The 72089-nt window shown below is 45.1% G+C and overlaps 1 protein-coding gene across 1 annotated transcript; it reads left to right on the forward strand.

Annotated features, from left to right (window-relative positions):
* Positions 1 to 45253: 45253 nt before the first annotated feature.
* LOC542817 (heat shock cognate 70 kDa protein 2) lies at positions 45254 to 49999 on the forward strand. The gene is made up of 2 exons (XM_044527774.1): positions 45254 to 45587; positions 48071 to 49999. Exons 1-2 carry the CDS (start codon positions 45371 to 45373, stop codon positions 49798 to 49800), a joined length of 1947 nt encoding a protein of 648 aa, XP_044383709.1. The 5' UTR covers positions 45254 to 45370; the 3' UTR covers positions 49801 to 49999.
* Positions 50000 to 72089: the final 22090 nt, after the last annotated feature.

Genomic DNA, 72089 nt, shown 5'->3' on the forward strand with positions numbered 1-72089 from the left:
AACCAAAGAGAACATAGTTGTCGGTTCCCTCTTGATCGGCGCAACGCCACAGCCACTGGGGGCTATATGGTCATATTCGAACCTTAGCTTAACCCCTTTGGTCCGGTTTACTGATCGTATTCGAATCAGAAGCCACCAACCTTTAAATATAAGGTTAAATCATACTTGTTAACTGTTATTTGCCTTTGAGTTTCTTGTTGCAAATAATTAGCATGATCTTCTTCGTCGGCTTGTCTATTTGACAACAAGGCTACCAAGGTATGATGATCATTAAATTATTCAAAGGTATTGATTTCTCAGAAAGATTGAGTTATTAGCTTCATTACCCGGGTTACTCAAGCCGGTGGTCTAAGGATCAAAGGTACAAGTATGGCTATTATTTATATATAATTGCCTGCTGCATTAACTAAAGAGTTAGTTTCAGCCCTTGTCCTTTATTTATATCTGTTTTCTATTATGATAAACATATTGGATATAAGCCGGGTGTTTTAACCCGTTCGTTTCTAAGCCGCCAAGCCAGTCTTTTCTCTTGTATCTACAGGGAACAGAGTTAAAGTGTTGCAGAAACAATCATCAAATATAATGCATATATTGCCATCAGGAAACATGGAGTCACATACAGTGTTTTATGCACGATGGCATAAGTAAGGCATTCAGTGTTTTCACAGCTAAACTATTACACGGCTTTTTATAAGCCAATGAAGATGGTTATTATTCCTCCCTCGCCGGCTCACCGCCCTCTGTTGGCTGGAAGTTGGGTTTTGACCAGTCAAAACCATTCATGGCGACGAATTCTGCTTCATCATCGATCAGGCCTGCCGGGTCAACTTCCGGGGCAAATGTATTTTCTCTTACAAGCCGGATCAAATCCGTCACCTTGTACGAGGGAGTCGCCATCTTCTTATTTTCAGCATCAAAACCCGGCTGATATTTGTCAATGTTGGTATCATCTCCAAGGGTAGTTGCCTGAGGCCGGACTCCGCGCACGCAAGCCACGAAGTCATCCTGCTCAAAGGGGGATCCATCTTCCTTCACGGTGGGATAGCCTCTAGCCACATCCGCCGGGTCTAGGTCTGGCACCCAAGCCTTGGAGCGGCTTAGGGCAGTCAAAGCCCCGGCTCGCGCACAGGAGCGCTTCACTTCTTGAAATCTGGCAGGCAGGATTGATAGTTTCTTCAAAACGTCACTGAGCCGGTTGGGTCCTTGATTGGCAAGAGAGATGGCGGCAAGTTCCCGTTGTGCGCCAATATACAGTTGTTCTACTAAAGTGTACACTGCCTTCAGTTTAATCAAAGGATCTTGGCTCAGGTTCTTGCTTCGTGGGCCTGCGCATGTTTTAAAAACAAAGTCAGCTGGCGGCTTATATTTCGGATCAGCAAAAAGTACATAAGATTAAAAACGGATGGCTTACCAAAGATGGCGACCACCATTTGAGACACGCGGCCCTTTAAGCCATTCAGCTCTATTGACACCTCTTCAAGGGCTGCTTCGGCTCTCTCAGCGTGTTGTGTTAGAAGCATTTTTTTCCTCTGCCCAGGTCTTCTTCTTGGCAGCCAAACTGGTATTTAAGTTTTCCGTCTCAGAGAGACTTACTTGCAATTTGGAGTTAGCAGACTTGATTTCTGTTTCCTAACCTGCTAGCAAGGTCTTCGCATCAGTCAGTTGCGAGTTTAGTTTAGATAAAGCATTCTGCAAAAAGAGCATACTCAGATGAGTCAAGATTTCGCTTAAAGTTCAACAATCAAGATTCAAGTCTCAAGTACTTTACAAAAAACCACTTGACACTTGGGGGCTAATGTGTGCCAAATCAAATTTTTATGACTCTAAAGGCATACTTTAAGTCCCAAATACTTTACAAAGTAACAGCACTTGGCACTTGGGGGCTAATGTATGCAGTTCAGCAAGTTTCTCAAGGTTAAGCCGGAATATTAAGTTCTTTGAATACGGTACAAAACCATTTAAGGTACCGGCTCATTTATGATCAAAAAGAACTGGCCCTTGGGGACTACAGGTGAAGTTGTGTTCTATTTTATTGAATTCAAGAAAATCAAAGGTAAAGGTCTTGGCCTATATGCTAAAGTCTACAGATCATTCCGGTTGTCTCATAATCTGAAGACTTGGGGCTGAAGGAATATAGATAAGCCGGAAGAACATACCTCATATTTCAGCTGCAACTGTTTGACCATTTCGATCTCAGAGTTGCGACTGGAGTGCACGTGGCTGAGATAGCCGGATAAAATATCGTTGGCATTTAGATGGTTGTAATTGGCAACGTCAAAGCGCACTTTTTGCCTCTCCAATGCCTCTTGTTTCGCAGTACACCGAGCCAGCACAGTTGGATTCACTGGTTCAATAAAGCGACTCCCGGTGATCTGAACGTCTTGTGCAGACGGTGATGGCGGGTTGGCTGAGCTTGATGTTCCAGTAGCAGAAGGGTTCACAGTGGTCTCATCAAACGACGGCTCAGGAGGATTTGCTTCTGCATCAACAGGCGGGTATTCTGGAGCGTCGGTTAATGGAGAAGATGGCCTGGCCGGGTCATATGCAAGCACCGGTGGGTCTTCCGCCGATTTAGCTACCTTTGCCTTCTTGGATTTAGCTTGGCCACTAAGAAAAATGTTGCAAGATTGTCAGTTTAAATATACAATTTGAACAACCCGGAAAACATGAGGATGTTTCATTACCCAGGGGCAGTCTTGAAGGCCGGAAATTGCGTCTGTGATGAGTCGCCAGAAGAGCGAGACACCTCCTGAAAAGATAAAATAGAGTTAAAGTAATACGAGGTGAAGAATCCATGAAACAGAGTTAAAGACAGAAAGAAGTAAACCTCATTCGGGCGCTTCTGAGGAGTTTGTTGAAGAACAACAGCCAGCTCATCTTCAGTCCGAGCTTGATGGCGGCTTTCATGTTGCTGCTTTTTCAAACGAAAGTTGGGATCCAAGTGAGCTAAAGGGTTAGAAAACCTTACTTTACGGATCACTCGTCAAACTTTTTGTCTTGGCAAGGGCTCTGAGTCAGAGGAAATGATAGTTACCTCTGCTTCCACAGCCTGACTCGCCCAGTGTCATCCTGGTAAGGATCAGTGTCAATAAGATTGTTAAAAAATTGGCCAACGGAATCAAGGGCTACCTCCGAATCAGATGTGTCATCAAGCTTCATCCAATCTTCAGCAGTGTTCTTTTTCTTCTTTTTCGACCTCCGGGTCGTTTTCTTGGTGTTTATGGCGGCGACTTTCGCTTTCTTGGCAGCCTCGTGGTCATACTTAACTTTCTAGAAGTCAGAGTTGGCCTGCAAACAGGTAAAAACAAGATAAAGAAGTTAGGCAAGTATTAAAACAATACGGCTGGGAAAATACAAAGGAGATAAATAACAATATCCTTACTTCTGGCACCGGGTTAAGCTGGCAAAAGGGGTTTAACCCGACGACACTGCAATCTTCGTATTTCCCGTTCATCAGAAGAGTTGACATTGAAACGATATCTTCTTCTGTTAATTGAACGGGGCTGTGACAAAGAGAGTCATCTGGGCCTCCACCATACTCATACATCAGCTTTGATCGACGGCTTAAAGTGATGACCCGCCATGAGATCCAGCAGCGGGTCAGATCAACTCCAGTTAACCCGTTCCCTAACAGAGCATTAATCGTTTTGATGGAGGGTATCAGCCTCTTGTGTTCAGCGGCAGTAAGCTTGTCGAGAAGCGTGAACTTGGAGTCAAGACGATCGGGGCGATAACCCGGCAGTGGCTTCTCGTTCACCGGCGAAATGTCTTGACAGTAGAACCAAGTCTGGTTCCAGTCCTTTGGTGACTTGGTAAGACTATGAGAGGGAAGACAGCACCCTGCTGGCACTGAATTGAGATGCCTCCGAGTTCTAAGCTGAGGCCGTTGGTGCACTCGTTCTGTCGATTCAGATAAAAGTATTCTCTAAACAACTCCACGGTCGGCTCTTGTTGAAGATATACCTCACAGAGCACTTGGAAGTTACAGATGTTAGAAACAGAATTGGGCCCGATATCTTGAGGGTGGAGTTTGAAAAAGTGGAGGACCTCTCTGAAGAACTTTGAGTCGGGCAGTGAGAAGCCACAGTTCATGTGGTCAGTGAAAACGATCACTTCGCCGTCTCTTGGATTGGGCCACTCTTCTTCCGAGTCAGGGGCATGGTAATACATGATGGTTTTCGCTGGCAGAAATCCTATGGTGAAGAACTCTTTCAAATGTTCCTCAGTTACGGTTGAGGGAACCCAGTTACAGATGGTTGGTGCTTTGGACGGCATGATGTGCAAAGAAGAACTGAAAAGAAAAGCAACATGCCGGTTCAGTTTAATGGTGAGATTGACAGTTAAGTGATGAAGATGCAAACAAGTAATGGCGGCTTAGTTAAGGGCTAATGACATATAAGGAAAATTAAGCCGGCATGATAAGCCGCCATGACTACAGATATTTGAAGAAGGCAATTTCAGCTAAGTGTTGAGACAAACAAGTTTCCTAAATTGTTTGGTATTATTCCAGATCAAATGGCTATTCAAAATGGAAAAAAATTCTAAACCTAAAAAAGTTCAGTGTAGAAGAGTATGTAAGTTCTAATGCAGCCTTTGAAACAGAGAAAGGGATCTGTGGATCAAGAAAAGGCACTAGAACGCTACCGCACGAGCATATATATATATATATATATATATTCTTTTGGATCAAGAAGAGGCCTGCAGTGGAAAAAAACTACAAGGGACTATGATGAACTCGGAAGAACACGAAAGAATCTGGAAACCCTAAGTGCGGATCTGAGAAGTGAAAATAAGAGAACTTATAGTCACAGGTCTTCTGCGGAGGTCGCCGTTGTTCTCTAGATCGGTTCAGGTTGATGCAGCGGCCAACGTCGACGGAAACGGAGGTGAAGTGCGGCGGTGGCGAAGCTCGAGCAGCAGGGGGTGTGCGAGAGGAAGAAGACGGAGCAAGAGAGGAGAATGAGGAAGGCCGAGGCATGCCTATTTATAAGGGAAAGATGCGAACAGACAGGCGCGAAAATTGAGGAGAGCTGAATAATGGTTATCTAGCTACACAAACGCCTCGATTCTTGGGAAGCATTAAATATAAAAGATCCGTTGGGAGATGACGTCATGAAAGTTTTTTGCGTTTTCAAGAGATGACGTCATGGTGGGTTACAAAAACTTCAGCGAAGATAAGAAGATGGATTTTGGTCTAAGTATTGAAGATTGACAAAGAATGAAATTCAAAGTCAACCTGGGGCCTAAATTTGGGGGATATTATTATCAAACATGACCCGCCCAGGAGGGGGCGGGTCAGCCCCAATGGCAGGTTATGCAAGAAGCCCAGTAAACATTCAAGACGATAGTTTATTAAACCTTATAGAAGGCCCAAAGGCCTGGAGGCGGCTTAAGGCCCGATATTGTAAACCGCCGTATGTAAGGAAAGACTTGTAAGAAAAAGCATGTAAAGGAAGTCACCGAGCCGGACATGATTATGAGCCGGCCGGGACTCTATAGGCCACCAGGCGTCAACCCATGTATATAAGGGGATGACCCGGTGGCGGCTTAGGGCAAGAAACAACCAACCGATAACCAAGCCGGCGAGTTGAGCCTCTTGGTGATCGAAACCCCAACAATACCAATCCCAACTAGACATAGGCTTTTACCTTCATCGTAAGGGGCCAAACTAGTATAAAACCCTCTCGTGTCCTTTGTCCCGATTAACCCCTTTAAGCTTCCTAGTGTGATGGCCCTACGACTAAGTCCTTGCTCTAGGACATCTGCCGTGACAATTCCACGACATTATTGGAAATAATACATACCGATGTATGCGGTCTGATGAGTGTTGAGGCTCGCGGTGGGTATCATTATTTTCTGACCTTCATAGATGATTTGAGCAGATATGGGTATATCTTCTTAATGAAACATAAGTCTGGAATATTTGAAAAGTTTAAAGAATTTCAGAGTGAAGTGGAAAATCATCGTAACAAGAAAATAAAATTTCTATGATCTGATCGTGGAGGAGAATATTTGAGTTACGAGTTTGGTCTTCCTTTGAAACAATGTGAAATAGTTTCGCAACTCACGCCACCTGGAACACCACAGCGTAATGGTGTGTCCGAATGTCGTAACCGTACTTTATTAGATATGGTGCAATCTATGATGTTCTTACCGATTTACCACTATTGTTTTGGGGTTATGCATTAGAGACAGCTGCATTCACGTTAAATAGGGCACCATCTAAATCCGTTGAGATGACATCATATGAACTATGGTTTAGTAAGAAACCTAAGCTGTCGTTTCTTAAAGTTTGAGGTTGCGATGCTTATGTGAAAAAACTTCAGCCTGATAAGCTCGAACCCAAATTGGAGAAGTGCGTCTTCATAGGATACCCAAAAAGAAACTATTGGGTACACCTTCTATCACAGATCCAAAGGGAAGATCTTTGTTGCTAAGAATGGATCCTTTCTAGACAAGGAGTTTCTCTCAAAAGAAGTGAGTGGGAGGAAAGTAGAACTTGATGAGGTAATTGTACCTTCTCCCGAATTGGAAATTAGTTCATCACAGAAATCAGTTCCAGCGATTCCTACACCAATTAGTGAGGAAGCTAATGATCATGATCATGAAACTTCAGATCAAGTTACTACCGAACCTCGTAGGTCAACCAGAGTATGGTCCGCACCAGAGTGATACGATAATCCTTTCTGGAAGTCATGTTACTAGACCATGACGAACCTACGAACTATGAGGAAGCGACGATGAGCCTAGATTCCACGAAATGGCTTGAGGCCATGAAATCTGAGATGGGATCCATGTATGAGAACAAACTATGGACTTTGATTGACTTGCCCGATAATCAGCGAGCCATTGAGATTAAATGGATATTCAAGAGGAAGACGGACACTGATAGTAGTGTTACTATCTACAAAGCTCAAATTGTCGCAAAAGGTTTTTCGACAAGTTCAAGGTGTTGACTACGATGAGAGTTTCTCACTCGTATCTATGATTAAAGTCTGTCCGAATCATGTTAGCAATTGCCGCATTTTATGAAATTTTGCAAATGGGTGTCAAAATGCATTGCTTAATGGATTTCTTAAAGAAAAGTTGTATATGATGTAACCAGAAAGGTTTTGACAATCCGAAAGGTGCTAACAAAGTGTGTAAACTCCAGTGATCCATTTATGGACTGGTGCAAGCTTCTCGGAGTTGGAATGTACGCTTTGATAGTATGATCAAAGCATATGGTTTATACAGACTTTTGGAGAAGCCTGTATTTACAAGAAAGTGAGTGGGAGCTCTGTAGCATTTCTGGTATTATATGTGGATGACATATTGTTGATTGGAAATAATACAGAATTTCTGAATAGCATAAAAGGATACTTGAATAAGAATTTTTCAATGAAAGACCTCAGTGAAGCTACTTACATATTGGGCATCAAGATCTATAAAGATAGATCAAGACGCTTGATAAGACTTTCAATAAGTACATACCTTGATAAGATTTTGAAGGAGTTCTAAATGGATCAGTCAAAGAAGGAGTTCTTGCTTGAGTTGTAAGGTGTGAAGTTGAGTAAAGACTCAAAATCTGACCACGGCAGGAAATAGAAAGAGAATGAAAAGTCATTCCCTATGCCTCAGTCATAGGTTCTATAAAGTATGTTATGTTGTGTACCAAACCTATTGTGTACCTTGCCATGAGTTTGGCAAGGGGGTACGATATTGATCCAGGAGTGGATCACTTCACAACGGTCAAAATTATCCTTAGAAGACTAAGGAGATATTTCTCGGTTATGGAGGTGATAAAGAGTTCGTCATAAAGAATTACGCCGACGCAAGCTTTTGCACTGATCCGGATGCCTCCGAGTCTCAATCTGGATACATATTGAAAGTGGGAGCAATTAGCTAGAGTAGCTCCATGGAGAGCATTGTAGACATAGAAAATTTGCAAAATACATACGGCTCTGAATATGACAGACCCATTGACTAAGCTTCTCTCACAAGCAAAACATGATCACACCTTAGTATTCTTTGGGTCTTAATCACATAGCGATGTGAACTAGATTATTGACTCTAGTAAAACCCTTTGGGTATTAGTCACATGGCGATGTGAACTAATCACATGGTGATGTGAACTATTGGTGTTAAATCACATGGCGATGTGAACTACATTATTGACTCTAGTGCAAGTGGGAGACTGAAGGAAATATGCCCTAGAGGCAATAATAAAGTTGTTATTTATATTTCCTTATTGAAGGAAATATGCCCTAGAGGCAATAATAAATTGTTATTTATATTTCCTTATATCATGATAAATGTTTATTATTCATGCTAGAATTGTATTAACTGGAAACTTAGTACATGTGTGAATACATAGACAAACAGAGTGTCGCTAGTTTGCCTCTACTTGACTAGCTCGTTGAATCAATGATGGTTATGTTTCCTAACCATGGACATGAGTTGTCATTTGATTAATGGGAGCACATCATTAGAGAATGATGTGACTGACTTGACCCATCCGTTAGCTTAGCATGATGATTGTTTTCTTTTGTTGCTATTGCTTTTTCCATAACTATACATGTTCCTATGACTATGAGATCATGCAACTCCCGGATACCGGAGGAACACTTTGTGTGCTACCAAACGTCACAACATAATTGGGTGATTATAAAGGTGCTCTACAGGTGTCTCTGATGGTGTTTGTTGAGTTGACATGGATCAAGATTAGGATTTGTTACTCCGATTATCGGAGAGGTATCTCTGGGCCCCCTCGGTAATGCACATCACTATAAGCCTTGCAAGCAATGTAGCTAACGAGTTAGTTACGGGATGTAGCATTACGGAACGAGTAAAGAGACTTGCCGGTTGTCGTGGTTCTAATTGTGACAGTGATGTAGGGGGGTATGTATGGAGAGGCTAGATCTCAGCTATTGGGAAGTTGTAAACACACCAAGATGTACGAGTTCAGGCCCTTCGCGGAGGAAGTAACAACCCTACGTCTCGGTGCCCGGAGGCGGTCGACTGGATTACTGGCGTGTGAATAATAGGGGTGCGAACCCTTCATACTGAGGAGGGGGGTGGCTTATATAGAGTTCGCCGGCCCCCTCCTGCCCTCCGTAATGCAGGGTTTAAGGTATATTTAAGGTTGGGCGTTACTGATAACGCCCCTAATAAAGTGCTATAATGGTCATAAAGACTACTTGATAGCCGACAGTTCGCCTGCGGAGTGACTTTAGGTCTCCTGGCGGTCGAGTGGTTGGCTTCATGGTCAAGTGATAGCTTCTTGGTCGAGTGTCTTGAACCCGTCGAGTGGGATAACTCCTCAGTCGATTGAAAGGTGACTTCTTCTAGGGATGTCCTAGGGTAGGGCTTCTTGGACAGGTCTGTGCCCCTACCCTAGGTACATGGCTTCATCACCGGTAACGAGATTGAACTAGGTATTGAGATACCGACGATCGGATCTCGGGCAAGTAACATACCAATGACAAAGGGAACAACGTATACCGTTATGCGGTTTGACCGATAAAGATCTTCATACATATGTAGGAACCAATATGAGCATCCAGGTTCCGCTATTGGTTATTGACCGGAGCCGAGTCTCGGTCATGTCTACATAGTTCTCGAACCCGTAGGGTTCGCACACTTAACATTCGGTGGCGATCGGTATTACAAGTTTATGTGTTTTGATGTACCAAAGGTAGTCCGGAGTCCCGGATTTGATCACGGACATGACGAGGAGTATCGAAATGGTTGAGACATAAAGATCGATATATTGTAAGCCTATATTTGGACATCGGAATGGTTCCGAGTGGTTTGGGCATTTTTCCGGAGTACCGGGAGGTTACCGAAACCCCCCATGGAGTATATGGGCCTTATTGGGCCTTAGTGGCATAGAGGAGAGGGAAGGGAGAGGAGGGAGGCGCGCCCCCCAAGCCCAATCCGAATTGGGAGGGGGCCAGTGATACGTCTCCAACGTATCTATAATTTTTGATTGCTCCATGCTATATTACCTATTGTTTTGGACTATATTAGGCTTTATTTTCCACTTATATATTATTTTTGGGACTAACCTGTTAACTGGAGGCCCAGCCCAGAATTGTTGTTTTTGCCTATTTCAGTGTTTCGGAGAAACAGAATATCAAACGGAGTCCAAACGGAATGAAATCTTCGGAAACGTGATTTTCTCATCAGATAAGATCCAGGAGACTTGGACCCTCCATCAAGAAAGCCACGAGGCGGTCACGAGGGTGGAGGGCGCCCCCCCCCCCTAGGGCGTGCCCCCTACCTTGTAGGCCCCTCGAAGCTCCACCGACGTACGCCTTCCTCCTATATATACCTACGTACCCCCGAACGATCGGGGACGGAGCCAAAAACCTAATTCCACCGCTGCAACTTTCTGTATCCATGAGATCCCATCTTGGGGCCTGTTCCGGAGCTCCGCTGGAAGGGGAATCGATCACGGAGGGCTTCTACATCATCATCCAAGCCCCTCCGATGAAGTGTGAGTAGTTTACTTCAGACCTACGGGTCCATAGTTAGTAGCTAGATGGATTCTTCTCTCTTTTTGGATCTCAATACAATGTTCTCCCCCTCTCTCATGGAGATCTATTCGATGTAATCTTCTTTTTGCGGTGTGTTTGTTGAGACCGATGAATTGTGGGTTTATGATCCAGTTTATCTATGAATAATATTTGAATCTTCTCTGAATTCTTTTATGTATGATTGGTTATCTTTGCAAGTCTCTTCGAATTATCAGTTTGGTTTGGCCTACTAGATTGGTTGTTCTTGCCATGGGAGAAGTGCTTAGCTTTGGGTTCGATCTTGTGGTGTCCTTTCCTAGTGACAGAAGGGGCAGCAAGGCGCGTATTGTATTGTTGCCATCGAGGATAACAAGATGGGTTTTTTACCATATTGCATGAAACTATCCCTCTACATCATGTCATCTTGCTTAAGGCGTTACTCTGTTTTTAACTTAATACTCTAGATGCATGCTGGATAGCGGTCGATGAGTGGAGTAATAGTAGTAGATGCAGGCAGGAGTCGGTCTACTTGTCTCGGGCGTGATGCCTATATACATGATCATACCTAGATATTCTCATAACTATGCTCAATTCTGTCAATTGCTCAACAGTAATTTGTTCACCCACCGTAGAATACTTATGCTCTTGAGAGAAGCCACTAGTGAAACCTATGGCCCCCAGGTCTCTTTCTCATCATATCAATCTCCATCACTTTATTATTGCTTTGCTTCTACTTTGCCTTTTACTTTTCACTTTGCATCTCTATACCAAAAATACCAAAAATATTATTTATCATCTCTATCAGATCTCACTTTCGTAAGTGACCGTGAAAGGATTGACAACCCCTAAGCGCGTTGGTTGCGTTGAGCTATTGTTTTTGTGTAGGTACAAGGGACTCGCGCGTAGCCTCCTACTGGATTGATACCTTGGTTCTCAAAAACTAAGGGAAATACTTACGCTACTTTGCTGCATCATCCTCTCCTCTTCGGGGAAATCCAACGCAGTGCTCAACAGGTAGCAAGAAGAATTTCTGGCGCCGTTGCCGGGGAGTCTGCGCAAAAGTCAACATACCAAGTACCCATCAGAATCCCTATCTCCCGCATTACATTATTTGCCATTTGCCTCTCGTTTTCCTCTCCCCCACTTCACCCTTGCCGTTTTATTCGCCCTCTCTCTCTATCCTCCCTCTCTATTTGCCTCTTTTGCCCGTTTGCTTTTTGCTCGTGTGTTGGATTGCTTGTTTGTCGCGATGGCTCAAGATAATACCAAATTGTGTGACTTCACCAATACCAACAATAATGATTTCCTTAGCACTCCGATTTCTCCTCTTATCGATGCTGAATCTTGTGAAATTAATGTTGCTTTGCTGAATCTTGTCATGAAAGATCCGTTCTCCGGCCTTCCTAGTGAAGATGCCGCTACCCATCTTAATAGCTTCGTTGATTTGTGTGACATGCAAAAGAAGAAAGATGTCTATAATGATATTGTTAAATTGAAGCTATTTCCTTTTTCGCTTAGAGATCGCGCTAAAACTTGGTTTTCATCTTTGCCTAAAAATAGTATTGATTCATGGAACAAGTGCAAAGATGCTTTTATCTCTAAGTATTTTCCTCCCGCTAAGATCATCTCTCTTAGAAACGATATTATGAATTTTAAGCAACTTGATCATGAACATGTTGCACAAGCTTGGGAGATAATGAAATTAATGATACATAATTGCCCTACTCATGGTTTGAATTTGTGGATGATTATACAAAAAATTTATGCCGGATTGAATTTTGCTTCTAGAAATCTTTTAGATTCGGCCGCGGGAGGCACTTTTATGGAAATCACTTTAGGAGATGCTACTAAACTCCTAGATAATATTATGGTTAATTATTCTCAATGGCACACTGAAAGATCCACTAATAAAAAAGTGCATGCGATAGAAGAAATTAATGTTTTGAGTGGAAAGATGGATGAACTTATGAAATTATTTGCTACTAAGAGTGTTTCTTCTGATCCTAATGATATGCCTTTGTCTACTTTGATTGAGAATAATAATGAATCCATGGGTGTGAATTTTGTCGGTAGGAATAATTTTGGTAACAATGCGTATAGAGGGAATTTTAATCCTAGGCCTTACCCTAGTAATCCTTCTAATAATTATGGAAATTCCTACAACAACTCTTATGGAAATTATAATAAGATGCCCTCTGATTTTGAATCTAATATTAAAGAATTTATTACTTCACAAAAGAATTTTAATGCTATGATTGAAGAAAAATTGCTTAAGATTGATGATTTGGCTAGGAACGTTGATAGAATTTCTCTTGAGGGTGATTCTTTAAAGCTTAGATCTTTTCCTCCTAAGCATGATATCAATGAGTCTCTCAAAGCCATGAGAATTTCCATTGATGAGTGCAAGGAAAGAACCGCTAGGACGCGTGCTATGAAAGATGCCTTTATTAAAGCGTGTTCTTCCAATTCCTATGAAAATCAAGATGAAGATCTAAAAGTTGTTGATGTGTCTCCTATTAAATCTTTGTTTTGCAATATAAATCTTGATGAAACTGAATATGATCCACCTTTACCTAGAAGGCTTTCTAAAAATTCGGAGTATTTAGATCTTGATGATGAAATTGATAAAAGTGGGATTAAAAGAAATAAAACCCTAGATGTTGCTAAACCCACTATATTGGATTTCAAGAAATTTAATTATGAAAATTGCTCTCTAATTGATTGTATTTCCTTGTTGCAATCCGTGCTAAATTCTCCTCATGCTTATAGTCAAAATAAAGCCTTTACCGAACATATCGTTGATGCCTTGATGCAAACTTATGAAGAAAAACTTGAGTTGAAAGTTTATATCCCTAGAAAACTTTATGATGAGTGGGAACCTACTATTAAAATTAAAATTAAAGATTATGAGTTTTATGCTTTGTGTGATTTGGGTGCTAGTGTCTCTACTATTCCCAAAACTTTGTGTGATTTGCTAGATTTCCGTGATTTTGATGATTGCTCTCTAAACTTGCATCTTGTGGATTCCACTATTAAGAAACCTATGGGAAGAATTAAGGATGTTCTTATTGTTGCAAATAGGAATTATGTGCCCGTAGATTTTATCGTTCTCGATATAGATTGCAATCCTTCTTGCCCTATTATTCTCGGTAGACCTTTCCTTAGAACGGTTGGTGCAATTATTGATATGAAGGAAGGGAATATTAGATTTCAATTTCCATTAAAAAAGGGCATGGAACACTTCCCTAGAAAGAAAATAAAATTACCATATGAATCTATCATGAGAGCCACTTATGGATTGCCTACCAAAGATGGCAATACCTAGATCTATTCTTGCTTGTTATGCCTAGCTAGGGGCATTAAACGATAGCGCTTGTTGGGAGGCAACCCAATTTTATTTTTATTCCTTGATTTTTGCTCCTGTTTAGTAATAAATAATTTATCTAGCCTCTATTTTGGTTGTGTTTTTTGTGCTTAATTAGTGTTTGTGCCAAGTAGAACCGTTGGGAAGACTTGGGGAAAGTCTTGTTGAACTTGCTGTAAAAAAACAGAAACTTTAGCGCTCACGAGAACTGCTTTAATTTTTATTTTAAAAGTGATATTTAGTTAATTCTTTTTGCAGATGATTAATAGATAAATTCCTCACGTTCAGAAATTTGTTTTAGAATTTTTGGGGTTCCAGATCTTGCGCTAGATACAGATTACTACAGACTGTTCCGTTTTTGACAGATTCTGTTTTTCGTGTGTTGTTCGCTTATTTTGATGAATCTATGGCTAGTAAAATAGTTTATAAACCATAGGGAAGTTGGAATACAGTAGGTATAACACCAATATAAATAAAGAATGAGTTCATTATAGTACCTTGAAGTGGTCTTTTGTTTTCTTTCGCTAACGGAACTCACGAGATTTTCTACTTTAAGTTTTGTGTTGTGAAGTTTTCAAGTTTTGAGTAATGATTTGATGGATTATGGAACAAGGGGTGGCAGCCTAAGCTTGGGGATGCCCATGGCACTCCCAAGATAATCTAAGGATACCTAAAAGCCAAAGCTTGGGGATGCCCCGGAAGGCATCCCCTCTTTCGTCTACTTCTATCGGCTGCCCAGACTTGTCTGCCTGCGGCCTGCGGCCTGCGGCGTGGCTCGAGTGGGGCCCAGTGCGGCCCAGCTTCATCAGCTCAATCTCAAGACCCTCGCAAGGGGCCAAGCCTTGCGGGGCGGACGACAGGAGGCTTCCTCAGGAGCAGCCTCATCAGGCAGGCTCGCGAGGAGGCGGAGAGATCAAGGCAGGGGTGCCTCGCGAGGAGCCCGTGACGCAAGCCATGACGATCGAGATTAGGCGGGCGCCGGCCTGCGTAGTGTCCTTGTTTCCCCTTCGGTGCAAAGGGAGCAAGCACAGGCCAAGGCATTGGGTAAAGGTTACCATTCCGGTGCAATGAGACCAAGACCAGCAGAGCGGTAGGACAGAGGTCACCGTGGAGCCCAAGACGGCGTCATCACCAGTGCTTTTGGCAGCCGAAGACCACCTTTGGTCAGGATAACTTGTACTAGATGTTCCCGTTCAAAATGGCCAATTGTTGGTGCCCTTCCTGCTCATTATTTGGGAAGAGGACCAGGGCCTCTATAACTAGGACTAGCCCCAGAAAAAAAAAGAAGAAAAAAGAAGAAAGGGAGAGAGAAGAGAAAGAGAGAGAGAGATCCGGACCAAGTAGAACACACCGCACCAGCTCAAGAACACCTCTGGCAAGGCCATTCTTCCCCCTGTATTGTTCATCGTCAGCCCCTGAGGCAATCCACTACACCACACACTGGAGTAGGGTATGACACCACATCGGTGGCCCGAACCAGTATAAACCTCGTGTCCTTTGTGTGTTCTTCTTTCCAGCCTAGATTTCTTGCGAGCCATAGAAGCGCGAGTCGGTAGGGGAAAGATCTCCGTGCGCACCCTAGAGTTCGAACCTTAAGGGTCTACCGGAACCCGAAATCCGACATTTGGCGTGCCAGGTAGGGGTGCATCAGAATCTTTCTTCCGTTGTTCGCGTGTGATCTTCCGTCGTGTCCATGGCTGACGCTCGTCGGGCTCGTGCCGAGCGCCGGGCTGCTCTCGCCACCCGCGTCGCCCAGACGGCGCCCGTCGGCGGACACCCTCGTCGTTCCCCGTCGCCTGCCGCCAACGCCGCCACCGGCCCGGCGGGGAACGAGCAGCAGGCCTCGTCCCAGCATCCTTCGGTGCGGCGGGAGGGCCGCACCGCAACCCCGTCACTGACTCCAACCGGTTCGTCGTCCCATGCTCGTCGCGCCCCCACGGACGCGCACGCTGCGCTACTCCTGGCAAGAGAGCTCCTGCACTACCACCCCGTCGACGACCTCTACGAGGACTGGCTCACCTGCATCACCGAGCTCGTCAGCGCCGCAGGGGGCTCTTCTTTGCCGTCCTTCTCGCTGCCTCGCCCTCCATTCCACGCAGGGGGCGAGGATCAGGAGACACCTCCGCCACCTCCTCCCCAAGAAGGTGCCCTGGCTCCAAGGCGTGCAGCCCCAGGGCGAGACCCTCCATGTCCGGCGCCTGCGCGGCAAGAAGGGAGCTGCTAAGAGATCCCTCGTCCTCAAGAAGGTGCTCGCGCGCTCCCAGCACCGGCGCACCAAGATCGCGTCCCTGCGCCTCCACGCCGAGACCCCGCACTGCTCCAGGCGGCGGCGCGTGGTAATCACCAGGAGCGGGCCCAGCACCAGCAAAGGGCGCCGGTGGCCACAGCAGGCTGCCGCGCCTTCACCCCCGAGCTACGCGGCGTCACATGGCCAGGCAAATTCAAGCCTGATCTGCCCCCTCGCTACGATGGCACGGCAGACCCTGCGAAATTCCTAGAGCTCTACGAGCTGGGCATCGAAGCCGCCAATGGAGATGAAAAGGTCATGGCGAACTAGTTTCCCATGGCGCTCAAGGACGCACCCGCACCTGGCTCCTGAACCTGGCTCCCAGCACGATCTCCTCCTGGGACGAGATGCGCACTCGCTTCATCACCAACTTCCAGGGCACTCGCGACCGGCCCCGGCCATAAGCGACCTGCGCCGCGTCAAGCAACAACCAGGGGAAATTGCAGAAATACATCCAGCGCTTCAACAACGCTCGCCTTAAGATCCCCAGGGTAACTGAGGAAGCCATTATCTCAGCCTTCTCCGATGGCCTGCGCGATATCAAGATGAAGGAGGAGCTGGCAATCCATGAAGACCTGTGCACATCCCTGGAGTTGTTCAACTTGGCGACCAAGTGCGCCAGGGATGAGGAAGGGCGCCTCTCCCTCCTCGAGCTCCCGGCTACCGACCCAGAAGAGAAAAAGCCCAAGGCCAAGGACGCGAAGCGTAAGGGAGCTGCCGTGCTTGCAGCGGAACCAGACACCAAGCGAGGCAGGGATCAACCTGAGTCATCCAAGGGCAGCCGATACTACGTGTACCACGACCTCCACACCCACAACACCAACGAATGCCAAGAGCTCAGGGTCGTGCGAGATGGGCGTATCGGCCGACGCCCCGAGTGCAACGACAGGGGCTATGGCCGAGGAGGAGAGGTGGAGGACTATGGGAAGACCGTGGCCCTCGCCAAGGGTGGCATGACCGACCTCACGAGGAACGCTGGCAGGACTAGCCTCGCGAGGGAGGCTGGAGGGATCACCCTCGTGAGGATTGCCCGCACGGCAACGCAGGCCTCCCTCCTCTACTGTCACCACCAAGAAGGAACGAAGACCAACATCAAGACGAGGGGGCTTCCATGAGCCGCGCACAATCCCTTGCATCTTGGGTGGCTCCCAGGCCCCAGCATCACAGCGCATCTTCAAGCAGTTTGCTTGCGAGGTGAATGGAGTCCTCCCCAAGCTTGAGGCCACATGCCCTCTCAGGTGGTTTGCGTGCGCCATCACGTTCAGCTTAGCGGATTAGCTCAAGTGCGCGGCAACGGCCGGAGTTCTCCTGATGCTTTGCTCCCCGGTCATCAGCAATGTGCAGGTCACCAGGACCCTCGTTGATGGCGGAGCAGGACTCAATGTCCTGTCCGTCGAGACGTTCGACAATCTCCAAGTGACGTATGATCAGCTCCAGCCGACCAAGCCGTTCTCAGGAGTCACTGATGGTTCCACTGTTCCGATAGGGCAAGTTCGCCTGCCCTAGCCAAGTTCATGGCAGTGACTCACCATGGCTATCAAGATGCCAGGAGGCGATGGAGTCATCACCGTACCCTGTGAGGAAAGGGACACGCGCAGTGTGTTCACTTGAGCGTGCGTTCCAAGCCGCAGCAATCGAAGACCCAGATCACAAGAGCGGAAGACTTCCCGAGGCGACCCTTAAGAAGAAGAAGGCTTCGCCTGGCCCAAGCCATAAGGAGGCAGGCGCCTATAGAGGCATTGCGTCAGGATTTGCGCCCGTTCAGGGAGCGCCACCCTCTGTCGCATAGGAAAGCGCGCCTGGCGCCCTCCTCAGGCAGGGCTCGGGGGCTCTTTCTTGGAGAGTCACCGACTTTGCCAAGGTCACGGGGGAGGCGCTCGGGCACCACTTGGAGGGGTGCTTCCAGGCACGTTTCCCTCAGGAAGGTACGAGGCAAGGAAGACCAAACCCTCAGGAGTTCATCGCAGGAAACACCCAGGAGCTACAGGAGTTGAGAGTCATGGGCGGTAGCCGCTGCTTGCCTGCCGTAGCCCCACATCCAGGTGAGGATGGTGGGCTGCGCCTCTGCATCGACATGCCAGGGCTCAACCGAGCCGCGTCTCAGGAGCTCCTCTGGCCTTCGGGCATAGGGCGTTGCGAGGGTCCACCTCACAGCTACATTCGCATGCCTTTCGGCCTGCCGAACGCGGTCGCCGCTCATCAGCGCCTGCTGAGGAGCATTCTAGAGGCTCGGGAGGTCAGGAATTGTGTGGTCCTGGTGGAGGTGGAGATGGCCCTCGAAGACCTACCCGTGCCCCCGGAGCCTCCCGAGGCTCCTGGGCCTCGGGGCTCGTGAGGGTCGACGTCTTCACCACGCGTCGCCCACTTCTTCGGCATCACTTCATCTTCAACGGCATCAGGTGACATCTTTAAAGTTCCATTTTTAGCTGGGAGAGCCCCCAGGGCCGCATCGTTCCCAGGCCGCGTGGGTCCGTCCCTGTGGCATGTATCTGTTTTGCTTACGCTCTTTATCTACCTTGTTGGGGGCGCCCCTCGGGCTGCATCATCTCCAAGCTGCTCGGGCCTGGCCCGGCGGCGTTTGCTTTTCCCGCATCTACTTGAAATGAATTTGCTCCTCCGCGCTTAATCTGGTTCCCATGATCGTCATCTACTGCTTATCGCAGACTTCTCTGCTCTCATGCAAAGCGCTTGCACGTTAAAAGGGGGGTACCAGAGCATCATGACTCATGGGATCCTACTGGCTCTCCAGCCCTCACCCCCTAGCCTTGACCCACGGCATCGCGACCTGTCATACCAGCGGCAGCTGAGCTCGCTCGAGGGCCGGGACCTGAGGATGTAGAGCATTTGCATTCTAACCACCCTGCAGGAACACACCATTGATAAAGGCCCAGAGCCAGGCGCAACCCGCCTCGAGGTAGGGCCTCGTGAGTCCCGCGCTGGCTCACGAGTGCCCAGATACACCTCTCCTAGCCCTACCGTGCCGGCCACGTGTCAGGGTGGGGCTGTACACGCCCCAGGGGCTCCTCCCGGAGGGGAGCCCCCCCTCCCATGTACCAGTGGAAGCACCATGCTCCGCGCTAGCTGACGACACTGCCGAGGAGCGGCTATGCCCGTACACATACGGAAGCGCTATGCTCCGCGCTGGTGATAAACAACTGAGGGCGGCCCACGGCCGTACCAACCTCAGGGAGCCCGGAGCCCAGTGTCTGGCACCATCGCAACGCCTCCCCTCGGGAGTGCCATGCGAGGGGGCTGGACACGGGGGCTACGCCCGGGCCATGCCCGAGCGCACGCCACCCAGCCAGATCCCCCGGACCTGGTCGTCGCGTGCCCCTCCCCAAGCGGAGCCAAGGTATGAAAACCCGTTTGAACGTCAAGGGGGACTCCTGAGCATCGCGACTCAGGAGCCTAACTTGCCATGTGGCCCCTCACTCCTTAGTCCCGTCCTAGTTTCTGGTCGGGGCTAACGGCAGTTGAGGTATGCGCGGGGCCGGGCCCTGCCGACGCAGAACGACCAATCCACTCCTTTGCTCCCCCTTCCCTACTTGTTGCTCGCGCGTTAAGGGTGACTCCTAAGCATCGCGACTCAGGAGCCTAACTTGCCACATAGCCCCTTACTCCTTAGTCCCGTCCTGGTTTCCGGTCGGGGCTAACGGCGGTTGAGGTATGCGCGGGGCCGGGCCCTGCCGACGTAGAGCACAAGAAAATAGGAGGGGGAAATGCAAATTCCAGGAAATTTAAAGCAAATATTACAAGCCATAGATTGTTTCACGACACCAAACACAAGTTTAAACGCCTCCACGAGGCATGGTGCATGTTGCAGGAGTAAAAACAGGACAGAAGCCGCGAAGGGATCACTCTCCAGTGGTGCCGCCGCCTGTGGTGGAGTCACGCTGGGCGACTCCGCCTCCTGAGGCCGCGGAGCTGGCGGCACCGCGCCCGGGCAAGGTACTGAAGGCGCGGAACCTCCCCAGCAAAGCCTCGGCTCGGCCTTTCATGGCCTCAGCGGCAGCAGCGGCAAGGTCGCCGCTCATGGGTTCCAGCAGGCTCTCGAGGTCAACGTTGGGGTCGCACAGGTAGACGTGGCTGAGGACATGCGTCAGTGTTGCAGAAGACAGGGCACGCGCCTCGGCCTCAGCCATGGGGCCGAGGCCGTCTGCGACATCTTCAAGCGCACGGACCAGGAAGGGAAGCAGCTCGGCGGGGCCGTCCTCCGCACCAGCCAACGGCTCCTCCAAGCCGCCCTCGTAAAGCGTCTTCAGCGCGGCGCAAGCTTTCTTCTCCAGCTGCGCGAAGGCCACCCGATCCTCAGCCAGCACCTTCGCCTTGGCATCTAGCTTGGTCCTCTCCGCCTTCAGCGACCGCTCCAGCGTCTCTAACCGGCCGCAGCGGTCATCAAGCTTGGTGCCCCGATCCTTGATGGCAGCCTCCCGAGCCTTCATCTCCTCCTTCTCGTGGCGGTCGCGGACCTCCTTGGCGAGCTCGTCGCGCAGGCCTTGCAGCTCGACCTCCAGCGCCTTGCAGTGGCCCTGGGCAGCTGCGGCATCGCCCAGGGCAGCGTCGCAAGCGGCCTTGGCTTGGCTGGCAGCCTGCTTCTCCCCATCGGAGGCCGACATGGCCTGGCTCAGCGCTGCTCGGACGGAGGCGGCAGAATGGGCCCAGCCAGAAGCTAGCTCCAGGCGCCCGGCCACTAGGCGAGGGTCCGCGCTCAGAAGATCCTCCCGCAGCTAGCTTAGTTTGTTGGCGACCCGGTCCAGGACGGCGGCAGAGGGATCATAAGAGACGGGAACCAGTGGAGCGGGCGAAGAGGACGGCAGCGTGATCACAACTTGGTAGGAAGGAACCACCTGGGCCTTGGCTACCCCGGCTGCAGCATCGAGCGCAGCAGCCTCCAGGGTCAGCGGGGCCACGGGAGCTGACTCCTCGCCGAAGCGTCCCAGTTGGCCTCGCGAAGACGATCAGGCAGGGGAGGCATGAGCCTCGCCGTCTCCTTCCCCAGCAGATGAAGGCGCCACCCCGGTAGATGGACTCGCCCCAAGCAGGGCCGCAGAAGCCCCTCTCAACCTCTTCGCTGCAGGTGTCGGCCTAGCAAAAGAGTGCAGACGTCAAGCCTCGGCGGCAGAAACCAAGCGAAGCACGAATCGAGCACTTACTGGTCATCGTTTGCGGACTCCAGCAGCTTCCGGCCAAACTTGAAGCCCGAGAGCCTGCAGCTAGGGTCAGCCTTGGGAGGCCCAGAAGCAGAAGGCACATCAAGAGGGCTGGAGCTGGCCTCAGACCGCCCGTGGACCAGAGCAGGCCCTGGGAGAACTGACCCCGACCTGCCCTTCCTTGTGACCAAGGGAGAGTCCTCCCCTCCTCGCCTGGCACCAGCCTCGTCGTCGTCCGGCATGGAGCGGAGGGCCCGGGACCTGCGCCGAGGGAAGGACTCCCCCGACTCCTCACCAGTCGCCTCAGAGTCAGACTCTTCCTCCTCCGCCTCTTCTTCCCTCTCACTCTCGCTGGAGCTGCCGGAGGACACGTCCACCATCGCCAGCGCCGCCAGATCCTCGGGAGCTTCCGCAGGCACTAGCCCCTCACCATTGAAGGTGGGCATGGTGTTCACCACCTGCTCCCAGTCGTCACGAAGGAACAGGGGGACGGGGGCGCCCACCGGAGTCGCCACGTCTCCCCCAACCAAGGAGTGGAGGGCCGCGACTAGATCCTCGTCGGTCAGAGCCTCGGAGCCTGGGCGCAGGGCGGCGTCCGCTTCCCCAAGCCTCCACAATGGGAGCGAGTGCTCCTGGAGTGGAGCCACCCGGTGCTCCAAGAACTCCCTCAGGAGTGTAGCCCCGGTCAGCTTCGTCGCCCCCAAGTTGCCTGGCCTCAGGTCCGCGTTCATCCTCTTCAGCACCGCCTTCGCACGGGGGTCGACGAGCTCCGTGCGGGACCACGCGTCAACGGCCTTGGGCTGCCCCGTAGGCAACACCAGTCGGGGGTGGAGGCGCCCGACGTCCACCATGACCCACTTGCTCCGGAAGCCTTCAATTCTCTTCCCAGGCTTTGAGATAGCATTGGAGTTGGAGTATGCGATAAAGCTCGTGCATGCGGAGACATGGGCACGAGAAACCCGGAGGGAAAAATAGTAGCGCAACAAGGCCACCGAGGGCTTCACCCCAACATGAGCCTCGCAATAGTAAGCGAAAATCGCCAGGAGAAGAACAGAGTTGGGGTGGAGATGCAGAGCTTGCAAGTTGTATTGGCGGAGAACAACAAAGAAGAACTCGGAGAAAGGAGGCACCAGACCGGCGACGATGGCGCTCACAAAGAACGGATAGAAGGTGCTCCCCATGCCCTCAGGCTGGTCGGAGCCGGCCTTGAGCACAGTCACCCTCTTGCTGCCCTGCGCGACCGTCATCAGGCACGTGAGTGCGAGATTCTTCTTCAACAAGTTCGGGGGATCCAGAGCCGGCGAGTACCAGGCCTTGGTTAGGGACTTGCGAGGCGCCATGGCGTGCAGGATGGGAAGGATTGAGACAGATCTGGAGGATTTCGGGAGCAGGAAGGAGAAGAGCGAGAAGGGTGATCTGGGACAAGGCGAACAAGAACAAAGCAAGTAAGCCTGGCCCGGGCACCTCTTTGTCAGATGGACGGTTGCCGAGGCATCGTGGGGAAGCACAGACGCCCACGTCCAATCAACCGCCACGCGGCGCCCAAGGCCGCAGGCTATTGGGGCCCGTGGCACTTCGCGCTTGCCCCTTCGCTTCTCTACTAAGCCAAGCCCGGGCGCGCCTTGAGCCCGGGGGCTACTGTCGGTGTTCTGGGAATGGGGGTCCCCTGACTTGCCTGCCTGCGGCGTGGCTCGAGTGGGGGCCCAGTGCGGCCCAGCTTCATCAGCTCAAGCTCAAGACCCTCGCAAGGGGCCAAGCCTTGCGGGGCGGACGACAGGAGGCTTCCTCAGGAGCAGCCTCATCAGGCAGGCTCGCGAGGAGGCGGAGAGATCAAGGCAGGGGTGCCTCGCGAGGATCCCGTGACGCAAGCCATGACGATCGAGATTAGGCGGGCGCCGGCCTGCGCAGTGTCCTTGTTTCCCCTTCGGTGCAAAGGGGGCAAGCACAGGCCACGACATCGGGCAAAGGTTACCATTCCAGTGCAACGAGACCAAGACTAGCAGAGCGGCAGGACGGAGGTCACCGTGGAGCCCAAGACGGCGTCATCACCAGTGCTTTTGGCAGCCGAAGACCACCTTTGGTCAAGATAACTTGTACTAGATGTTCCCCTTCAAAATGGCCAATTGTTGGCGCCCTTCCCGCTCATTATTTGGGAAGAGGACCAGGGCCTCTATAAATAGGACTATCCCCAGAAAAAAAGAGAAGAAAAAAGAAGAGAGGGAGACAGAAGAGAAAGAGAGAGAGAGATCCGGACCAAGTAGAACACACCGCACCAGCTCAAGAACACCTCTGGCGAGGCCATTCTTCCCCCTGTATTGTTCATCATCAGCCCCTGAGGCAATCCACTACACCACACACTGGAGTAGGGTATTACACCACATCAGTGGCCCGAACCAGTATAAACCTCGTGTCCTTTGTGTGCTCTTCTTTCCAGCCTAGATTTCTTGCGAGCCATAGAAGCGCGAGTCGGTAGGGGAAAGATCTCCGTGCGCACCCCAGAGTTCGAACCTTAAGGGTCTGCCGGAACCCGAAATCCGACACAAGTGCCCTAGGTCTTCGTGAGCAAGCAAGTTGGATGCACACCCACTAGTTTCTTTTGTTGAGCTTTCATACATTTATAGCTCTAGTGCATTCGTTGCATGGCAATCCCTACTCCTTGCATTAACATCAATCGGTGGGCATCTCCATAGCCCATTGATTAGCCTCGTTGATGTGAGACTTTCTCCTTTTTTGTCTTCTCCACATAACCCCCTCATTATATTCTATTCCACTCATAGTGCTATGTCCATGGCTCGCGCTCATATATTGCGTGAAAGTTTATAGGTTTGAGATTACTAAAGTATGAAACAGTTGCTTGGCTTGTCATCGGGGTTGTGCATGATGAGAGCATTCTTGTGTGAAGAAAATGAAACATGACTAAACCATATGATTTTGTAGGGATGAACTTTCTTTGGCCATGTTATTTTGAGAAGACATAATTGCTTATTTAGTATGCTTGAAGTATTATCATTTTTATGTCAATATGAACTTTTGTCTTGAATCTTTCGGATCTGAATATTCATACCAAAATTAAGAAGAATTACATTAAAATTATGCCAAGTAGCACTCCGCATCAAAAATTCTCTTTTTATCATTTACCTACTCGAGGACGAGAAGGAATTAAGCTTGGGATGCTTGATACGTCTCCAACGTATCTATAATTTTTGATTACTCCATGCTATATTATCTACTCCTTTGGACTATATTGGGCTTTATTTTCCACTTTTATATTATTTTTGGGACTAACCTATTAACCGGAGGCCCAGCCCAGAATTGTTGTTTTTTGCCTATTTCAGTGTTTCGGAGAAACAGAATATCAAACGGAGTCCAAATGGAATGAAATCTTCGGAAACGTGATTTTCTCATCAGATAAGATCCAGGAGACTTGGACCCTCCGTAAAGAAAGCCACGAGGCGGTAACGAGGGTGGAGGGCGCCCCCCTAGGGCGCGCCCCCTGCCTCGTGGGCCCCTCGAAGCTCCACTGACGTACTCCTTCCTCCTATATATACCTACGTACCCCCAAACGATCGGGGACGGAGCCAAAAACCTAATTCCACCGCCGCAACTTTCTGTATCCACGAGATCCCATCTTGGGGCATGTTCCGGAGCTCCACCGGAAGGGGAATCGATCACGGAGGGCTTCTACATCATCATCCAAGCCCCTCCGATGAAGTGTGAGTAGTTTACTTCAGACCTACGGGTCCATAGTTAGTAGCTAGATGGCTTCTTCTCTCGTTTTGGATCTCAATACAATGTTCTCCCCCTCTCTCATGGAGATCTATTCGATGTAATCTTCTTTTTGCGGAGTGTTTATTGAGACCGGTGAATTGTGGGTTTATGATCCAGTTTATCTATGAATAATATTTGAATCTTCTCTGAATTCTTTTATGTATGATTGGTTATCTTTGCAAGTCTCTTCGAATTATCAGTTTGGTTTGGCCTACTAGATTGGTTGTTCTTGCCATGGGAGAAGTGCTTAGCTTTGGGTTCGATCTTGTGGTGTCCTTTCCCAGTGACAGAAGGGGTAGAAAGGCACGTATTGTATTGTTGCCCTCGAGGATAACAAGATGGGGTTTTTATCGCATGAAAATATCCCTCTACATCATGTCATCTTGCTTAAGGCGTTACTCTGTTTTTAACTTAATACTCTAGATGCATGTTGGATAGCGGTCGATGAGTGGAGTAATAGTAGTAGATGCAGGCAGGAGTCGGTCTACTTGTCTCGGACGTGATGCCTATATACATGATCATCCTAGATATTCTCATAACTATGCTCAATTCTGTCAATTGCTCAATAGTAATTTGTTCACCCACCGTAGAATACTTATGCTCTTGAGAGAAGCCACTAGTGAAACCTATGGCCCTCGGGTCTCTTTCTCATCATATCAATCTCCATCACTTTAATATTACTTTGCTTTTACTTTGCCTTTTACTTTTCACTTTGCATCTCTATACCAAAAATACCAAAAATATTATTTATCATCTCTATCAGATCTCACTTTCGTAAGTGACCGTGAAGGGATTGACAACCCCTAAGCGTGTTGGTTGTGTTGAGCTATTGTTTTTGTGTAGGTACAAGGGACTCGCGTGTAGCCTCCTACTGGATTGATACCTTGGTTCTCAAAAACTGAGGGATATACTTACGCTACTTTGCTGCATCATCCTCTCCTCTTTGGGGAAATCCAACGCAGTGCTCAAGAGGTAGCAGCCGGCTCCCCTTTCCTTCCTCCCTCTCTCCTCCTTCCTTCCTCTCCTACTCCTACTTGGAAGGGCTCCTACTTCTACTAGGAAAGGGGGGAATCCTACTCCCGGAGGGAGTAGGACTCCCCAGGGGGTGCCATAAAGAGGGCCGACCCTCCCCCTCCTCCACTCCTTTATATACGGGGGAGGGGGGCACCCCATGAACACACAAGTTGATCATTGATCTTTTAGCCGTGTGCGGTGCCCCCCTCCACCATAATCCACCTCGGTTATATTGTGGCGGTGCTTAGGGGAATCCCTGTTCTAGTAGCATCATCATCACCATCATCACGCCGTCATGCTGACAAAACTCTCCCTCGAAGCTCTACTGGATCGTGAGTTCGCGGGACGTCACCGAGTTGAACGTGTGCAGATCGCGGAGGTGTCGTACGTTTGGTACTAGGGATCGGTCGATCGTGAAGACATACGACTACATCAACCGCGTTGTCATAACAGTTCCGCTTACAGTCTACGAGGGTACGTGGACGACACTCTTCCCTCTCATTGTTATGCATCACCATGATCTTGCGTGTGCGTAGGATTTTTTTTGAAATTACTGCGTTCCCCAACAGTGGCATCCAAGCCAGGTTTATGTGTAGATGTTATATGCATGAGTAGAACACAAAGGAGTCATGGGCGTGGGTATATACATATTGCTTGCCGTCACTAGTTGATTCTTGATTCAACGGCATTGTTGGATGAAGTGGCCCAGACCGACATTACGCGTACACTTACGCGAGACTGGTTCTACCGACGTGCTTCGCACACAGGTGGCTAGTGGGTGTCTGTTTCTCCAGCTTTAGTTGAATCGGATTCAATGAACATGGTTCTTTCTGAAGATCAAAAAGCAATCACTATACCACGTTGTGGTTTTTGATGCGTAGGTAAGAACTGTTCTTGCTCAGCCCGTAGCAGCCACGTAAAACATGCAACAACAAAGTAGAGGACGTCTAACTTGTTTTTGCAGGGCATGTTGTGATGTGATATGGTCAAGACATGATGCTAAATTTTATTGTATAAGATGATCATGTTTTGTAACATAGTTATCGGCAACTGGCAGGAGCCATATGGTTGTCGCTTTATTGTATGAAATGCAATCGCCATGTAATTGATTTACTTTATCACTAAGTTGTAGCGATAGTTGTAGAGGAAATAGTTGGCGAGATGACAATGATGCTTTGATGGAGATCAAGGTGTCAAGCCGGTGACGATGGTGATCATGACGGTGCTTTGGAGATGGAGATCAAAGGCACAAGATGATGATGGCCATATCATATCACTTATATTAATTGCATGTGATGTTTATCCTTTATGCGTCTTATTTTGCTTAGTTCGGCGGTAGCATTATAAGATGATCTCTCACTAATTTCAAGGTATAAGTGTTCTCCCTAAGTATGCACCATTGCTACAGTTCGTCGTGCTGAGACACCACGTGATGATCGGGTGTGATAAGCTCTACGTTCACATACAACGGGTGCAAGCCAGTTTTGCACACGTAGAGTACTCGGGTTAAACTTGACGAGCCTAGCATATGCAGATATGGCCTCGGAGCACTGAGACGGAAAGGTCGAGCGTGAATCATATAGTAGCTATGATCAACATAGTGATGTTCACCATTGAAAACTACTCCATCTCACGTGATGATCGGACATGGTTTAGTTGATATGGATCACGTGATCACTTAGATGATTAGAGAGATGTCTATCTAAGTGGGAGTTCTTAAGTAATTTGATTAATTGAACTTTAATTTATCATGAACTTAGTACCTGATAGTATTTTTCATGTCTATGTTATTGTAGATAGATGGCCCGTGCTGTTGTTCGGTTGAATTTTAATGCGTTCTTAGAGAAAGATAAGTTGAAAGATGATGGTAGAAACTACACGGTCTGGGTCCGTAACTTGAGGATTATCCTCATTGCTGCACAGAAGAATTACATCCTAGAAGCACCGCTAGGTACAAACCCGCTGCAGGAGCAACGCTAGATGTTATGAACACTTGGCAGAGCAAAGCTGATGACTATTCGATGGTTCAGTGTGCCATGCTTTATGGCTTAGAACCAGGACTTCAACGACGTTTTGAACGTCATGGAGCATATGAGATGTTCCAGGAGTTGAAGTTAGTATTTCAAGCAAATGCCCGGACTGAGAGATACGAAGCCTCCAATAAGTTCTATAGCTGCAAGATGGAGGAGAATAGTTCTGTCAGTGAACATATACTCAGAATGTCTGGGTACCACAACCACTTGACTCAACTGGGAGTTAATCTTCCCGAAGATAGTGTCATTGACAGAGTTTTTCAGTCACTGCCACCAAGCTACAAGAGCTTCGTGATGAACTATAATATGCAAGGGATGGATAAGACGATTCCCAAGCTCTTCGCAATGCTAAAGGCTGCGGAGGTAGAAATCAAGAAGGAGCATCAAGTGTTGATGGTCAGCAAGACCACCAGTTTCAAGAAAAAGGGTAAAGGAAAGAAGGGGAACTTCAAGAATAATAGCAAGCCAGTTGCTGCTCAAGTGAAGAAACCCAAGTCTGGACCTAAGCCTGAGACTGAGTGCTTCTACTACAAAGGAACTGGTCACTGGAAGCGGAACTGCCCCAAGTATTTGGCGGAGAAGAAGGATGGCAAAGTGAAAGGTATATTTGATATACATGTTATTGATGTGTACCTTACTAATGCTCGCAGTAGTCCCTGGGTATTTGATACTGGTTCAGTTGCTAACATTTGCAACTCGAAACAGGGGCTACGGATTAAGCGAAGATTGGCTAAGGACGAGGTGACGATGCACGTGGGAAATGGTTCCAAAGTCGATGTGATCGCCGTCGGCACACTACCTCTACATCTACCTTCGGGGTCAGTATTAGACCTAAATAATTGTTATTTGGTGCCAGCGTTGAGCATGAACATTATATCTGGATCTTGTTTGATGCGAGATGGTTATTCATTTAAATCAGAGAATAATGGTTGTTCTATTTATATGAGTAATATCTTTTATGGTCATGCACCCCTGATGAGTGGTCTATTTTTACTATATCTTGATAGTAGTGATACACATGTTCATAGTATTGAAGCCAAAAGATGCAGAGTTGATAATGATAGTGCAACTTATTTGTGGCACTGCCGTTTAGGTCATATTGGTGTAAAGTGCATGAAGAAACTCCATTCTGATGGACTTCTGGAATCACTTGATTATGAATCACTTGGTACTTGCGAGCCATGCCTCATGGGCAAGCTGACTAAAATGCTGTTCTCTGGAACAATGGAGCGAGCAACAGATTTGTTGGAAATCATACATACTGATGTATGTGGTCCGATGAATATTGAGGCTCGCGGCGGGTATCATTATTTTCTCACCTTCACAGATGATTTGAGCAGATATGGGTATATCTACTTAATGAAACATAAGTCTAAAACATTTGAGAAGTTCAAAGAATTTCAGAGTGAAGTGCAAAATCATCGTAACAAGAAAATCAAGTTTCTACGATCTGATCGTGGAGGCGAATATTTGAGTTATGAGTTTGGACTTTATTTGAGACAATGCGGAATAGTTTCGCAACTCACGCCACCTGGAACACCACAGCGTAATGGTGTGTTCGAACGTCGTAATCGTACTTTACTAGATATGGTGCGATCTATGATGTCTCTCACTGATTTACCGCTATCGTTTTGGGGTTATGCTTTAGAGACAGCTGCATTCACGTTAAATAGGACACCATCTAAATCCGTCGAGATGACACCTTATGAACTATGGTTTGGCAAGAAACCCAAGTTGTTGTTTCTTAAAGTTTGGGGCTGCGATGCTTATGTGAAAAAGCTTCAACCTGATAAGCTCGAACATAAATCGGAGAAATGTGTCTTCATAGGATACCCAAAGAAGACTGTTGGGTACACCTTCTATCACAGATCCAAAGGCAAGGTATTCGTTGCTAAGAGTGGGTCCTTTTTAGAGAAGGAGTTTCTCTCTAAAGAAGTGAGTGGGAGGAAAGTAGAACTTGACGAGGTAATTGTACCTTCTCCCTTATTGGAAAGTAGTTCATCACTGAAATCAGTTCCAGTGATTCCTACACCAGTAAGTGAGGAAGCTAATGATGATGATCATGAACTTATGATCAAGTTACTACCGAACCTCGTAGGTCAACCAGAGTAATATCCGCACTAGAGTGGTATGGTAATCCTATTCTGAAGGTCATGTTACTTGACCATGACGAACCTACGAACTATGAGGAAGCAATGATGAGCCCATATTCCGCAAAATGGCTTGAGGCCATGAAACCTGAGATGGGATCCATGTATGAGAACAAAGTGTGGACTTTGGTTGACTTTCCCAATGATCGGCAAACCATGAAGAATAAATGGATCTTCAAGAAGAAGACTGACGCTGACGGTAATGTTATTGTCTACAAAGCTCGACTTGTTGCAAAAGCTTTTCAACAAGTCCAAGGAGTTGACTACGATGAAACCTTCTCACCCACAACGATGCTTAAGTTCGTCCGAATCATGTTAGCAATTGCCGCATTTATGATTATGAAATCTGGAAAATGGATGTCAAAACTGCATTCCTTAATGGATATCTTAAAGAAGAGTTGTATATGATGCAACCAGAAGGTTTTGTCAATCCAAAAGGTGCTAACAAAGTGTGCAAGCTCTAGCGATCCATTTATGGACTGGTGCAAGCCTCTCGGAGTTGGAATATACGCTTTGATAGTGTGATCAAAGCATATGGTTTTATACAAACTTTTGGAGAAGCCTATATTTACAAGAAAGTGAGTGGGAGCTCCGTAACATTTCTGATATTATATGTAGATGACATATTGTTAATCGGAAATGAGACTGAATTTCTGAATAGCATAAAAGTATACTTGAATAAGAATTTTCAATGAAAGACCTCGGTGAAGCTGCTTATATATTGGGCATCAAGATCTATAGAGATAGATCAAGACGCTTAATTGGACTTTCACAAAGCACATACCTTGATAAAGTTTGGAAGAAGTTCAAAATGGATTAGGCAAAGAAAGGGTTCTTGCCTGTATTACAAGGTGTGAAGTTGAGTCAGACTCAATGCCTGACCACTGTAGAAGATAGAGAGAAAATGAAAGGTGTTCCCTATGCTTCAGCCATAGGCTCTATCATGTATGAAATATTGTGTACAAGACCTGATGTGTGCCTTGCTATAAGTTTAGCAGGGAGGTACCAAAGTAATCCAGGAGTGGATCACTGGACAACGGTCAAGAACATCCTGAAATACCTGAAAAGGACTAAGGATATGTTTCTCGTATATGGAGGTGACAAAGAGCTCGTCGTAAATGGTTACGTAGATGCAAGGTTTGACACTGATCCGGATGACTCTAAGTCACAAACCGGATACGTGTTATTATTAAATGGTGGAGCTGTCAGTTGGTGCAGTTCCAAGCAGAGCGTCGTGGCGGGATCTACGTGTGAAGCGGAATACATAGCAGCTTCGGAAGCAGCAAATGAAGGAGTCTGGATGAAGGAGTTCATATCTGATCTAGGTGTCATACCTAGTGCATCGGGTCCAACAAAAATCTTTTATGACAATACTAGAGCAACTGCCTTGGCAAAGGAATCCAGATTTCACAAGAGAGCCAAGCACATCAAGAGATGCTTCAATTCCATCCGGGATCAAGTCAAGGAGGGAGACATAGAGATTTGCAAGATACATACGGGTCTGAATGTTGCAGACCCGTTGACTAAGCCTCTCTCACGAGCAAAACATGATCAGCACCAAGACTCCATGGGTGTTAGAATCATTACAATGTAATCTAGATTATTGACTCTAGTGCAAGTGGGAGACTGAAGGAAATATGCCCTAGAGGCAATAGTAAGTTGTTATTTATATTTCCTTATATCATGATAAATGTTTATTATTCATGCTAGAATTGTATTAACCGGAAACTTAGTACATGTGTGAATACATAGACAAATAGAGTGTCACTAGTTTTCCTCTACTTGACTAGCTCGTTGAATCAATGATGGTTATGTTTCCTAACCATAGACATGAGTTGTCATTTGATTAACGGGATCACATCATTAGAGAATGATGTGATTGACTTGACCCATCCGTTATCTTAGCACGATGATCGTTTTGTTTTGTTGCTATTGCTTTTTCCATAACTATACATGTTCCTATGACTTTGAGATCATGCAACTCTCGAATACCGGAGGAACACTTTGTGTGCTAGCAAACATCACAACGTAACTGGGTGATTATAAAGGTGCTCTACAGGTGTCTCTGATGGTGTTTGTTGAGTTGGCATGGATCAAGATTAGGATTTGCCACTCCGATTGTCGGAGGGGTATCTCTGGGCCCTCTCGATAATGCACATCACTATAAGCCTTGCAAGCAATGTAGCTAATGAGTTAGTTATGGGATGTAGCATTACGTAACGAGTAAAGAGACTTGCCGGTAACGAGATTGAACTAGGTATTGAGATGCCGACGATTGAATCTCGGGCAAGTAACATACCGATGACAAAGGGAACAACGTATACCGTTATGTGGTTTGACCGATAAAGATCTTCGTAGAATATGTAGGAACCAATATGAGCATGCAGGTTCCGCTATTGGTTATTCACCGGAGCTGAGTCTCGGTCATGTCTACATAGTTCTCAAACCCGTAGGGTCCGCACGCTTAACATTCGGTGACGATCGATATTACAAGTTTATGTGTTTTGATGTACCGAAGGTAGTTCGGAGTCCCGGATTTGATCACGGACATGACGAGGAGTATCGAAATGGTCGAGATGTAAAGATCGATATATTGGAAGCCTATATTTGGACATCAGAATGGTTCCGAGTGATTCGGGCATTTTTCCGGAGTACCGGGAGGTTACCGAAACCCCCCGAGGAGTATATGGGCCTTATTGGGCCTTAGTGGAATAGAGGAGAGGGAAGGGAAAGGAGGGAGGTGCGCGCCCCAAGCCCAATCCGCATTGGGAGGGGGGCCGACCCCCCTTTCCTTCCTCCCTCTCTCCTCCTTCCTTCCTCTCCTACTCCTACTTGGAAGGGATCCTACTTCTACTAGGAAAGGGGGGAACCCTACTCCCGGAGGGAGTAGGACTCCCCCAGGGCATGCCATAGAGAGGGCCAGCCCTCCCCCTCCTCCACTCCTTTATATACGAGGGAGGGGGCACCCCATGGACACACAAGTTGATCATTGATCTTTTAGCCGTGTGCGGTGCCCCCTCCACCATAATCCACCTCGGTTATATCGTAGCGGTGCTTAGGCGAAGCCCTGTTCTGGTAGCATCATCATCACCGTCATCACGTCGTCATGCTGAAAAAACTCTCCCTCAAAGCTCTACTGGATCGTGAGTTTGCGAGACGTCACCGAGCTGAACATGTGCAGATCGCGGAGGCGCCGTACGTTCGGTACTAGGGATCGGTCGATCGTGAAGACGTACAACTACATCAACTGCATTGTCATAACGCTTCCGCTTACAGTCTACGACGGTACGTGGATGACACTCTTCCCTCTCATTGCTATGCATCACCATGATCTTGCGTGTGCGTAGGATTTTTTTTGAAATTACTGTGTTCCCCAACACTTATATCATGATAAATGTTTATTATTCATGCTAGAATTGTATTAACTGGAAACTTAGTACATGTGTGAATACATAGACAAAACAGAGTGTCCATGGTATGCCTCTACTTGACTAGCTCATTAATCAAAGATGGTTAAGTTTCCTAGCCATAGACATGTGTTGTCATTTGATGAACGGGATCACATCATTAGAGAATGATGTGATGAACAAGACCCATCTGTTAGCTTAGCACTATGATCGTTTAGTTTATTGCTATTGCTTTCTTCATGACTTATACATGTTCCTATGAATATGAGATTATGCAACTCCCGAATACCGGAGGAACACTTAGTGTGCTATCAAACGTCACAACATAACTGGGTGATTATAAAGATGCTCTATAGGTGTCTCCGATGGTGTTTGTTGAGTTGACATAGATCGAGATTAGGATTGGTCACTCCGTGTTTCGGAGAGGTATCTCTGGGCCCTCTCGGTAATGCACATCACTATAAGCCTTGCAAGAAATGTGACTATTGAGTTAGTTACGGTGTGATGCATTACAGAACGAGTAAAGAGACTTGTCGGTAACAAGATTGAACTAGGTATGATGATACCGACAATCGAATTTCAGGCAAGTAACATACCGATGACAAAGGGAACAACGTATGTTGTTATGTGATGGCAGCTGGAACTACGTTGGTATTTCCCCGGAGAGGGAGGGATGATGTAGCACAGCGATGATAGAGTATTTCCCTCAGTTAAGAAACCAAGTTATCGAACCAGTTGGAGAACCAAGCAACACAACGTAAACAACACCTGCACACAAATAACAACACCTCGCAACCCGACGTATTAAAGGGGTTGTCAATCCCTTTTGGGTAACGACGCCAGAAATTGGTGTGTGACGGTAAAAAGGTTGTAATAGATTGGATAAATAGATCGCAAATCAAATAAAGTGCAGCAAAGTATTTTTGGTTTAATAGATATGAAAATAAAAGCAAGGAAAAAGTAGATCGCAAAGGCAAATATATGAGAAATAAGACCCGGGGGCCATAGGTTTCACTAGTGGCTTCTCTCAAGAAAAATAACAAACGATGGGTAAACAAATTACTGTTGGGTAATTGATAGAACTTCAAATAATTATGACGATATCCAGGAAATGATCATTACATAGGCATCACGTCCAAGATTAGTAGACCGACTCTTGCCTGCATCTACTATTATTACTCCACACATCGACCGCTATCCAGCATGCGTCTAGTGTATTAAGTTCATGGAAAAACAGAGTAATGTAATAAGAATGATGACATGATGTAGACATGATCTGTTTATCTATATGGAGGTAGATATAGATCTCGTCTTTTTATCCTTAGTGGCAACGATACATACATGTCGGTTCCCTTTCTGACACTGGGATCAAGCATCGTAAGATCGAACCCACTACAGGGCACCTCTTACCATTGCAAGATAAATAGATCAAGTTGGCCAGACAAAACCCAGATATTGGAGAAGAAATACGAGGCTATAAGAGATCATGCATAAAAGAGATCAAAGAAACTCAAATACTTTCATAGATATAAAAACATAGATCGGATCATAAACTCGAAGTTTATCGATCCCAACAAGCACACCGCGAAAAGAGTTACATCATATGGATCTCCAAGAGACCATTGTATTGAGGATCAAGAGAGAGAGAGAGAGATGAAACCATCTAGCTACTAACTACGGACCCGAAGGTCTACAAAGAACTACTCACGCATCATCGGAGAGGCACCAATGGAGGTGGTGAACCTCTCTGTGATGGTGTCTAGATTGGATCTGGTGATTCTGGCCTCTGCGGCAGCTGGATGAATATTTCGCCGACTCCCCTAGGGTTTTGGGAATATTTGGGTATTTATAGAGCAAAGAGGCGGTCTAAGGGGCACCTGAGGTGGGCACAACCCACCGGGGCGCGCCAGGGCGCCCTGGTGGGTTGTGCCCCCTTTGGGGCACCCCCAGGTGCAACTAGGGCCCATCTGCTTCCTTTTGGCCCATAAAAAATCATCATAAAGTTTCGTGCCATTTGGACTCCGTTTGATATTGATTTCCTGTGATGTAAAAACATGGAAAAACATGAAATGGCACTGGGCACTATGTCAATAGGTTAGTACCAAAAAATGATATAAAATGACTATAAAATGATTATAAAACATCCAAGATTGATAATAAATAGCATGGAACAATCAAAAATTGTAGATATGTTGGAGACATATCAGCATCCCCAAGCTTAACTCCTACTCGTCCTTGAGTAGGTAAGTGATAAAAACAGAATTTTTGATGTGGAGTGTTGTTCATCAAGTCATATCATATTCTTTTTTTTATAGCATGGACATTTGGACTTTTATGTGATTCAAAGCAATAGTCTAGTTTTGACATAATAATTTAGATACTCAAGCATATCAACAAGCAACTGTGCCTTTGAAAATATCAACTACACCCAATACTCATGAAACATTGATCCATTCATGAAACACACTCGAATATTAACTACACCCAATACTTGAGCACAATCATATTGCCTCCTAGTTGGTTCTTTTTATAAGAGAAGATGGAGACTCAAATTTCAAAATAAAAATTGCATGAACTAAAAGATAGGCCCTTTGCAGAGGGAAGTAGGGATTTGTAGAGGTGCCAGAGCTCAAAGCGAAAAATTTGAGATAAAAACATTTTGGGAGGTGTATCCATCCCACCAACACAAACGACTTAGAGTTCCGAACACTTCCCATGCTAGATATGCCATAGGCGGTTCCCAGATAGAAAATAAAGTTTATTCCCTTTTCCACCAGAACTTTCACTTTCCATGGCTAACCATATCCACGGGTGCCCTCCATACCAACACTTTCCAAGGAATTTATTATTTGACAACATAAAGTAAATTCATTTCTTTTTGCATTTCGGGACTGGGCATCCCTAATACCTTTGCCTTACTCTTGTGCAATGACAAGTGAATAAACACTCATCCTGAGAATAACACATCTAGCATGGAAAATATTAGCCACCCCTCACCGCTCCGTGAGTGAAACAAGCACACAAAAGAGAAGTTTATTTTGAAAATTATAGATGGCACATGCAAATTTTCTTAGAACGGTTAAAGAATACCGCATATAGGTAGATATAGTGGACTCATGTGGCAAAACTGGTTTAAAAGATTTTGGATGAACAAGTAGAGGTCATACTTAGTGCAAAATGAAGGCTAGCAAAATATTGGGAAGCGACCAACCAAGAAACGAATAATCTCATAAGCAAGCATTAAGCATAATTAACACCAAATAATGCACCACAAGTAGGATATAATTTTCATTGCATGACTGTTGACTTTCGTACTTGCATAGGGAATCACAAACCTTAACACCCATATTCTTACTAGAGCACAATTACTCATCAACATAACTCACATATCACATCATCATATCTCAAAACTATTACTAAGAATCAAGTTTATTTTCTCCAATGATCTTCATGACATTTTCTTTACTTTATCCTTCTTGGATATCTATCACTTTGGCACTAATTTTCATATGTTGCTTTTCATAAGCTCAAACAAATATAAGTGAAGATCATGAGCATAACAAAATTTCTTTCTCTCAAAATAATTTAAGTGAAGCAAGAGAGAATTTCTTCAAAATTTTACTAACTCTCAAGCAAATCTAAGTGAAGCAAGAGAGCATTTCTTCAAAAAATATTAAGCACACCGTGCTCAAAAAAGATATAAGTGAAGCACTAGAGCAAGTCCTAGCTCATAAAAGATTTAAGTGGAGCATAGAGAACAATTCTAACAAGTCATGACATAATTTTGGCTCTCTCAAATAGGTGTGTCCAGCAAGGATTGATAACTTAAAACACACAAAAACAAGCAAAGACACATATCATACAAGACACTCAAAGCAAAACACATATCATGTGACGAATAAAAATATAGTCTCGAGTAAAATACCGATAGTTGTTGGAAGAAAGCGGGGATGCCACTCGGGGGCATCCCCAAGCTTAGTTGGTTGCTCACTCTTGGATAATAGCTTGGGATGCCGGGGCATCCCCAAGCTTAGGCTCTTACATCCTTCCTTCATCAATCGTAAGATAACCCAAAACTTGAAAACTTCAATCACACAAAACTCAACAAAGCCTTCGTGAGATCCGTTAGTATAAGAATAATAAACCACTACTACAAGTGTTGTATCAAACCAATTCATATTTTATTTTTGTATTATATCTACTGTATTCCAACTTTTCTATGGCAAAAACTCATCAAAGAAAACCATAGAGCCATCAAAATAAGCACACAACACAAAGAAAACAGAATCTGTCAAAACAGAGCAGCCTGTAGCAATCTGACTATTTCGAATACTTCTGTAATTCCAAAAACTCTGAAAAATCGGGATGACCTGAGAAATTTGAATATTGATCTACTGCAAGTGGAATGGGTATTTTATCACTCTCTGGTAAAAAATGAAAATTAATTTAATGAGCACAAACTTTCTATTTTTTCTAGCAAGATCAAACAACTATTGCCCAAGAAGATCCTAAAGCTTTACTTGGCACAAACACTAATTAAAACATAAAAAACACAATCATAACAGTATCATAATTGTGTAAACACACAAGAACAGGAAGCAAAAAGCAAAAATAAATTTATTCACTGGGTTGCCTCCCAACAAGCGATATAGTTTTACGCCCTTGGCTAGGCATAAGATTTCAATGATGCGTACATGAAAGATAGTAACTGAAACACGAAGAAAGCATTATGTAGCATGCGAAAACACATTTAAGTCTAACATACTTCCTATGCATAGGCATTTTATAAGCAAACAAATTATCAAAACAAGCAAAGACTAGCATAAGCAAGGAAGAAGAATAAAACATAGACAATCTCAACATGAAGAGAGGTAATTTAGTAGCAAGAAAATTTCAACAACCATATTTCCTCCTCTCGCAATAATTATATGTGGGATCATATTCAAATTCAACAATATAGCTATCACAAAACATATTCTCTATATGATCCACATGCATCCAATGTTGACACTCTTCCAAATTAGTGGGATTATTTTTAGCTAAAGTTGACACTCTTCCAAACCCACTTTCAATATTATTGCAAACATATCCATCATGAGGCTTAAATAAAATTTCAAGATCATAAGAAGAGTCACCCCAATCATGATCATTGCAAAAAGTAGTAGACATAGCAAAATTAGCATCCCCAAGCTTGGGGTTTTGCATATTAATTGCACAATTGACATTAATAGAATTTATAGTAAAATCATTACAATCATCCTTTTCATTCAAGGAGCTATCATGAATCACTTCATAAATTCCTTCGTTTAACACTTCATCACAATTTTCAGATTCATAAATCTCAAGCAAAACTTCATAAAGATGATCCAGTGAACTCAATTTACTAGCAATAGGTTCATCATAATTGGATCTTTTGAAAAGATTAGCGAGTGGATGAGGCTCCATATCAATAGTTTTTTTAGCAAGCGAAGATGCTAGCAAATAGAAGGCACATGGCAACACAAACAAACATGAGATCTGATGAGAAAAAGGCAAAAGAAAAAGGAGGTGAATAAAACGGCAATTTTTTTGTGAAGTGGGGGAGAGGAAAACGAGAGGCAAATGGCAAATAATGTAAATTGCAAGGAGATGAGATTTGTGATTAGGAACCTGGTTATGTTGAAGATCCTCCCCGGCAACGGCGCCAAAAGGCACGTTGACGGGAGATTATCTTGACTTGGTGCTCCCCGGCATCGGCGTCAGAAATTCTCCTTGATGGCAGCTGGAACTACGTCGGTATTTCCCCGGAGAGGGAGGGATGATGTAGCATAGCGACGGTAGAGTATTTCCCTCAGTTATGAAACCAAGGTAGCGAACCAGTAGGAGAACCAAGCAACACAACGTAAACAACACCTCACAACCCGACGTGTTAAAGGGGTCATCAATCCCTTTCGGGTAACGGCGCCAGAAATTGGTGTGTGATGATAAAAATATTATAATAGATTGGATAAATAGATCGCAAATCAAATAAAGTGCAGCAAAGTATTTTTGGATTTTTGGTTTAATGGATCTGAAAATAAAAGCAAGGAAAAAGTAGATCGCAAAGGCAAATATATGATAAATAAGACCCGGGGGCCGTAGGTTTCACTAGTGGCTTCTCTCAAGAAAAATAGCAAACGGTGGGTAAACAAATTACTGTTGGGCAATTGATAGAACTTCAAATAATTATGACGATATCCAGGCAATGATCATTACATAGGCATCACGTCCAAGATTAGTAGACTGACTCCTGCCTGCATCTACTACTATTACTCCACACATCGACCGCTATCCAGCATGCATCTAGTGTATTAAGTTCATGGAAAAAGGAGTAATGCAATAAAAACGATGACATGATATAGACAAGATCCATTTATCTATATGGTGGTAGATATAGATCTCGTCTTTTTATCCTTAGTAGCAACGATACATACGTGTCGGTCCCCTTTCTGTCACCAGGATCAAGCACCGTAAGATCGAACCCACTACCGGGCACCTCTTCCCATTGCAAGATAAATAGATCAAGTTGGCCAGACAAAACCCAAATACCGGAGAAGAAATACGAGGCTATAAGAGATCACACATAAAGAGATCAAAGAAACTCAAATACTTTCATGGATATAAAAACATAGATCCGATCATAAACTCGAAGTTCATCGATCCCAACAAACACATTGCAAAAAGAGTTACATTATATGGATCTCTAAGAGACCATTGTATTGAGGGTCAAGAGAGAGAGAGAGAGAGAGAGAGAGAGAGATGAAGCCATCTAGCTACTAACTACGGACCCGAAGGTCTACAAAGAACTACTCACGCATCATCGGAGAGGCACCAATGGAGGTGGTTAACCTCTCCGTGATGGTGTCTAGATTGGATCTGGTGATTTTGGACTCTGCGGTGGCTGGATAAATATTTCGTCGACTCCCCTAGGGTTTTGGGAATATTTAGGTATTTATAGAGCAAAGAGGCGGTCTGGGGGCACCCGAGGTGGGCACAACCCACTGGGGCGCGTCAGGGTCCTGGCGCGCCCTGGTGGGTTGTGCCCCCCTCGGGGCACCCCCAGGTGCAACCAGAGCCCATCTGCTTCCTTTTGGCCCATAAAAAATCATCGTAAAAATTTGTGCCATTTGGACTCAGTTTGATATTGATTTCCTGCGATGTAAAAAACATGGAAAAAATAAAAACTCACACTGGGTACTATGTCAATAGGTTAGTACCAAAAAATGATGTAAATGACTATAAAATGATTATAAAAACATCCAAGATTGATAATAAAACAACACGGAACAATAAAAAATTATAGATACATTGGAGACGTATCATTATGCGGTTTGACCGATAAAGATCTTCGTAGAATATGTAGGAGCCAACATGAGCATCTAGGTTCCGCTATTGGTTATTGACGGGAGATGTGTCTCGGTCATGTCTGCATAGTTCTCGAACCCGTAGGGTCTGCACGCTTAACGTTCGATGACGATTTGTATTATGAGTTATGTGATTTGATGAACCGAAGTTTGTTTGGAGTCCTGGGTGAGTTCATGGACATGACGAGAAGTCTCAAAATGGTCGAGAGGTAAAGATTTATATATTGAAAGGTTGCATTTGGACATCGAAGTGGTTCCAGAGATTCAGGCATTTTTCCGGAGTACCAGGAGGTTATTGGAACCCCCCGGTAGAAGTTATGGGCCTTATGGGCCATAAGAGGGAAGCACACCTGCGCACAAGGGGCTGGTGAGCCCCCCTAGGGCGGGAGGCCGATTAGGACTAGGAGAAGGGCCCCCCCCTTTCATACTCTGTGTGGGAGGTGGAATCCTACTAGGACTAGGGAGTCCTAGTAGGACTCCACACCTTGGCGCGCCCCCATAGGGCCGACTGCCTCTCCCTCTCCCTCCTTTATATACGTGGCAAGGGGACACCACATAGACACACAAGTTAATCTTTAGCCGTGTGCGGTGCCCCCCTCCACAATTTTACACCTGGGTCATATTGTCGTAGTGCTTAGGCGAAGCCCTGCGCCGGTAACTTCATCATCACCGTCACCACGCCATCATACTGACGAAACTCTCCCTCGGCTTCAACTGGATCAAGAGTTCGAGGGACGTCACCGAGCTGAACGTGTGCAAATTGTGGAGGTGTCGTGCGTTCGGTACTTGATCGGTGCAGATTGTGGATCAACCGCGTTACTAAACGCTTCCGCTTTCGGTTTACGAGGGTACATGGACATATTCTCCTCGCTCGTTGCTATGCTTCTCCTAGATAGATCTTGCGTGATCGTAGGATTTTTTTTTGAAATACTACGTTCCAACAGGGTCTCAGCGGCGTGAAACAGTGAAGTCTCAACGTTGGACGTGGTTTAATGGGCACATGCAAGTTGGTGTCGTTTGTCTGACATCATGGTGACGTCGACGGTAGATGGGCATGACAAGACCTATGGAATGATTCCTTCTGAAGATGGGATGGCGGAAGATGATGGCGGTGGATCCTCGAGTGTGCGCATGCGGTGCGTGTCATGGGAAGCCTAGACCAGTTGGCACTCTTAGCTTGCTAGGCGGGCGGCTTCTTGAGGCCACTGAATTAGATGGTGTCCGTTGATGCGGTTAGGGCACATATTTATATTTTGTAGATGTAGCAACTTTGTTCGCATCGAAGGTGGTTTTTGGATCAATCTTTGTATTTATTTTCTCAGTCTCAGGTGAATAAATTAATAAAGATGGCTGCATGTATGATCTTCATGTAGTGGCCAGGGTAATCTTTCCTTTTCAAAAGAAAAAAAGACCTATATAAAAAGACCCCAATATGGCACGAACGTCATACTTGTTGTCTCCATGGGGCGATCATCCCGTTCGCTACCGGGGGAGGGGAGATCCATTGAACGGATTTGTTCGACGGGAGAACCCCACTCCTGGAACACCCTCCCTCATTGCCCGTACAAGCCTTTTTTTTGTAGAAAATAAAAAGGAAAAGTAAAACCCAGTAGCGAAACAAAATAGAAGTGCTAGTTTTGTTTTTTGTTGTAACTAATAAAGCCTAGTTTTTGTTATGCTATGGAAAATTTTGCCATGCTCGAAAAAATAAAGGAAAAAATACCATGGATTGCTTTAGTAAAATTTGCCATGGTTCAAGAAAATAATAATGACATAGCCCCCCCCCCCCCCCCAAATGCCATCACCTTTAAAAGCAGAAATTTGCCATGGTCATTTTGCTTTGCAATGACTGTAGAGAAAAGGTCATGGAAATTTCCATCTATACATACATGGTGGCAGAAAAGAGTCGATTAAAATTTGTAAGGTATTTTTAGTATATAATATAAATGAAGACACAAGACATGTCTGATTGAAATTTCTAAGGTATTTTTAGTATACCATAAACGAAGGCAAACATATAAAATTGCATTGAGAGCGTGAAATCACACAAATCCGTTGTGCATTCCTGGATTGGGGCATGGCAATTTGAAGACAATAAACTGAAAAATGGAGCAAAAAGGTTGGGCGAGGTGCTATCTGTAGAGAATGGAGCCAACACCGGGGCCTTGTGCAGCGCGTGGTGGTGGTGGTCGAGCTCGAGTTGGGGTTCCGGTCCTCGTCCTCCTCTGACGCAATCTCGTTTTACCCGAACGAGCCTTCGAGAGCTGCTGCAGCCGTGTTCAGGTTGGACCCCGGCGGGAGGTGGATGCGAGCTCTCGTTCGTCACCATCGTGCCAGGGAATGGCAGATGTGTGGCGGTGGTCGTCGCGGACACCTCCTCCCGCGGCTGTGACCTCGCCTCTGCTAGATCGGAGGGACGACCTCGCCACGGATCCCATGGTTGTGGCGCCGACCTTCGGTGGATGCCCCGACCACCTCTTTATCTAGACGGCGGAGATCGCTTGACGCGGCCAGACCATCGCCCCTGTGATGACGGTCATGCACATGAGCACCTCCTTCAACTTGAAAAGTTGGCGCAGATACCCCCGAGTTTCACCCCTAGCACCTTTAACCCGATGAAACAGCGACCACACGCGCGCGCCTCTCTCTCAGCCACTGTCGACACAACACCACGCATTGGGATCTGACGCATGAGTCCTACCACCGCACTCCGTCGTCGAGGGGTTGATGTAGACGACAAACACGCATGAGCACCTCCATGGTTTCCCGATGTGTCGGTGTCAAAACCGGTAGACCTCAGGGTAGGGGGTCCCGAGCTGTGAATCTCGATCGAGGGTAATGGGAACGAAGGAGACGATATTTACCTAGGTTCGGACCCTCTTGATGGAGGTAAAACCCTACGTCCTGCTCTTGTTTATATCAAGGGAGATGTATCAAATACATAGTTGATCTACCTTGAGATCGTGATGTGTGGTCTAATTCTAGGACTAGGTGAATGATTTTGCGTTGATATCCCATCTATGGGCTAAACCATATGGCTTATATACACGCCAGGGAGGGTATTTAGGGTTAGAAGGTCGGTAGCTATGAGCTAGGCGGCGGCAGAGATCCTGGAGTATACGTCAAGTCTTCGGGGAGGTAGTCTTGAACAAGCCTCCTACGTACGATTTTCCGGTGTCCATCTTGATCACGAATGGTGGCTTGCCGGCCCAACTCGAGGAGAACGGGTCGGCTGAGTTAGTCTCCCCTTATCCAGGACACCGTCACAATGGGTACAGGTACCCGCGTGCCTTGCCTCCAGCAACTCCGAGGTTGGACGCCGACGCACCCTCGTCGTGGGAATTGTTGGAACATGAGCCGTCGCCGTGGGTGGGAAGAGTGGAGCAGGGGAGAGAGGAGAACTCGGAGTAGGAAGTGGGATGACGCCGCCCGAGAAAATGGTTTGCTCCCGCCTCAACTCCAAGCGAATGGACCGCGACCAGTGACGTGGCGAGGAGGCTTGCTTTAGGATTCGTGTGGCTAATCAGGCGGCTATGGAGATGCTCCTGCCGAACCCCTAATAAAAATCTGAGCCTTTTTTGTAAGTTTTTTTGGGGCTAGTGGATAGATTTAAGTTTTAGGAAGGGTCACTTGGTACAAACAATACATCGCCGGAGAAGAAGCCGGAAGCTTCTCGAGTCTGCTTCGTGGGAGGTTCACTTTTCTCAGATCTGAAACTGAACCATCACATCCACGTACACAAACAGATATTTCGGGCCGGTCTGAAGTTCTGAACCGTCCGATGACGATCCAACGTCTCCGGGGCGCGCAGAATAGTCCGGCCTAGATCGTGACACCCACCGCCGACCGAAGACGCTTTCCCACTAGAGACACACACGGGTTCCCAACGGACACGCCCCCCTGCCCTCCGGCGACACGCGAGAATCTGCAAAACAATCCAACGACTCCCCCACTTCCACCCCGTGACACCGCAGCACGGCCCCACACAAAACCTTCAAAACCGCAGGGCCCATCCGCAGCGACAGAGGCTACGAAACCATCTCGTCCGAGGGTCAGAGTCCAAGTAGCACCGCATTTATCGCGCTGAACTCTGCCAGCTGGGTCCCACGGGAGAGTTCCTGGGCTGTGTATGGGCCACGCCTCCGCCGGTTCAGACAGCCGCTCCTCCCCCGCCACTGTATAAATAGCGGCCCCGCTCCTCGCTGCCTCCTCCTCTCCCGAGTCCGCAGCAGCCGCCGCCAGCAGCTGCGCAAAGGCTCCTCAAACCCTAACCCTAGTCCTAGCTTAGCTTCCTTCTTCTCGATCTAGCTAGAGCCATGGCGCCGACCAAGGGCGAGGGGCCGGCCATCGGCATCGACCTCGGCACCACCTACTCGTGCGTCGGCGTGTGGCAGCACGACCGCGTCGAGATCATCGCCAACGACCAGGGCAACCGCACCACGCCCTCGTACGTCGCCTTCACCGACTCGGAGCGTCTCATCGGCGATGCCGCCAAGAACCAGGTCGCCATGAACCCCATCAACACCGTCTTCGGTGAGCACACCCCCTCCCTCTCTTTCCCTCCCACCAGATCTGTTTTTTCTCTGTATGTGTGGTCGCTGCTAGATGCGCGCGTCGTTGACCCGTCGCTTGGAGCAGCGAAATATGTCGAGGTTTTAGCCGTTGACCCGTCGCTTGGTGCGAGCTCTTCTGCTTCGGCAGATCTGCCGAGTATGTGTGAGCAGTTACGATGAGGTTTCGGTCGTATTCCTGCTAGATTTGGTACGCTGGAGGCGGGCCATGGTCTGTTCATAGTGTTTTTTTGTGGGTATAGGCTGCATCTTTTGGCCTTTAGGTGACTGCTCAGATCTGTGATGTGTCTGCCATGTATAATTGTATATGTCTGCTAGCTTTCTTGGATCTACTTTTGGAGCTTGTGCCCAGCTGTTCCTCTTATTGTGGTTGTTTCATGGTCCTCAGCTGTGCTCTATTTAGATGCATATAGCTGCATGATCCTTACTTCTAACTTTTGTTATATATTGTGGACTAAATATCCTCTACTAAGAACTTTTTTGATGGAACTAAATATCTACAGAACTGCTGTACACTAAAGTGTGTGCTAGCAGTTTTTAACTACGGTAGTTGTCATCATTTCATTGCCAACTGTTCTCATCATAATGTTAATTAATGAGCATACTATTTTGTGCTATGTTTTCATTTCAAAATTGCACAAAGAGCATGTCTGCTAGCTTTCTGGGATCTACTTTCGAATCTTGGATCAAGTTGTTCCTTTAATTATGATTTTCCATGGTCCTCAGCTGTGGTCCATTTAGATCCTTATATAGCTGTTGGATCATTATTTTGGCTTGATACTATATATTTGTTGTCATACATGAATTATTAGACAAATCACACTTAAATTGTTATCTTATGGCTGGCAAATAAATTGATTATGTCTATTCCTTCTCTTAATTGTTAGTGAAATTTGGACGGAACCAATTACCTGTAGTTCTACACTTCAGTGCATGCCAGCAGTTTTGTACCATAGTAATTTTCATGTTTACTCTGTTAGAGTCAACGAGGATGGCATAATATTGATAGGTTCTCTCAGCATATATGAAACTATATCTTATTTCTAAAAATCCAAGTTAAAGTTGTGCTTTTTTATTGAACAAATTGCTGTTTCTTTCTTGGTTAAACGTACCATTTGCCCTATTTGGTTAGCCGTTAAGAATTTAGTTAGCCTGTTGTGTGGACTTCATTTTGGCAGCTACATGCACCACTAATAACCATTTAGAAATAATGTTTTGTGTAAACCTGTGCCGAAGTTTCCGAGTCTTGTGTGTTTTGCTATTTGTATTGGATCACAACTTCGCATAAACATCTAGTAATTAGTTTACTTGTATAGGTCCTGAATCCTGTAAATTGTGAATGAAGTTCCACCCCACCCAAGATATGCGCTAGATTATGTCCCTTTTAAGTGGTTTTACACATGGAATATGTGCACTACTGCTTATAGCTGCCATATATACCTAGTGTTTAATTACCCATGTTTTTTATAACTTTTTGATTGCCATATTACCCGATGCAAGTATGTGCAAGTTATGTGTAGTCACTGGATTGCATGTGGCTGTGTACATGCTTCCACTTAAGAACCAATTAGAAATAGAAAGTTCAAAAAGGTTCACATAGCTTCTTGAACCTTGGGGAAAAGCCGCATAACACCATTAACTTGAAAACCATGTATTTCCTATCCCAAAACTGCTCCTAGCACAAGGGGTAAAAGATGGTTTTTAGTTGTGTGGTCATGCGGATTTTTCACCAAGATTCAAGTGGTTATCTGGATCTTTTGACTTTGAAATCTATACGTGCTAGTGCACATTGGATGTAAGTGTGTCCCTGGTGCATGTGCTCACTGAAGTGCATATGAACCATGTGCATGCTTTCAATTACTTTTCCAGTATTGCGATTTATTCAAGGTCAAATAAACTTGTATATAGAATATGAAGTTTTAGGAAGGTACACATGACCTCTTCAATCTTGGGGAAAAGCTGCATAGAATCATTTAATTTGGAATCACATTTTTAATCCCAAAGTTGCTTTACACATGTTCATCCAAGTATTTTGGGAAGAACTTTGAATTATATATGTACATATGGGCTGCAAGAATGTGTGAGACTTATGTGGTCACTGAATTGCATATGGACCTTGTGTATGCTTCCAGTTACTTCTGCAATAGTTCGTGACTTATTCAAGCTAGAATAAAAACATGCAGGAATATGATTAAGGGATAGATTATTTGGTTTCAAGTTTATGAATTTAAGCGATACTTCCATCAAAGCTCACTGTTTGTCTAGACATGTTCATAAGAACTTCAAAATAAAATACACATGCTTGAAATCCTCTGGTGTGGTCACACTAATTAATCCTCTGTTGATAAATACATGCAACTTATTGGGTTAATGCCTTAGTATTTTTTACTGATCGAACTTACAGATAATTCTTCTAACAGTCAGTTTGTTTATGAAACTCTGCAGATGCGAAGCGTCTTATCGGCAGAAGGTTTGCTGATGCCCCTGTCCAGAGTGACATTAAGATGTGGCCGTACAAGGTTATTCCTGGCCCTGCAGACAAGCCTATGATTGTAGTGCAGTACAAGGGTGAGGACAAGCAGTTTTCAGCTGAAGAAATTTCTTCCATGGTCCTCATCAAGATGCGTGAGATCGCTGAGGCTTACCTAGGAGTAACTATTAAGAATGCCGTTGTCACTGTGCCTGCTTACTTCAATGATTCCCAGAGGCAGGCAACCAAGGATGCTGGTGTTATTGCTGGTCTTAATGTGATGCGTATCATCAACGAGCCAACAGCAGCTGCAATTGCCTATGGTCTTGACAAGAAGGCTACCAGTGTCGGTGAGAAGAACGTGCTTATCTTTGACCTCGGTGGTGGCACTTTTGATGTCTCTCTCCTTACCATTGAGGAGGGTATTTTTGAGGTCAAGGCCACAGCTGGTGACACTCACCTTGGTGGGGAGGACTTTGACAACCGTATGGTGAACCACTTTGTCCAAGAGTTCAAGAGGAAGCACAAGAAGGATATCAGTGGAAACCCCAGGTCTTTGAGGAGGCTCAGGACTTCATGTGAGAGGGCGAAGAGGACCCTTTCTTCCACTGCCCAAACCACCATCGAGATTGATTCACTCTTCGAGGGAGTTGATTTCTATTCCACCATCACCAGGGCCAGGTTTGAGGAGCTCAACATGGACCTCTTCAGGAAGTGCATGGAGCCAGTGGAGAAGTGCCTGAGGGATGCCAAGATGGACAAGAGCACCATCCATGATGTCGTGCTTGTTGGTGGTTCCACCAGAATCCCCAGAGTTCAGCAGCTGTTGCAGGACTTCTTCAACGGGAAGGAGCTCTGCAAGAGCATCAACCCTGATGAAGCCGTTGCCTACGGTGCTGCCGTCCAGGCTGCAATCCTCAGTGGTGAGGGGAACGAGAAGGTGCAGGACCTTCTCCTCCTTGATGTCACCCCACTGTCTCTTGGTCTTGAGACTGCTGGAGGAGTCATGACTGTGCTCATCACCCGGAACACCACCATCCCCACCAAGAAGGAGCAGGTCTTCTCCACCTACTCCGACAACCAGCCTGGTGTGCTCATCCAGGTTTTTGAGGGTGAGAGGACAAGGACCAGGGACAACAACCTGCTTGGCAAGTTTGAGCTCTCCGGCATCCCGCCTGCACCCAGGGGTGTTCCCCAGATCACTGTCTGCTTCGACATTGATGCCAACGGTATCCTGAATGTCTCTGCCGAGGACAAGACCACTGGCCAGAAGAACAAGATCACTATCACCAACGACAAGGGCAGGCTGAGCAAGGACGACATTGAGAAGATGGTCCAGGATGCAGAGAAGTACAAGTCTGAGGATGAGGAGCACAAGAAGAAGGTTGATGCCAAGAACTCCCTGGAGAACTACGCCTACAACATGAGGAACACCATCCAGGACGAGAAGATTGCCTCCAAGCTGCCTGCTGACGACAAGAAGAAGATTGAGGATGCTGTCGACGCCGCGATCCAGTGGCTTGACGCCAACCAGCTTGGTGAGGTTGACGAGTTTGAGGACAAGATGAAGGAGCTGGAGGGCCTCTGCAACCCCATCATCGCCAAGATGTACCAGGGTGCCGGTGCTGACATGCCCGGAGGCATGGACGAGGACGCGCCGGCTGCCAGCGGCGGTGCTGGCCCCAAGATCGAGGAGGTCGACTAAGTTATTCTCTTTGATATAGTGAGAAAATACACTATACGCCATTTGTTTCAGTCCTGGGTGCCAATCATATCACCTGGGCTGGAAGTTTTGTTGTACTTTTGGTCTGTAGCATCACGAGACTTGTGTGTACCGTAAACAATGCAATGATGCATGTTTTGGCTCATTGTTGATTTCAGCTTAATGCTTATTGTTTGGACTACCTACCCGTGTGATTTCATTCTGAATTCTTACAGCTTAAATTTGGTTGCTGTCTCTGAATTCGAGTTCAGAGTTAAGTTGCAGCATGCCATTCTCTTTAGGGTATGCTAAGTGTGTATCCTTTTCTGCCGCACTCCAGTCTTCAGAGCTCAGAGGCTATGACTTGTAGAAATTCTTTCCTGAGCTCAACCTAAAATGGAGGGGTTGGGGCTATGACTCCAGGCTCAAACTCTTGTGGTAGACTGCCCCCTAGGGGAGCGCTTGGCAAAAAGTCTGTTTGTCATCCCAGTATATCCTGTTGCAAATAGTGATATCATGAAATATAAGCCTTTTTTAGAGATTCCAATATGGACTACGGAGCAAAATAAGGAAATCTATATTTTAAAATATATCCATGTACATCTGTATGTGTTCATTTCATATTGAAATCTCTGTCAACAAAGAATTTTATTAGTAGTATTTAGTTAGGTTCTCATGTCTGCAAAAGGACTTATATTTAGAAACGGAGGGAGTAGTTTTTCGTGATAAGAGGAGTACTTTGTAATTTTCTAGATCACTGATCCGAATAGCTATAATGTTTGTTTGAAAGTTTCATGTTATTTTTTAGAAGAACAAAAATTCTTGCAGCAAGGCCGGAATTGCGCCAGATCTGGCAGTGGAGAAACGCCGCGGGAGTCAGGCGACGGCCTGGACGCCGCTGCTCTGGTGGTGGGGGATTTGGGGGCTCCTTACCTTGAGGGGAAATTAGAGGGCGGTGGGCTGGGGAAGAAGAGGATTTGGGGACAGGAAAAGGCAAGGGAAGAAGATCACCAGCGGCTCAGTTTATTAGGAATGGTGTGGATTGGGTTCGTGGCTGCCATTTAGTTAGTGCTATACTGCTATACATCTGCTGCCATGAAATACATTTGCTGCTATTGGTGAGGGAGAGAAAGAAAAGGTGCTCTGTAGATTTATTCAGAGCCTTGATACTCTGCTGCTACAACAAATATGTTGGATGCTAGCTGGGACTTGTGAATTTTGTTAGATATTGTTGCTGCTAGTTAGGCCATACGAGGTACTGCTCTATGAAATTTCTACCAATTTTTTGCAGATGGAAGAAGACGAGAGTTTTCTTCACTTGTTGAGCATCAGTGTCTGTATACAGATAGATCGTTTGAATTATTACGATAGAAAAGTACTTGTAGGATTAACCACTGCAACTATAAATTGTTTGAATTACTGTTGAGATGGTAGTTACTATAAGATAATAATACTTAAATATAGAGTAGATAATTTGTTAGACAATCTGCTTGGAGAGAAAGGACCAAGTCAGACCTTCTCTGGCTAAAATATGGAGTGGACAAAGATTATTGGGACTACATTACTCTATTAGCTACTCCCTCCGTTCCTAAATATTTGTCTTTTTAGAAATTTTAAAGAACTACCACATACGGATGTATATAGGCATATTTTAAAGTGTAGATTCACTCATTTTGCTCCGTATGTAGTCACTTGTTGAAACCTCTCGAAAGACAAATATTTAAAAACAGTGTATATCATGTAAGATTGCTTTTGGCTTAATAAAACACAGTAGGAGCCTCTTCTACTGTTTTCCCGGTCAAAAGAGGAAAATAAAGATAATCTGCTGCAAAACTGAACGTGTATATGGGAGAATCTTTATAGACCATCGTCTACATGAATATATAGACATCCAAAAGTGATATACATCTCAAACCGACGCATCATCATCTGTGATCTGATCATGTAGAGTAGAGTAGAGGGGTGGCAAAGCAGAGCGCCAGGAACGAATCTCCCCGCTCACATCCTTCCTGCGGTGTCGCTCCCATAATCTCATCTCCTGCCCTCAGTATGATATGAGCTCCGACGAGGGAGGGACATGTCGGTCCGCCTGAGCGCCTTTTAAATCCGCCGCGTCCCTCTCTTTGGCTTTAATCAGGGGCTGATCCCCCCGATGAGTCATGTAGGCAATAATTCTGCAGGGCCAAAGCGGCGGCAGGCATCCACACCGCACCGCACTGCCTGGCCCTACCCTACGTACATACTCCAGCACACCGACGTACTACGATGTACCCTACACTACACAGTACACACACCCTAAAGACGGAGATCCCCCATGATCATCATCATTAGTGCTGCCATGATCCTCTTTAATCTGCCGTACGCACCAGATATAATACTGTCTCCCTCCCAGTCCCAGTCCAAGCACTCGTTCTGCTGAAACAAGTAAAGCGCGCGGGCGAGCGTTCATCGCCTTTTCACCGGCGGTTGTGAAACGCGTTCTGACAGCGCCTGCTTTGGTTAACCCACTCGTATTGCGGGCGGCGAGGTACAGCCACTGATCGCCTGAGTTGAGTAGGGTCGGCGCTGGCCTCTGTGTGTGTTGTGGGCTTTTCACCGACGGCACACCGGCCATGGGCGAGCTTTCCTGTCATTCTGGTGGCCCATGCACGCATATAAAATACATCCACCAACGAACGGGCCCCGGGTGGCCAAAAAAACCTTCAGGTGTGTTCACATCTTCCATGTTTCGCATTGCGGTCAAGTCAATTTCCCTCTCTGTTCTGACGAAATTTTCTCCATTTCTACACCTTCCTTCTCAGGGCAAAATATAAAATGGAGTAAGTTTTTCAGTCCTTCACCACAAATCCTGTGCAGTGCAGCCCAGATCCTCCGAATACATGTCAGCTTGTTCGACCAATGTCTTGCAGGCTTGGCCAGGCTACCTGTCACTGACCGTTGCAGCATACATTATACCTCACCTTTCAATATTTTACTGCTCCCCGATTTTAAAAATTTCCCCTCGAATGGGAGAAGATGTATAAGGTTGATTAGGCTTGGGAGATTCCTTCCTGGATTAGAGATGAACAGAGTAGCACTTCAGGGAACAAACAAGTAAAGCTGAGCAGAATCCTAACTGCTAAAGCTACGCTCCACAAAGCGGAATGATGAAGTTTCATATACAACTCGGTCCAGCAGTGATGCATCACCTGTCCTGTATAGCGGCCGCTGAACTTGCGAGCCCACAGTTTCTTGTTTTTGTATTTTTGGACATGAGCCAACAGAATTCGAAACACACACTATACTAAATGAACCGGATCACGCAGTGGCACCATATGTCATATGCGTAGCTGCAGTAGCACTAAATATTTAAAAATATCAAATTCGTCACAAGAAATTAAGGAGACACAGAACAAGGTAGAGAGTTGGCACTGTTTTAAATTTGGACCCCAATATGGGGCGAAAGTCGGATCTGGGAGGAAGGTGAAATCGAACTATTCGTTCAATCTACTCAGGGGGCCCGAGTGAACGATTTAGTTCGCTATATTTTTTTTGAGCGGTATTTAGTTCGCTATATGCTACGACGAGAACACCTCCGATGCTGGACCCCTCTAGTGAGCCGCGAGTGGTCAAAGCCCCAAAACACCATTTCCTTGAGAGAGAAAAAAATGTTGGTTAAACTGCACACAGTGAAATTTCTTTAATTTACCTATGTTGTGCTCTGGGACAAACAACACAAAATTAAAAAAAAATTCCATTGATTAAAAAATGCAGGAGAAAATGTTTGTTCGAAAATAACTCCATTGATGTTGGGAAAAATAATAAAATTGCCATGCCACAAAAAAGTAATTTACTGAAAAATGAATTTACCATGGTATGATGAAAATGAAAAATCAGGAGCATATTAACATAGAAAAGCCTAAGCATGAGCTAACCCTAAAGCCTAAGCATATTAATATAAGTATGAGCTAACCAGCTAACCCTACAAGAATCCATTAGTGGGAACATCAGTAACATAGAAAAGCCCAAACTTGCTCTATTAGTACAAGGAATCGAGCTCACCATCGTGGCCGCCGGCACAATCGAAGAACAACACAGAACATGTCGGGCATGCGACCACACATGGATCACGGGAGACTCAACGTCCCACGACAGGGCATGTTGTACAACAACAAGAACGGGCGGACGGAGGTGACGTTGCGTGACCGTTGAGGCATGGGACTGCGAGGAGAGTAAAGTGGGAGTGGCCTCGTCGAGAGGTCATAACCCACAAGTACAGGGGACCACGACAGTCTTCGATGGTAATATTTTACCCAAATTTGTTGATTCGACACAAGGAGAGCCAAAGAATATTTACGAGCCTTAGCAGTTGAGTTGTCAATTCAACCACACCTGGGAAATAATATTGTTGCAACAAAGTGTTTAGTAGCCCAATAGTTTTATAGTTTTGATAGTAGCAGTACAGTAGCAATACTAACATGAATAGTAACAGAAGCAGTTTGTGATGATTGTAACAGTAGCAACAATAGTAACTTAGCAAAGATCAATATGAGAAAATCGTAGGCATTGGATTAACGATGGATATTTGTGTTGCATAATATTCATCATATAACAGTCACAACCTAGAGCGATATACAATAGCTCCAATTCATCAATTCAATGTAGGCATGCATTCCATATATAGTCATACATGCTTATAATAAGAACTTGCATGACATCTTTGTCTTACCCTCTCGTGGCAGCTGTTGAAAATATGCCCTAGAGGCAATAATAAATTAGTTATTATTATATTTCCTTATTCATGATAATCGTTTATTATCCATGCTAAATTGTATTGATAGGAAACTCAGATACACGTGTGGATACATAGACAACACCATGTCCCTAGTAAGCCTCTAGTTGACTAGCTCGTTGATCAATAGATGGTTACGGATTCCTGACCATGGACATTGGATGTCGTTGATAACGGGATCACATCACTAGGAGAATGATGTGATGGACAAGACCCAATCCTAAGCCTAGCACAAGATCATGTAGTTCGTATGCTAAAGCTTTTCTAATGTCAAGTATCATTTCCTTAGACCATGAGATTGTGTAACTCCCGGATACCGTAGGAGTGCTTTGGGTGTGCCAAACGTCACAACGTAACTGGGTGGCTATAAAGGTACACTACAGGTATCTCCGAAAGTGTCTGTTGGGTTGGCACGAATCGAGACTGGGATTTGTCACTCCGTGTAAACGGAGAGGTATCTCTGGGCCCACTCGGTAGGACATCATCATAATGTGCACAATGTGATCAAGGAGTTGATCACGGGATGATGTGTTACGGAACGAGTAAAGAGACTTGCCGGTAACGAGATTGAACAAGGTATCGGGATGCCGACGATCGAATCTCGGGCAAGTATCGTACCGCTAGACAAAGGGAATTGTATACGGGATTGATTAAGTCCTTGACATCGTGGTTCATCCGATGAGATCATCGTGGAACATGTGGGAGCCAACATAGGTATCCAGATCCCGCTGTTGGTTATTGACTAGAGAGTCATCTCGGTCATGTCTGCATGTCTCCCGAACCCGTAGGGTCTACACACTTAAGGTTCGGCGACGCTAGGGTTATAGAGATATTAGTATGCGGTAACCCGAAAGTTGTTCGGAGTCCCGGATGAGATCCCAGACGTCACGAGGAGTTCCAGAATGGTCCGGAGGTAAAGAATTATATATAGGAAGTGCTATTTCGGCCATCGGGACAAGTTTCGGGGTCACCGATATTGTACCGGGACCACCGGAAGGGTCCTGGGGGTCCACCGGGTGGGGCCACCTGCCCCGGGGGGCCACATGGGCTGTAGGGGGTGCGCCTTGGCCTATATGGGCCAAGGGCTCCAGCCCCAAGAGGCCCATGCACCAAGAGAAGAGGGAAAGGAAGAGTCCTAAAGGGGGAAGGCACCTCCGAGGTGCCTTGGGAGGAAGGACTCCTCCCTTGGCCGCACCCTTCCTTGGAGGAAGGGCCAAGGCTGCGCCCCCCTCTCCCTTGGCCCTATACATAGTGGGGGGAAGGGAGGGCAACCATACCTAAGCCCTGGCGCCTCCCTCTCCCTCCCATGACACATCTCCCTCCTCCCGCAGCGCTTGGCGAAGCCCTGTTGGAATCCCGCTACTTCCACCACCACGCCGTCGTGCTGCTGGATCTCCATCAACCTCTCCTCCCCCCTTGCTGGATCAAGAAGGAGGAGACGTCACTGCTCCGTACGTGTGTTGAACGTGGAGGTGCCGTCCGTTCGGCGCTAGGATCATCGGTGATTTGGATCACGACGAGTACGACTCCATCAACCCCGTTCTCTTGAACGCTTCCGCGCGCGATCTACAAGGGTATGTAGATCCACTCCTCCCTCGTTGCTAGATGACTCCATAGATTGATCTTGGTGACACGTAGGAAAATTTTGAATTATTGCTACGTTCCCCAACAGTGGCATCATGAGCTAGGTCTATGCGTAGTTTCTATGCACGAGTAGAACACAAAGTAGTTGTGGGCGTTGATTTTGTTCAATATGCTTGCCGTTACTAGTCTTATCTTGATTCGGCGGCATCGTGGGATGAAGCGGCCCGGACCGACCTTACACGTACTCTTACGTGAGACTGGTTCCACCGACTGACATGCACTAGTTGCATAAGGTGGCTAGCGGGTGTCTGTCTCTCCCACTTTAGTCGGATCGGATTCGATGAAAAGGGTCCTTATGAAGGGTAAATAGCAATTGGCATATCGCGTTGTGGTTTTTGCGTAGGTAAGAAACGTTCTTGCTAGAAACCCATAGCAGCCACGTAAAACATGCAAACAACAATTAGAGGACGTCTAACTTGTTTTTGCAGGGTATGCTATGTGATGTGATATGGCCAAAGGATGTGATGAATGATATATGTGATGTATGAGATGATCATGTTCTTGTAATAGGAATCACGACTTGCATGTCGATGAGTATGACAACCGGCAGGAGCCATAGGAGTTGTCTTTATTTATTATATGACCTGTGTGTCATTGAACAACGCCATGTAATTACTTTACTTTATTGCTAACCGTTAGTTGTAGTAGTAGAAGTAATAGTTGGCGAGACAACTTCATGAAGACACGATGATGGAGATCATGGTGTCATGCCGGTGACGATGATGATCATGGAGCCCCGAAGATGGAGATCAAAAGGAGCAATATGATATTGGCCATATCATGTCACTATTTGATTGCATGTGATGTTTATCATGTTTATACATCTTATTTGCTTAGAACGACGGTAGTAAATAAGATGATCCCTCATAATAATTTCAAGAAAGTGTTCCCCCTAACTGTGCACCGTTGCGACAGTTCGTTGTTTCGAAGCACCACGTGATGATCGGGTGTGATAGATTCTAACGTTCACATACAACGGGTGTAAGACAGATTTACACATGCAAAACACTTAGGTTGACTTGACGAGCCTAGCATGTACAGACATGGCCTCGGAACACAAGAGACCGAAAGGTCGAGCATGAGTCGTATGGTAGATACGATCAACATGAAGATGTTCACCGATGATGACTAGTCCGTCTCACATGATGATCGGACACGGCCTAGTTGACTCGGATCATGTAATCACTTAGATGACTGGAGGGATGTCTATCTGAGTGGGAGTTCATAAGATGACTTAATTATCCTGAACATAGTCAAAAGGTCTTCGCAAATTATGTCGTGGCTCGCGCTTTAGTTCTACTGTTTAGATATGTTCCTAGAGAAAATTTAGTTGAAAGTTGATAGTAGCAATTATGCGGACTAGGTCCGTAAACTGAGGATTGTCCTCATTGCTTCATAGAAGGCTTATGTCCTTAATGCACCGCTCAGTGTGCTGAACCTCGAACGTCATCTGTGGATGTTGCGAACATCTGACATACACATTTTGATAACTACGTGATAGTTCAGTTAAACGGTTTAGAGTTGAGGCACCTAAGATGTTTTGAAACGTCGCGAAACATATGAGATGTTTCGAGGGCTGAAATTAGGATTTCTGGCTCGTGCCCACGTCAAGAGGTATAAGACCTCCGACGATTTTCTTAGCCTACAAACTAAGGAGAAAAGCTCAATTGTTGAGCTTGTGCTCAGATTGTCTGAGTACAACAATCATTTGAATCAAGTGGGAGTTGATCTTCCAAATGAGATAGTGATGTTTCTCCGAAGTCATTACCACCAAGCTGCTAGAGCTTCGTGATGAACTATAATATATCAAGGACATATATGATGATCCTTGAGATATTCGCGATGTTTGACACCACAAAAGTAGAAATCAAGAAGGAGCATCAATTGTTGATGGTTGGTGAAACCACTAGTTTCAAGAAGGGCAAGGGCAAGAAGGGATACTTCATGAAACGGCAATTCAGCTGCTGCTCTAGTGAAGAAACCCAAGGTTGAACCCAAACCCGAGACTAAGTGCTTCTGTAATAAGGGGGACAACCACTGGAGCAGAATTACCCTAGATAGTTGGTAGATGAGAAGGCTGGCAAGGTCGATAGAAGTATATTGGATATACATTATGTTGATGTGTACTTTACTAGTACTCCTAGTAGCACCAGGGTATTAGATACCGGTTCGGTTGCTAAGTGTTAGTAACTCGAAATAAAAGCTACGGAATAAACGGAGACTAGCTAAAGGTGAGCTGACGATATGTGTTGGAAGTGTTTCCAATGTTGATATGATCAAGCATCGCACGCTCCCTCTACCATCGAGATTGGTGATTGCGTTGAGCATAGACATGATTGGATTATGTCTATCGCAATACGGTTATTCATTTAAGGAGAATAATGGTTACTCTGTTTATTTGAATAATATCTTCAATGGTCTTGCACCTAAAATGAATGGTTCATTGAATCTCGATCGTAGTGATACACATGTTCATGCCAAAAGATATAAGATAGTAATGATAGTACCACCTACTTGTGGCACTGCCACTTGAGTCATATTGGTATAAAACGCATGAAGAAGCTCCATGTTGATGGATCTTTGGACTCACTCATTTTTGAAAGGATTGAGACATGCGAACCATGTTTGTTGGTAGATATGCATGAAGAAACTCTATACAAGATGGATCGTTTGGACTCACTTGATTTTGAATCACTTGAGACATGCAAATCATACCACATGGGCAAGATGACTCAAAGCCTCGTTTTCAGTAAAATAGAACTAGAAAGCAACTTGTTGGAAGTAATACATTTTGATGTGTGAAGTCCAATGAGTGCTGAGGCGTGTAGTGGATATCGTTATGTTCTTACTTCACAGATGATTTGAGTAGATGTTGAGTATATTTACTTGATGAATTACGAGTCTGAATTATTGAAAGGTTCAAGTAATTTCAGGGTGAAGTTGAAAGATCATCGTGATAAGAGGATAAAATATCTATGATATGATCATAGAGATGAATATCTGAATTGCGAGTTTGGCACAGAATTAAGACATTGTGGAAATTGTTTCACAACCAATACAGCCAAGAACACCATGGTGTGATGGCGTGTCCGTACATCATAACTGCACCCTATCGGATATGATGCATACCATGATGTCTCTTATCGAATTACCACGATAGTTTATGGGTTAGGCATTAGAGACAACCACATTCACTTTAAAAGGGGCACCACGTAATTCTGATGAGATGACACCGTATGAACTATGGTTTAGAGAAACCTAAGCTGTCATTTCTTAGAAGTTTGGGGCTGTGACGCTTATGTGAAAAAGTTTCAGGCTGATAAGCTCGAACCCGAAGCGGATAAATGCATCTTCATAGGACACCCAAAATAGTTGGGTATACCTCCTGTCTCAGAACCGAAAGCAATAAGGGATTGTTTCTAGAATCGGGTCCTTTCTCAAGGAAAAGTTTCTCTCGAAAGAATTGAGTGGGAGGATGGTGGAGACTTGATGAGGTTATTGAACCGTCTCTTCAACTAGTGTGTGGCAGGGCACAGGAAGTTGTTCCTGTGGCACCTACACCAATTGAAGTGGAAGCTTGTGATAGTGATCATGAGACTTCAGATCAAGTCACTACCAAACCTCGTGGGATGACAAGGATGCGTACTACTTCAGACTGGTACGTAATCCTGTCTTGGAAGTCATGTTGCTAGATAACAATGAACCTACGAGCTATGGAGAAGCGATGGTGGGCCTGGATTCCAAAATGGCTCGAGGCCATATAATCCGAGAGAGGATCCATATATGAAAACAAAGTGTAGACTTTGGGAGAACTACTTGATGGTCGTAAGGCTGTTAGGTACATATGGATTTTAAAAGGAAGACGGACAATGATGGTAAATGTCACCATTAAGAAAGCTCGACTTGTCGTTAAGATGTTTTCCGACAAGTTCAAGGAGTTGACTACGATGAGACTTTCTCACTCGTAGCGATGCTAAGAGTCTGTTGGAATTATATTAGCGATTACTGCATTATTTATGAAATCTTGCAGATAGGATGTCAAAACATTGTTTCCTCGATGATTTTCTTGAGGAAAGGTTGTATGTGATACAACCGGAAGGTTTTGTCAATCCTGAAAGATGCTAATAAGTATGCAAAGCTCCAACAATCCTTCTAAGGACTGGAGTAAGCATCTCGGAGTTGGAATGTATGCTTTGATGAGATGATCAAAGATTTTGGGTGTATACAAAGTTTATGAGAAACTTGTATTCCCAAAGAAGTGAGTGGGAGCACTATAGAATTTCTGATAAATATATGTTGTTAACATGTTGTTGATCGGAAATGATGTAGAATTTCTAGAAAGCATGCAAAGTTATTTGAAAAGTGTTTTCAATGGAAAGCCTGGATTAAGCTACTTGAACATTGAGCATCAAGATCTATAAGGATAGATCAAAACGCTTAATGGGACTTTCAAATGAGCACATACCTTGACATGATCTTGAAGGTGTTCAAGATGGACCAGTCAAAGAAGGAGTTCTTGCCTGAGTTGTAAGGTATGAACTTAAGACTTAAAGCTCGACCACGGCATAATAAAGAGAAAGGACGAATGTCGTCCCCTATGCTTTTGTCATAGGCTCTATACAGTATGCCATGCTGAGTACCGCACCTGATGTGTGCCTTGCCACATATCTGGCAAGAGGGTACAAAGGTAATCTAGGAGTAGATCACCAGATAGCGGTCTGAATTATCCTTAGAGGAATAAGGATATGTTTCTCAGTTATGGAGGTGATAAAGAGTTCGACGTAAAGAGTTACGCCGATGCAAGCTTAACACCTATCCGGATAGCTCTGAGTAGAGATACCGGATACGTATAATGGAGCAACAATTTAGAATAGCTCCAAGTAGAACAATTATTTGAAATGGCTCCAAATATAGCGTAGTAGCTGCATCTACAAGATGACATAGAGATTTGTGAAGTACATACGGATCTGAAAGATTCAGACCCGTTGACTATAACATCTCTCACAAGCATAACATGATCAAACCCAGAACTCATCGAGTGTTAATCACATGGTAGTGTGAACTAGATTATTGACACTAGTAAACTCTTTGGGTGTTAGTCACATGGGGATGTGACCTTGAGTGTTAATCACATATCGATGTGAACTGGATTATTGACTCTAGTGCAAGTGGGAGACTGTTGGAAATATGCCCTAGAGGCAATAATAAATTAGTTATTATTATATTTCCTTGTTCATGATAATCATTTATTATCCATGCTAGAATTGTATTGATAGGAAACTCAGATACACGTGTGGATACATAGACAACACCATGTCCCTAGTAAGCCTCTAGTTGACTAGCTCGTTGATCAATAGATGGTTACGGTTTCCTGACCATGGACATTGGATGTCGTTGATAACGGGATCACATCATTAGGAGAATGATGTGATGGACAAGACCCAATCCTAAGCCTAGCACAAGATCATGTAGTTCGTATGCTAAAGCTTTTCTAATGTCAAGTATCATTTCCTTAGACCATGAGATTGTGCAACTCCCGGATACCGTAGGAGTGCTTTGGGTGTGCCAAATGTCACAACGTAACTGGGTGGCTATAAAGGTACACTACAGGTATCTCCGAAAGTGTCTGTTGGGTTGGCACAAATCGAGACTAGGATTTGTCACTACGTGTAAACGGAGAGGTATCTCTGGGCCCACTCGGTAGGACATCATCATAATGTGCACAATGTGATCAAGGAGTTGATCACGGGATGATGTGTTACAGAACGAGTAAAGAGACTTGCCGGTAACGAGATTGAACAAGGTATCGGGATGCCGACGATCGAATCTCGGGCAAGTATCGTACCGCTAGACAAAGGGAATTTATACGGGATTGATTAAGTCCTTGACATCGTGGTTCATCCGATGAGATCATCGTGGAACATGTGGGAGCCAACATGGGTATCCAGATCCCGCTGTTGGTTATTGACCGGAGAGTCATCTTGGTCATGTCTGCATGTCTCCCGAATCCGTAGGGTCTACACACTTAAGGTTCGGTGACCCGAAAGTTGTTCGGAGTCCCGGATGAGATCCCGGACGTCACAAGGAGTTACGGAATGGTCCGGAGGTAAAGAATTGTATATAGGAAGTGCTATTTCGGCCATTGGGACAAGTTTCGGGGTCACCGGTATTGTACCGGGACCACCGGAAGGGTCCCGGGGGTCCACCGGGTGGGGCCACCTGCCCCAGGGGGCCACATGGGCTGTAGGGGGTGCGCCTTGGCCTATATGGGCCAAGGGCACCAGCCCCAAGAGGCCCATGCGCCAAGAGAAGAGGGAAAGGAAGAGTCCTAAAGGGGGAAGGCACCTCCGAGGTGCCTTGGGGAGGAGGGACTCCTCCCTTGGCCGCACCCTTCCTTGGAGGAAGGGCCAAGGCTGCGCCCCCCCTTTCCCTTGGCCCTATATATAGTGGGGGGAAGGGAGGGTAACCATACCTAAGCCCTGGCGCCTCCCTCTCCCTCCCATGACACATCTCCCTCCTCCCGCAGCGCTTGGCGAAGCCCTGTTGGAATCCCGCTACTTCCACCACCACGCCGTCGTGCTGCTGGATCTCCATCAACCTCTCCTCCCCCCTTGTTGGATCAAGAAGGAGGAGACGTCGCTGCTCCGTACGTGTGTTGAACGCGGAGGTGCCGTCCGTTCGGCGCTAGGATCATCGGTGATTTGGATCACGACGAGTACGACTCCATCAACCCCGTTCTCTTGAACGCTTCCGCGCGCGATCTACAAGGGTATGTAGATCCACTCCTCCCTCGTTGCTAGATGACTCCATAGATTGATCTTGGTGACACGTAGGAAAATTTTGAATTATTGCTACGTTCCCCAACAGCAGCAGGGTCCATAAAGAAACTTAGAGATATTAAGGCCTCCTTTTAATAGAGAACCAGAACAAAGCATTAACATATGGTGAATACATGAACTCCTCCAATTACAGTCATCCCTGGAGAGTATCCCAACTATTGCCACTTTGGGGTCTACGGATCAGAACGATAACAAGTGCATATAACTAGCAAATAGGATCAAGAACTCAAATATATTCATGAAAACATAGAGGTTTCAGATCTGATATCATGGCACTCGGGCCCTAGTGACAAGCATTAAGCATAGAAAAGTCATAGCAACATCAATCTTAGAACATAGTGGATACTACGGATCAAGCCCTAACAAATTGACTCGATTACATGATAAATCTCATCCAACTCCATCACTGTCCAACAAGCCTACGAAGGAATTACTCATTCCCGATGGTGAGCATCATGGGATTGTTGATGAAGAAGGGTCTATGATGACGACGACGATGAATCCCCCTCTCCGGAGCTTAGAACGAACTCCAGATCAGCCCTTCCGATGAAGAACCGGAGGTGGTGGTGGCATTGTATTGTAAAACACGATGGTTCCTTCTCTTAGTTTTCTTCTCCATGAGATGGTACTTATGGAAAGGGATTTAGGGCTAACAGAGGCCTGTGGGACCCACGAGCTCACAGGGCGAGCCCTGAGCTCGTGGGTCTCTTGGGGCCCCCTCCAGTAGTTCTCTTCGCCAATACTTCTTATATATTCTGAAAATAATCTACGTAAATTTTCAGTCAAATCCGAGAACTTTTATTTCGGCACAAAAATAACACCATGGTTGTTCTGCTGAAAACAACGCCAATCCGGGTTAACTTCATTCAAATCATACAAATTAGAGTTCAAAACAAGAGCAAAAGTGTTTGGAAAAGTAGATACATTTGGGGATGTATCAACTCCCCCAAGCTTAACTCATTGCTTGTCCTCAAGCAATCCAGTTGACAAAGTGAAAGTGATAAAGAAAAAGTTAAACTCTTTTGTTCATGTTGCTGTATATATATGCTTAACTAGTGTTGAAGTTTTCGGCAAAGATTATAAACTAACCATGTGAAAGATAACACTTAGGTCTCACATTTACTCATGACAACAACATGACCAACTAGCGAGCAATAATAAGATATCTCGGGTGCCAAAAATTGGTAAAAACAATCATGATATAATATGATAACATGGTATCTTGTTAGCCCTTTCCGAGACCATAATACATAACTGCAGAGCACCTCTGAAGTTCAAGCAACGACTAAACATTGTAATTCATGGTAGAAGAGATCTAGTCATGGTCACATCGAACATTAACTAGACTCAATGCATGTTAAACTAAGAATGGCAATAGCGCTCTCAAAGTTGGTGCTTGAATGAGAAGGTGATAGCTCAACAATAAAATTAAATAACATAAAAGTAAATAGAGAGCCCCTTCGTAGAAGGAAGTAGAGATTTGCAGAGGCGCTAGAGCTCGAAGCTTAAAATAGAGATGAATACATTTTGAGAGGTATGCTTTTCTTGTCAACGTCATGACAAAGGATTTCAATATCTTCCATGCTAAACACATTATCGACGGTTCCCATGCGGAAAGGTGAAGTTTACTTCCCGTCAACCATACAAACACAAGCCATGGCTAGCCGAATCCTCCGGTGCCCTCCAAACAATCAACTTTCAAGGGGAGTTTGTTTTATTATATTTTCTTTATTTTCAATTATAGGACTGCACATCCCAATTACAATCATCTCTCTTGAGATTTGCAGAGGCGCTAGAGCTCGAAGCTTACCATTTTGAGAGAAACCAACTTAGCATGGAATATATTGACCGCCCCGTCGCTCTATGAGTGGTACGGGCAGACAAAACATATGTTTATTTAAATGATTAGAGGTGGCACATGCAAATTTATTTGAAATGACAGAGCGATACCACATATAGGTAGATAAGGTGGATTCATCTGGAACAACTTTGGGTTTAAGGATTTTGGATGCACAAGCAACATTTCGGCTTAGTACAGCCGAAGACTAGCAAATAGATTGAGAACGAGCAACTAGAGAGCGACACCGGTCATAATCATGCATTGCAAAGAATTAATATTGAATACGAGTATGAGTAGGATATAAACACCCTGAACATAAATATCATGAAGGTTGTGTTGGTTTTGAATCAACTACATGTGTGAATATGTACCAAGTCAAGACATTACAATTATTCAGAGGGGGATACCTTACTAACATACTACATCACAACCATTTTAATGCATGTTGACACTCAAGATTAAAAATCATTGTCCACTCCTAGATATTTAAGCATGGAATGAGCAACTATAATCTCGAATTGTCATCACGAACATGTTTACTCATAATATGCTGAATCGAGATCGACTAAGTTAAACATATTTACAAAAAAAGAAAACAAGAAGAGTTCATACCAGCTTTTCTTCACCGCAATCACTTCATCAAATAATCTTCATTATAGCCTTTCACTTGCACGACCAAATGATGTGAGAACAACAATAGTGCAAGCGTGCCGTGGACTAAGCTAGAATCTGCAAACATTTTATTCAAAGGAGATGACAAGATCATATTGGCTCTTCGTTTGATCAACAACAAAGCATAAGAGAGCCCCTCAACAATTCTAGCATAGTCTTCTTCGTATGATGACTTAATGAAAAGAAATGAAATTCAGAGAAAGACACTGAAATATTTTTTGGAGTTTTTAGTTTTTCTGAAGAAAGCAAACTAGCAAAGGAAAAACGAAAAGCAAGAAAAACTATTTACATAGGAGAACTCCCTACAAACAAAAGAAGAAATGAGAAATCTTTTTGGGTTTTCAAAGTTTTTCAAACACACAAGAATGAATAAAAAATAAAACTAACATGGATATACAATGGAAAAGGATGAACACTGAAAATTGAAGTGAATGTGTGATAAATGAATGTAATGCCAGTAAGAAATACGTACTCCCCCAAGCTTAGGCTTTTGGCCTAACTTGGTGTATGGTCCCTGCTAGCCTGGATAGAACTCGTGGAAGTAGTTCAGGTTGTACTTGGAATTCTCCTCCAGAGTTTCGTTGGACTTCCGGCTTAAAGAACCTCTCAACATCCTCCTAAGCATTTTCTTTTCTTTGATTTTTTTCTGAAATTCTTAGTCCCCAAAATAAAAGTGAACATAACTTAACAAAATCGATAGCAACTACTCGCAGATGTGTCTAGAGGCTATATCATGCATCAAAACTACTCTGAACCATACAAATTAAACATGCAATCTCATATACATGGTCACCAACAGTAGCAAAGTTTGCAAAATATAAATCACTAGAACAAAAACTAATTGGACATTTGGAGGAGTCAGATACCAAGGAACGATTCCTCAAAACAGTTTCGAAAACGGAGCTCTGAGCAAAGAGATCGAAAATCACACGAAAATGAGCAAAACACGGGCTAGAAGACAGTGGTGATTTTTTCTAGAGGAAGAGGAAGGCAATGGGCAGGTGCACTAAGTGAGGGGACCCTATGGGACCCATGAGCTCACATGGCGGGCCCAGGGGGTGGGCGTGCCCTATGAGCTCATGGCTCACAGGTGCACCCCTCGAGTGTGTTTAGTGCAAAAAATTCTTAAATATTGCAGAAAAAATCATACGAATTTTTTAGGTCATTCCGAGAACTTTTATTTTCAGGACATTTGTTTATTGCACCATAACTCAGAAAACAGGATAGTCATGGTATTCTACTTTATTGAACTTTAAATAAGAGAGAGTAAATAGTAGGTACGGTAGATTGTGCTTACTAAATTCATCAACCACATGCCCCTAAAAAAGAATCCATTAATTAATAAGGTTGATCAAGTCTTATTGACGAACTGTTACCAAGTAACATGAAACCGAAGAATTTTTGTATGACACTAAGTCACCTCAACGGCGATATGCATCTCCCCAACAATAAGAGTTTCATATTTCCTTTTAATGGTCAGAAGAGGAAATTCAAAACCTCCAATAGTGTGTGACATAATTTTTTGAATGGAGTTGATACTATTCGCCGAACTTTGTTTCCTCGGGAAATATATCGCATGCTCATTACCATTGACAAGAAAAGTGACCTTGCTTTTGTTGCAATCAACAACCCCTGTAGTGTACTAAAAAATGGTCTACCAAGGATGATCGACATACTGTCATCCTCTAGCATATCAATAACAACAAAGTCTGTTAAGATAGTAACATTTGCAATTACAATGGGAACGTCCTCACAAATTCCGATAGGTATAGCAGTTGATTTATCAACCATTTGCAAAGATATTTCAGTAGGTGTCAACTTATTCAAATCAAGTCTTCTGTGTAAAGAGAAATGCATAAAAGTGACACCAGCTCCTAAATCACAAAAAAGCAGTTTTAACTTCTTTTAATGGAGCATGGTATAGTGGGTATTCCTGGATCTCCTAACTTCTTAGGTAGTTCTCCCTTAAATGAATAATTTGCAAGCATGGTGGAAATTTTAGCTTCAGGTATCTTTCTTTTATTACTGACAATATCCTTCATGTATTTAGCATAAGGAGGCATTTTCAAAATAGCTGTCAAATGTGTTCGCAAAAGATGGGTCTAAGCATTTCAACAAAGCGCTCAAAATCCTCCTTATCCTTGTTTTCAAAGGTTTACAAGGAAATGGCATGGGTTTTGAAACCCATTGTTCTCTTTCTTTACCATGTTGTCTAGCAATGAAATCCCCTTTATCATACCTTTTATTCTTTGGAGGTGGGTTATCAAGATCAATAACTGGTTCTATTTCTACATCATTATGAGGTTCTTTATCATTATCTGGTTGAGCATCAACATGAACATCATCATTATCATTACCATTAGGTGGATGTTCATTACCAGATTGTGTCTCAACATCAGAAATAGAAACATTATTATGATTCCCAGAAGGTTTTTCTACCACAGGTTCACTAGAAGCATGCAAGGTTCTATCATTTTTCGTTTTCTTCTTAGAAGAACTAGGTGCATCAATATCAACTCGAGAATCTTGCTCAATTCTTTTAGGATGATCTTCAGGATATAGAGGATCCTGAGTCATTTTACCTCCTCTAGTATCTACTCTAACAATACGATCATTCATTCTATTATTCTTTATCATTAAGCAAATGATTTTGTGACTTAGAGACTTGTTCCAATTGAGTGTGAACCATGGATGAATGTTTACTTAAACCACTAGCATCATTAGTAATCCTAAACATCAAATCACTCAAATGATCAATCATGACAGCATTTCGTTTCAATTGATTAGTAACATAGATGTTGAAATTCTCTTGCTTAACAGTATAATTATCAAATTCATGCAGGCATTGACTAGGGGATCTATTATAGGGATGTCACCCTCATCGAATCTACAAAGAGAATTTACCTTTACTACTTGTGTCGGGATATCGAGTCCTTGTATTTCTTTAATATGTGGTAAATTCTTATCATCTTCAGATTTTTGATACCCTTTTCTTTCATAGATTTCTTTGCCTCTTGCATATCTTCTGGACCGAGGAATAGAATACCTCTCTTCTTTGGAGTTGGCTTTTGTGGTGGTTCAGGAAGTGTCCAATCAACGACATTCTTTAACATATTATTCAATAGTTCTTCAGCCCGTCCAATAGTCCGTTCCCTGAAAACACAACCAACACAACTATCTAGGTAGTCTCTGGAAGCATCAGTTAGTCCATTGTAAAATATATCAAGTATTTCATTTGTCTTAAGAGGATGATCAGGCAAAACATTAAGTAATTGGAGAAGCCTCCCCCAAGCTTGAGGGACATTCTCTTCTTCAGATTGCACAAAGTTAAATATTTCCTGTAAGGCAGCTTGTTTCTTATGAGCAGGATTTTTTTCTAGATAAGTAATATATCACATCCTGGGGACTACGCACACAACCAGGAGCAAGAGTATTAAACCATTTCTTAGCATCACCTTTTAATGAGAAAGGAAACAACTTAAGGATATAGTAGTAGCGAATCTTTTCCTCATGAGAAAATAGGGTGGATATATCATTCAATTTAGTAAGGTGTGCCACAACGGTTTCAGTTTCATAACCATGAAAAGGATCAAATTCAACCAAAGTAATTAACTCAGGATCGACAGAGAATTCATAATCCTTATCAGTAACAAAGATAGGAGAATCAGCAAACTTAGGACCATATTTAATTCTCTCTATCATAGCCTTTTTCTTTCAGCTTACTTAGTATTTTTTTACATCCTCTCTATCATTACAAGCAAGAAATTCTCTAGCTATCTCCCCATCCATAACATAACCATTAGGTATCTTAGGCATTTCAACTCTAGTAGGAGGGCTAGGCATAATGGGTGAATCATAATTTTCATCAGTTTCAACAGTCTCAAGTTCTTTACCTTTAGCAATTTGTTCATCAAGAAATTCATCTAGTGGCACATTATCATCAAGCATTGTACTAGCATCATCACTAGTTTTGTTTATAGTAGCGACATATCAAAATGAATAGCAGGTGGTGGTGTCGCAAGCCTAGTTAAAACAGAGGTGAATCAAGTGCGGAGCTAGATGGCAGTTCCTTACCTCCCCTCGTTAGAGGGTACGATCTCGGTCTTAGCGTCTTTCAGATTCTTCACAGTGTAAAAATCCCAAGTGAACTCAATAAATAGAGCTATGCTCCCCGACAACGACGCCAGAAAAAAATCTTGATAACCCACAAGTATAGGGGATCGTGACAATCTTCAAGGGTAGTATTTCACCCAAATTTGTTGATTCAACATAGGGGGAGCTAAAGTATTTTTGTGAGCCTTAGTACTTGAGTTGTCAATTCAGCCACACCTGGGAAATAATATTTCAGCAACACAGTAGTTTGATAGTTTTGATAGTAGCAGTAACAGTAGCAATAGTAACAAAAGTAGTTTGTGATGATTGTAGCAGCAACATCAGTAGTAACTTAGCAAAGATCAATATGAGAAAAGAGTAGGTATTGGATCAACGATGGATATTTGTGTTGGATAATATTCATCCTATAATAGTCACAACCTAGAGCGATACACAATAGCTTCAATTCATCAATTCAATGCAGGCATGATTCCGTATATAGTCGTATGTGCTTATAAGAAGAACTTGCATGCCATCTTTTGTCCTACCCTCCCTGGCAGCGGGCGTCGGTGTCAAAACCGGCGGATATCAGGTAGGGGGTCCCGAACTGTGCGTCTAGGATCGATGGTAACAGGAGACGGGGGACACAATGTTTACCCAGGTTCGGGCCGTCTCTATGGAGGTAATACCCTACTTCCTGCTTGATTGATCTTGATGAATATGAGTATTACAAGAGTTGATCTACCACTAGATCATAATGACTAAACCCTAAAAGTCTAGTCTGGCTATGATTATTTGGGTGCAACTACAGACCTAGCCCTCCGGCTTATATAGACACAGGAGGGATCTAGGGTTACACAAGGTCGGTTACAGAGAATGGAATATTCATATTTGGTCGCCAAGCTTGCCTTCCACACCAAGGAGAGTCCCATCCAGACACGGATATAGTCTTCGGTCTTCGTATCTTCACGGCCATCAGTCCGACCCATATCCAATAGGCCGGACGCCTGAGGACCCCTTAGTCCAGGACTCCCTCAGCGGTGTCGATAAGGAAACTAAGGGATATTAAGGCCTCCTTTTAATAGAGAACCGGAACAAAGCATTAACACATGGTGAATACATGAACACCTCGAATTACAGTCATCCACAGAGAGTATCCCAACTATTGTCACTTGAGGGTCTACCGATCAGAACAATAACAAGTGCATATAACTAGCTGATAGGATAAAAAATGTGGCACCCTGGCTCAGAGAAACCGGAACACCCCGTATTCCATCACAGAGATCAAGTCTTCTAGAATACGACACTGCTTGGCATAGAACAAATCATCTCTTATTACAAAGGATAATGGTACAAGGGTCTGATATTACAAAAGATCACAACAGCATAGTGACACTGCGCCTGCTAAGGTAGTTCTATGCTAGCAACGGAACAACTCGTAGCAGCGGAACAACGATAAGGTAGTGAACTCCACTCCGTATGGAGTCTGGCTGGGACACGGTCTAGCTCTCACGATCGGTAACCTCGACAAGCAATCAATCACGACATCACTGATACAACCATTTTAAATCATGTTTTCATACTATTATTTATGATGTTTTATGCATAATAATGCTTTATGGAGTAATTCTAATGCCTTTTCTCTCATAATATGCAAGGTTTACACACGGAGGAAGAATACCGATAGCTGGAATTCTGGACCTGAAAAAGCTACATCAGAGTTACCTGTTTTTATGGAGATTTTTTATGGAAAAAGCTACATCTCCAAATGAGCTGAAACTTCACAGATTTTTGATGGAATTATTGGAGCAAATAACTACCAAAGGAGGCCCACCATGTGGGCACAACCCACCTGGGTGTGCCAGGGCCTCCAGGCGCGCCCTGGTGGGCTATGCCCTCCTCGGCCCACCTCCAGTGCCCATATTCTGGTATATAAGTCATTCTGACCTAGAACAAAAAGTAAGGAGAGGACTTTCGGGACGAAGCGCTGCCGTCTTGAGGCGAAACTTGGGCTGGAGCACTTTTGCCCTCCGGCGGAGCGATTCTGCCGGGGAAACTTTCCTCCCGGAGGGGGAAATCATCGTCATCATCATCACCAACAACTCTCCCATCTTGGTGAGGGCAATCTCCATCAACATCTTCAACATCACCATCTCCTCTCAAACCCTAGTCCATCTCTTGTGTTCAATCTTTGTACCGGAAGCATAGATTGGTACTTGTGGGTGACTAGTAGTGTTGATTACATATTGTAGTTGATTACTATATGGTTTATTTGGTGGAAGATTATATGTTCAGATCCATTATGCTATTTAATACCCCTCTAATCTTGAGCATGATTATCATTTATCAGTAGTTACTTTTTCCCCGAGGTCACGGGAGAAATCTTGTTGCAAGTAATCATGTGAACTTGATATGTGTTCGATATTTTGATGAT

Source organism: Triticum aestivum, chromosome 5A, assembly GCF_018294505.1.
Source record: "Triticum aestivum cultivar Chinese Spring chromosome 5A, IWGSC CS RefSeq v2.1, whole genome shotgun sequence".
In the NCBI taxonomy this organism is placed as follows: Eukaryota; Viridiplantae; Streptophyta; class Magnoliopsida; order Poales; family Poaceae; genus Triticum; species Triticum aestivum.

What these genes read in the sequence shown, in the direction of transcription:
- LOC542817 (XM_044527774.1), top strand. Translation starts at nt 45,371, where the DNA reads ATGGCGCCGACCAAGGGCGAGGGGCCGGCCATCGGCATCGACCTCGGC. An exon ending in CCCCATCAACACCGTCTTCG is followed by an intron (nt 45,588 to 48,070) that starts GTGAGCACACCC and finishes GAAACTCTGCAG; the next exon opens with ATGCGAAGCGTCTTATCGGC.